Genomic DNA, 72089 nt, shown 5'->3' with positions numbered 1-72089 from the left:
GACCCAAGACTACTTTTCTCTGAGATCTGCTTGAGAATATGAAATGTTCCTGTGTATATGTGTGCGTAGTGTATAACACATATTTATAAAACACACACACATTTAATTTGGTGTTTGTTTCTCCCACTAGAATGTAAGCTCCTTGACAGTAGCAATGGTTTTTGATGACCACTTTATCCCCACGGTACAGAAAAGTAAAAGACACAATTAATTGAATTAAATATTCAATCAATATTTGTCAAGTGGAATAAGAGGTGGATGATACACTTCATTACCAGGAGCTCCATCATCAAGACTTTTAGCAATATAAGGCCCATCTGTTCCCAGTGACAAGGCAGGCTAACTGCTCTGAAAAACTGTCTGTTACAAATCGCCTAGTAGGTGGATAAATATGACCAACAGGTATTTAATCACATAGCTGAGTTCTCAGGAAGCTAAGGGACATTCCCAGGAGCCACAGAAAAATGAAGAGGAAACTAGGAATCAAGTGATACAACGGAGCTGAAATTCCTCTGTTCTGGGGATTCTTTGCCATTTTCAGTATCCAGGACGCCTGAACCTCCAAGCTGGTGAAGGAGGAGATGAGTCCTTGGCTCCTAGCAAGGAGTGGGACAGGGAACAGGCCAGGGGAGAACCAGAGAGACCCCTGGCCAAGCCAAAATCTACACCTTCAGTGAAAGGATGAGTTAGACAAAAATTAACCTTCTATCAAAGGCCAATGACAAATCAGTTATCCATCTAGGCGTGGGTTCTGGGAAGAAAATTTTAAAAAGATTCCACTGAGATTTCCCAATTAATTTCATTACTGCCCTCACTTGTGATATGAGTTCTGTATTTGTTACCCACATAGTCCATAAAACTCAATATCAGAAAATTAACTTAAAGACACTGTGAGATGGTACTAATTTGGACAACTTCACAAAGATAAGTGTGCATTGCCCTTCTGGAAGAAGGTAATCTCAGAAAAATGCCCCGCAGGTTGTCCTCATAGAAAAATTCCCTGAACTGAAGCTCAAAATTCAAAATTGCACAGCAGAAAAAGAAATAAGGTACCACACGCAGAAGTGAGGAGGGAAGCAAAGGACAGATTCTGACGACCAAGAAACTGAGATAGTAAAATTAGCAGGTAAAGATGATAAAATAATTATGTCTAAAATAAAGAAATAAAAATGACTAAGAACTTTGCCAAGATGATTATCGCATTTGGGAATCACAACATAAAAGTATACAAAATAATATTCTATATTGTTTAGGGATATATAAGGAAATGAAAAACATCATTATAAACACTGCATTCACGATGATGATAGTTTTGTGAAGGAAGTGGAGGCAGGGGAAAAAGAGTAATATAATCTCAGATAATATCTTTATAGAGACGTAATTTGTGTGTTTTAGGCGAACTGATTTCAAAGGCCAATAGTAATATTTCCCAGTGGATTGGGCATGATTTAAAAAAGTATATGTGATATACTTTTAGGAATTACATTCATTTATTAAGAAATGTAGATCACAGACAAACTTTTCTAGAGGAGGGATTTAGAATAGAAATAACTATAGTTATCTTACGGTTTTTACATTCTCTCAGCTCCTTGGACACAGTACTGATATTATGGGTCTTGGCCATTCAAGGCTATCACCATATCCTTTTGCACACCCCCAATCTTCATGCCCACCTTTATTTTAAGGCCATAAATGATATACAGGTAGAAAAAAGTGGACAGAACACAATCAAGTGGCATAATAATGGTCTTAAGTAAGATTTATGCAACCTGGAATTAGTCAGAACCTGCAAATCAAAATGGTTCTAGTAGAGCTACTTTAATATTTCATATATATTTGACTCGAAGATAGAATGGAAATAAGATTTATTGGGTGGCAGATGAGTTAGTATATCAGCTCATATCGGAACCAAGGCTCTCAGACATTAGTATCATTTGGGAAAGTTTAAAACATACAAATGCCTGGCCCCCACGTCAGGGAATCTGAATAGATTGGTTTGGGGTAGAGCCTGGGCAGTGATATTTGTTAAAAATTTCCCATACGATTCTAATTTGCAACCAGGAGTTGAGAGCCACTTTCCTTGAGCAAAATGGCCTGGCCACGGCACTTGTGTCCCCATGAAACCTTGAGAATGAAGAGGCAGTTTCAGGATCAATTTAGCACTCAGAGTGGTCATTGCCAACCACTCTGATTAGGCTGGACACAGCTCGAAATCCATTTGCTATCCCTGCCCAAGAGCTGCGGGAATGCTTTCAGATCGAAGTAAAAGAATTAGGGACATATTCAGGACCCATGCACTTACATAAGTTTAAGTAACATTTTAGGATTCAATATAGTTTTTAAAATGCTCTCTTAAAAAGATGATTTTATGCTATGGAAGATAAAACCTCAGGGTGAAAATAAGGGTACAGAACTGAGGTTAAAAAGAAAATATGAAAACAAAGAGAGTATGCTCTATGTACGGGTGTGTGTGGTTTCCTTTCCTAAATTAAATAGTAAAGACAACACAGTAATAAATGTAATCCCAGTGACATTTACAAAGAACGAATGAGTATCTATATTGTAAATCTATTTTGTCACCCTGTACCTAAATGAAATGATCTATTTCTTCTCTACTTCTAACCACTATGCCATAGAAACACTTTTAAGATGGCTTTGAAATCTAGCTTCGAAATATGAGAATGAGCTCACTGATTCAGCAACTGCAGTAACTAATTACCGCAGCTCTTTCCACTCCTGCCTTCAATCGTATGCATGGAGCGCCTGCTGCATGCGAGGTACCGTCTGAGCTCTGGGTGTTCAGTTGTGAACAAAACAGGTGAAGTCCCCGCTGTTGTGGGCCTGTAGAAACCGAAGTCTCAAGGCAAAGAGACTTGATCAGATGTGCTCAGCCACGTGCAAAAGAATCAAAAAGAGAAACGGGTGTCAGCCCCTGAGATCCACCAGTTAGTTGCTAGGCCCTTTTGCCAACTCCAGCACCTTGAGAGCATTCTGGGGGTCCCCCCTCAGTGGGACATCAGCAGGCATGAGGACAGAGGATGCAGCTACTTAGAGTGACGAGGCCCTGCGTGCTGTTGTTATTCCAGAGCGCAGTGATTCCAAAAAACAGGACCATTGAAACCTGGAGTAACAGGAGCGCAGTCAAGGACAATCTCACCCAATTCTAAGGTTAAAAGAAAACAGAAGGAACCAAGATTTTCAACTCTTTGTCAACTTTTTTAGTACTTTAGATTGCTTTATTTGTCTAAATTGGTCAAAATTACTCTGAAGTGAGAGCAATAAGAGTGATTTTTATACATCTTTCAAATGTTAGAAAAACAGACACGATTAAGCTGACATGAAGGCCAGGTAGCAGATGCGGAACTTAGGGTATGAAATTCTTCTAGGGAACCATAATATGAAGAATTCGAAACAGATAAACTTTAACTTAAGATTATCTGGGAGAAAGTCTAATCATTTAGAGCAACAATCTGTTGCAAACATGCATTTCTCTAGTTTTAAGAACAGCAGCAAAACCACATCTGTATAATATTGCCAGAATAACTGAATCCTTTGTCTACTTTAATACGGCAATTCTTGTTGGCTCATTTTGTTGTAAAATATCTTGGAAGTAATGAAAGCAAATCCAGGAAGAAGACAAGAAAATAATACCAGCAAAATGCATCACCTTGATTCATATATTTATAAACACTCTTCCTTGGGGAAATGCATTGCCCGTAATAAAATACTTGTAAAGACATTACGTCTGCAATAGGGATAATTCAAGAATACTTTTATACACTTAGGTGGAAAGACCGTGACATATACTGTAATCTTATATTTTTCTCATCAAATCAAGATCTAAATATTTATGAATAAAGATTTATGCAGCATCTGCTAGGAAATGTGCACTCCAGTACATTTTTATTCCTTAAAATTTGAAGAAAAATATGGAAAAAAAATCTTAGGTAACATTTGTGCAGAATGAGACCAATTCATTGACACATTAGTCTATGAAATAAAGTAATCATGCATTATTCAAAGAATTTGGCCACACTTTATGAGACTTATGTCTCTTCCAAGTTTAGATGTAAATAACATGATTTATTTTTTTCAAGTAGTCTGGAAGTAAAGCTTAAAAGAGACGCTATATTTTAGTAGCTGAAAAGCAGTAATTTCCAGATATTTGTCCTTGGAAAAGTTACTGATCACATATTTTAACCCAGTCAAGATGTCACATAATGTGAGGAGCACAAAAATGCTGAGGCTTTGTCCCTACTTCCAAAAAAATTTTACTTGAATAAAATAGATAAAACAGAACCCTGCACAATGCTAATTTAGAAATTATCTAAATTATATTTATTTACAAAAGAATTCTAACTAGAATTAAACATTCAATTACTATCCTGGCCAAGCTAATCGATAGCTGAGTTTTTATGTAAATACTCATAATACAAAAATATCCTGTGTTACATTCATCAGGTTTTTCAAGAATAACATTCCCTAACCTTCACCCTGGACAGAACCAGCTTTCATACACTCATATCCACCACTGATTTTTTAAGATATATTTTTTCTTTATTGTTAAAAGTATTACAGATGTCCCCTTTCCCTCCACAATGATCCCCTCCACCCGGTATCCACCCCCCCCTCGGGCCCCCTCCACACTATTATCTGTGTCCATAGGTCATGCATATATGCATACAAATTCCTTGATTAATCTCTCCCCACTCACCACCCACCCCCGCCTTCCCTCTGAAATTCGTCCAACTGCTCCATGGCTCTATATATCTGTATCTATTTTGCTTATCAGTTTATTTTGTTCATCAGATTCCACATATGAATGAAACGACCCAAGCGCCCATCAGTAGATGAGTGGGTAAAAAGTTGTGGGACATTTACACCACGGAATACTATGCAGCTGTGAAAAAGAAGGATCTCATACCCTTTGGGACAGCATGGAGGGACTTGGAGAGTACTATGCGAAGCGAAATAAGCCAGGCAGAGAAAGACAAGTATCCACCATTGATTTTTTAAATATATTTTAATTTTTGTTAACATTATTATGCTTCCACTAGAAACATTCTGCTCTGAAGTAGCCAGAAATGGGTGACTAGTCAATTAATCAAAAAAGTCCAATACATAGGAAATAAGCACAATACCTATATATGTATATGTATGTTCATATATGTATGTATACTTTAAATGCTCTTTTAACTTAAATATCAATAAATTTTAATTTGCAACTCGTTTTAACTTAGAATTCATGTATTTGCATTTACCAAGTTTTTGATGTAGTGCCAAGACTGTTTCTTTGAGCTTTATTTTGTAAATCAAAGTTCCACAGTCATATGCATCATCTACACTTTTTTTTTTTATTAATAAGGTGGAAACTCAAAGACACTTAGGAAGCACTTTAGGTAAAAAAAATTTCTAGAATATGATTTTTACAAGTGTCTCTTCCACATATTTTAACAGCTCACATTGGAACAACAAATTTGAGGGGATACAGCATAAGTGACTCCTTGATAAGCAAATAACTCAACTGATGGGGACAGGCATTCAAGGGTGCAGTGGAGAACAGCCTTCCAGCCATGCGCACTCAGGGCGTGGAGAGCAGCTGTCAGCATGCTTTATGGAAGCACTGAGGACAATTGCTCAATCCAGCCTTAAGAGATTGTCTGCTATAAAGTACAGCAGGCATTGAGGTAAGCATTTTCTTTTTGAAAGCAGAACTCGAACATCTTTATGGGTTACCTAGACCACTTTTGATTGAGAAAACTGTAGAAAGTAACCGCCACGGGCAAATGCCAGGCATGTGTCAATTTTCCAGTCCTGCTTTGTGGGGTGTCTGAATGCACTGCTGAGGTCTCTGCTCACACTCAGTGGAATCAGTCATGGCAGATGTTAGTCCACAGGTGGCTTTCCCCCATATTTCTTTGTAAAAGTTCTCCTTACAGAATTTTTTATGGTCTTTAGAGCATTCTTCAGCCAAGTGAGCCCAAGGGGGTGCTCGAGTTGGGGATCTTCACCAGTGCAGTGAGGAACTGGATTACTTGGTCAGTTTTGGTTGCTGGCTTCCAGTTTTCAGTACTAATTACTGGCAGGCAGATCTGCTCCTTTTCATTGACGTTGGGGGTGATAGAATTTTGTTATAAATGCGATCTTCCGTGGTTTGAATGGGTACTCTGCTGGAAAGTTGATTTTGATTCTGAAGGCCCCCTTGTCATATGGACGGTTGTCAGGAACAATAAGCTCTTGCCAAGTCAATAAATTGGCTTCATCAACCTGGAGGTTACAGAAGTTTTTCATTCCACACTTGTGGATTTCTTCAAGCTCCTTCATCAGCCTCCTGTAAGCTTTTTTAATACATTAGTATATTTAATCCTCATGACAACATGAGCACTCTGTGAGACAGGCATTGTTATCTCATTTTTACAGATGAAGAAACTGAATCTCAGGGAGGTTAAATGCTTTCCCCAAAGCTTCCCAGTTAATAAATACCAAAACGAAAACTGGAACCTTGTTCTAAATAGTACTGTCTCCAATACAGCTTTGATCATATTATATAAAGATTAATAGTTAGTTATTGCTGGCTGGATAGGAATTCTTTAAGGGCAAGCCCAATCTTTTCATTACAGTGTCCCCTGTGTGTGACACCATGCCTGCCATACAATAGACTCATGGGTTCTTTGAAGAAACATTAACTTATTCAGACAATAGCTTGTTAGGTTGATCCTTGGTTTAATCGAGTGAGTTTTGAGCAAAATAGCTTTTGTCTCTTCTTTTTTTTAAATCCTCCTGACAGATTTTAAGTGTGCTATACATTATCATTAACTATAGGAAGTAAGAGAAATAAGCCAGACACAGAAAGACAGGTACTGTGTGATTCCACTTATATGAGGTGCTGTATCAAAACCAGTCAAATTCATAAAATCAAAGGCTGGAATGGTGGTTACCAGGGACTGCAGAGAGGGAGAAGTGGGGAATTATTGAACAACAGGCAAAAAGTTTCACTTCTGTCTCTTGTTTTTTAAATTTGTTGCATTGGAGACCCTTGCTTCTTAACATTACTACAGCTACATAAAAATTTCCCATTTTTAATCATTATTTACAAGTCTCATTGAGTTGTTATTTGACTAACATTTATTAAAAACCCTAAATCAATAGCTTCTTGCATGTAAAATAATCTTTCAGAAAATAAATTTGGTTTATATAATAAAAAAGTATATAATTAACTCATCTAAAACAATGCTATTATCTGATATAACTTGCTGATTTACTTTTTTTTTCATGGAAGTTTGAGCTTGGAGATGAAGATGGTGTTTAGCAGTTATAAAAGTTATTTAGTGAATATAAATTGTACTACAATAACACATTTTTAAAAGATCTCTCTAGTAGACAGGATCTACTAATGTAGAGAATTTAAAATGGAGATACTATTAATTAGTATTCTGTTGAGGACCACCCTAAGCAAATTTGAACATGCAACATTTTTGGGGCTTTCTTTTTTTGTGTGTGCTTTTAAAAACAAAATATTTTGTATGAATAAGGGTTAGCTACTTCCCTTAAACATTGCATCCAGGTTATTGTAAAATCAAGTCTCAGAACAAGCTCTGTCATAATAGAAACATTTATTAATAGAGACAAAAATGGTTCATGTAGCCTATTCTGTAAGCTTGATGAAGTCTTAGGTGTCTGTCATTTTAGGTATTGGCTCAACACTGGACAATATCCTAGAAGTAGAACTCAGTTACTCTTTTTTTTTTTACTTTCTGCTAAGTTTAATATTCTAATTCCAAACACTCTGTTTTCTTCAGCTTGAATAAAAATGCATTATCTGATAAAACAGTAAAGTGGGCTAGGAGTTTAAAGATCACATTTGTAGTCCCATTTTTCTTTTCTAATAAGGTGTCACTTTTTTGTTGTTGTTGTTCAAAATATTACAGATGTCCCCTTTTTCCCCATTGGCCCCTTCCACCTTGCACCCACTCTCCCCTTACGCCTTCCCCACACTATTGTCTGTGTCCATGGGTTATGCATAGATGTGTATAAATTTTTTGGTGAATCTCTCCCCACCCACCCCCACCTTCCCTCTGAGATTCGTCAGCCTGATCCATGCTTCTATGTCACTGGATCTATTTTGTTCATCAGTTTATTATGTTCTTTAGATTCCACATACGAGTGAGATCATGTGATGTTTGTCTTTCTCTGCCTGGTTTATTTTGCTTAGCATAATACTCTCCAGGTCCCTCCATGCTGTCCCAAAGGGTACAAGATCCTTCTTCTTCACAGCTGCGTAGTATTCCAGAACTCAGGTACTCTTATAGCCAGCATTAGGCAACCAGCATCTTTCTAAACCAAAGGCAGGATACAGAATAGCTTACATACCAAGTCTTTGGCCCATTTCTAAAGGTAGATGCTACAAAGCTTTCTGGATTCTTATGTCCTTTGTATTCATGGGTGAGGAGCGTATTTATACTATTTTAGCCAATTCATGTAAGTTGAAAATTTTTTTGTCTCAGTAATCACCATCCATTCCTAACAGGTGTCATGCTAATTAATAGCTAGCCACTAACTTAATCAATAAAAGCCATTTCTGATATGAAATACGGCTATTAGCAAAACATCTGGGTCTGATCAAAGACAAAGATAGCTAATGTGTTTGTGATCACTGCCTCTGGAGGGGAGCCTGTCCTCTCTGACAAAGTAATACCTGACTGTCCCTGGCATGGGGATTCCTGGTTAGAATGCATAAACTGTCCACGCTGAATTATTTTTAAACAAATTACAATTACCATTAAATTTTTTTTACTATGATTAGGAATTCAGTTTCTATGAAATGGAAAATAAGAAGGGGATAAATGCAGAGAAATTAAGCTCATTTATAGTAACTGTTTCTTCTTTTTATGTAGTTGTATTTTCTTATATAGACCTAGTGCATTAATCCACAATATCATTGACTTAACAATGATGTTCCTCTGTCTGGAACCAGCTGCATGATACTGGATTGGATGCTCTGAATGGAGTGGTGAGGAAGGAGGTAGCTGCCATCCAGAGTCTAATCAGTGAAGTGACATTCTGGAAATTAATGGGCAGTATATGTCTCTGCCACAGCACTCACAATTTGGCTTATTCAAACCACTACACTTTTAATATTTGTTCAGTTTTTATTTGGGGGACAAGTTGATTATTGTGTGCAAGGGTCGGAAGATGGACAAATCTGCTTGTCAAAAATACCCTGCCTCTAAATTACTATAGCCCACTCTCTGACATCAGTCAGATCATCATTCATTGGTTTTACCCTCTTAGTAAAAAATCTAATGATCCTCTGTTGTTACTTTTAATTTTTTTATATTGACTTTTAGAGAGGAAGGGAGAGGAATAAAGAGATAGAAACATTGATGAGAGAGAAACATCATTGATCGGCTGCCTCCTACATGCGAGCCTGCAACCCTGGCATGTGCCTTGACAGGGAATCGAATCAGTGACTTCTTGGTTCATGGGTTGATGCTCAACCACTAAGCCACACCAGCCAGGCTATTGTGACTTTTTAAAGTCCTTTATAAGTAGCGGAGGAAAAGCAACCCTTGTATACTGTTAGTGGGAATGTAAATTGTTAGAACCATTCTGGAAAACAGTAAGGAATTTCCTCAAAAAATTCAAAATAGAACCACCACGTGGTCCAGCAATCCCACTTCTGGGTATATATGTGAAGGAAACAAGATCACTAATTCGAAGAGACATCTGCACTCCCATGTTCTTTGCAGCATTAGTCACAGTAGCCAAGTTACAGAAACATTCTAAGAGTCTGTCAACAGATGACTAGAAAAGTAAAATGTGGCATGAATACAGTAGAATATTATTCAGCCTTTAAAAAGATGGAAATCCTACCATTTGTGACAGGGAGCATGAACCCATGAACATTATGCAAAGTCAAGTAAGTCAGACACAGAGAGAGAAATACTGCATGACACTATGACATTACCTCACTTACATGTGGAATCAAAAAGAAAACATGTTCAACTCATAGTAACCGATAGTAGAATGGTGAGGAGTTGGGGAAAAGGGAATATATTGATCAAAGGGCAAAAGCATTCAGTTATAAGTTAAATAAGTTCTGAAGGCCTAATGTACAGCATGGTGACTATAGTTAATAATAATACAGGAGTGGGCAAAAGCAGGTTAAATTACCAACCATCACTACCCAAAAGAGAAATCCTAAGTAAGGATATGAAATAATAACAGTAATAATAAGACAAACAATACAAATAAATAATATAAAAATGAATGAATACAAGGATAAACTCTGTGTTTTGCATACTCACAATTGTAAACATACTTTTGCCCACCCCCATATATTGTATACTTAAAATGCGCTAAGAGAGTAGATCTTAAGTGTTCTCACTATAGAAAAAATGGTAAGTATCTGAGGTGATATGTGAATTCCCTCCACTGTATAATCATTTTACAATGTGTACATATATCAAAACAACACATTGTACACCTTAAATATATACAATATTTATTTGTCAATCATTCCTCAATAAAGCTGGAAAAAATATAAGGATGTTAAATGAAGGATGGTGAAAGAATAAAAGACTATCCTCTTAGAGCAGTCTCATGCTATGTGGCTTGCCAAAGTAAATATACCTGGTAATTGTATTCAATATACTTCCAAACAGGAGTTCTAGGAGATACATTTTCTCTAATTCTTTATACTGTCATTGACATTTTAAGTCTCTTTTGTTTTTAATTTTTTTTTTCAATTATAGTCTACATTCAATATTATTTTGTATTAGTTTCAGGTATACAAAATAGTTAGACAATCCTATACTTTAAAATGTGTTCCCCCTGATATTTCCAGTACCCAACAGGCACCATACATAGTTATATATATTTTTAATTTATCTTTATTGTTGAAAGTACTACAGATGTCCCTTTTATTCTGGCATTGACCCCCTCCTCCCTACTCCCTTCCGCTCCACAGGCTTTCACCACACTATTGTCTATGTCCATGGGTTTTGCATATATGCATATAAGTTCTTTGGTTAATCCTTCCCATCCCCCACCCCACCCCCGAGAATCTTCAGTCTGTTCCATGCTTCTATGTCTCTGGATCTATTTTGTTCATCAGTTCATTTTGCTCATTAGATTCCACATATAAGTGAGATCATGTGATATTTGTCTTTCTCTGCCTGGCTTATTTCGCTTAGCATAATACTCTCCAGGTCCATCCCTGCTGTCTCAAACGGTAAGAGATGCTTCCTTTTTTACAGCTGCATAGTATTCCATGGTGTGAATGTGCCACAGCTTTTTTATCCACTCACCTACTGATGGGCACTTGGGTTGTTTCCATATCTTGGCTATTGTAAATTGTGTTGCTATGAACATAGGGGTACATATATTCTTTCTGATAAATGTTTCAGGATTCTTAGGATATATTCCTAGAAGTGGGATCACTGGGTCAAATGGCAGCTCCATTTTTAATCTTTTGAGGAAACTCCATACTGCTTTCCATAGTGGCTGCCCCAGTCTGCATTCCCACCAGCAGTGCACTAGGGTCCCCTTTCTCCACACCCTCGCCAGCACTTGTAGTTCCTTGACTTGTTGATGGAGCCATTCTGACAGGTGTGAGGCGATATCTCATTGTGGTTTTAATTTGCACCTCTCTGATGATTAGGACATTGAGCATTTTTTCATGTCTCTTGGTCATCTGTATGTCCTCTTTGGAGAAGTGTCTATTCAGGTCCCTTGCCCATTTTTTAATTGGATTGTTTGTTCCTTTTGTTAAGTTGTATGAGTACTTTATATATTTTGGAAATTAGCTCCTTATCAGATGTGTCATTGGCAAATATGTTCTATACAATGGGTTCCATTTTCATTTTGATGCTGGTTTCCTTTGCCGTGCAGAAGCTTTTTATTTTGATGTAGTCCCATTTGTTCATTTTTTCCTTTGTTTCTCTTGTCCTAGGCATAGTATCAGTGAAAATTTCGTTTTGTGGGATGTCTATTATGCTGCTTACGTTTTCTTCCAGGATTTTTATGGTTTCACGACTTACATCTAAGCCTTTTGTCCATTTTGAGTTTATTTTTGTTTTTGGTGTAAGTTGGTGTTCTAGTTTCATTTTTTTGCATTTACCTAATTTTCCAACACCATTTATTGAAGAGATTGTCTTTACTCCATTGTATGCCCTTGCCTCCTTTGTAAAATATTAATCATAATATTGTGGGTCGATTTCTGGGTTCTCTGTTCTGTTCCATTGACCTATATGCCTGTTCTTGTGCCAGTACTAGGTTGTTTTTATTACATTGGCTTTTTAGTATAGCTTGATATCCAGTATTGTGATCCCTCCAACTTTGTTTTTCTTTCTCAAGATTTCTGAGCTATTCAGGGACTTTTTTGGTTCCATATACATTTTTGGCATGTTTGTTCTAGATCTGTGAAATATGCCTTTGGTATTTTTATAGGGATTGCATTGAAGCTATAGATTGCTTTATGTAGTATGGACATTTTAATGATGTTGATTCTACCAATCCATGAACACAGTATATTGTTCCACGTGTTTATATTTTCTATCTCTTTTTTCAACTTTCTGTAGTTTTCTGAGCACAGGTCTTTTACTCCCTTGGTTAAGTTTATTCCTAAGGCCCAGCTGGATGTGGCTCAGCGGTTGAGCATCGACCTAAGACCCAGGAGATTGTGGTTCGGTTCCTGGTCAGGGCACATGCCCGGGTCACGGGCTGGATCCCCAGTAAGAGAGGTGCAGGAGGCAGCCCATCAATGACTCTCTCATCATTGATGTTTCTATCTCTCTTCCCCTTCCCTTCCTCTCTCTGAAATCAATAAAGCTATATTTAAAATTTTTTAAATCAATCATTAATTACTGCTGAATAAGAGAAATTATTTTTTCTCTCTCCTACAACTTCCTTCTGTCGATTCTATAACCACACTTCAGAAGCTCTAGAATTCATGTACTTGAAACAGTCCACCAACTCTTGCATCTCTGATTTTTAAATACCCAGGGAAAATGAATAAAGACCCAGAGAAAAATAAAAGGTGAGTAACTAATACAAATTCCACTCTTTGTGTACTGCTCACTCCAAAATGTGGTCACTATAATCTAAGAAGTTAAAATAATGTGACACTTTGACCTCTAAGTCAGTCAATTTAAGACAAGAGTAGGAGTAGTCTTTTCAAGAGATTGATTGAAATCAACACTTTGGGCTCTGGTCTAAGAATAGTTGTTAAATGGTTTTAGGTTCCAGAACAATAGTTATCTATATACAAGTTATCAGTAGCTGATTGGATCCAATTATTCCTTCAGACATCTAAGAAAGACAAACTGTGGACATAAAAAGCTCTTGCTCATTTGCATGTTCATAATACCTCAGTGAATCACAGGGACTGGCACTGAGGCTCCCTGAATATTAATGCAGAGCCAACAGCTGAGCTGAAGGGCAAAGCAATATATAGAAACAAACTGCAATTTCCCTCCGGAATTCAAAATTTAACTTGATGGTGGACAGCTTTTTAAACCATCATTACTATTATTATTATTTGATCCTTTATAATAATGCTCCCCATTTCTTAGAGTTATCTAGTTGGATTGGTGCAGGATTACGGCACCCCTTTTATTTGTATTTTAAACCAGATTTAATCATGCAGTCTTCTTTTACACCAAAACCCACAAACGATGCCCCTGTACATGCTCAATATCAATGCAGCATGCACCCCAAAAAGGAAGACTCCAAGTTGTACACTGCATTCAGCTGAAGGACATTTCTATTTTTATGTGCTTTTAAAAGCTTCAAATTTGTGAGCAGTTAAAAGTTTGGACAATTAAGTACCTCTGCCTTCAGCTCTTCTCCCCATTCTGCCCTTTAATTTCTTGTAAAAACCTGTGTCTCCTGACCCCACCCTCTGTCACAGCTCAAATGACTATTTCTGACTTGACTGCTGCCGAGAGCCACAGATTGAGGCCTCCGGAAGAAAGGCTGCAAGTGCTTCCATGAGATGCAGCAGGGTATTTGTGGAAGAATCTGTGGGAGGGAGATGTGTTCGGGGTTTGCATGTGTGATGTATTTGTAGCAATGCCATTACAGTTATTCATCCGTGATCGCAAGATGGTTTATTATAGGATTCTATTTTCCTTAGAGAAGTGGCAGATTAGAATAAACTCTCCTTGACTGGTTGCATTTCCTTTTCTTGAAGAAGGTGCTGTCTGCCAACAGAGGTTTCAGAAAACAAACAAGAGTAGATAAAACAGTATTTCTTAAAAACAGCCTCAGGTTTAGAAAATAGAGTTCTGTGCCTTACTGATTATCATGCTGCTTTGTTTTATTTGTTTTTATTAGGCTTCTAGTTCAAATGATAGTAAATAATAACAGCTATGGCTTATCTTTATTGACCATGCACTGCATCAGTCCATGTTTCTTGCATAAAAACTACCCTTAAGCCTGGCCGGCATGGCTCAGTGGTTGAGTGTCAACCTATGAACCAGGAGGTCATGGTTTGATTCCCGGTCAGGGCACAAGCCTGGGTTGTGGGCTTGATCCCCAGTGAGGGGCGTGCAGGAGGCAGCCGATCAATGGCTCTCTCTCATCATTGATGCTTTTATCTCTCTCTCTCTCCCCCTTCCTCTCTCTGAAATCAATAAAAACATTAAAAACAACAACAAACTACCCTTAAAGTCAGTGGCTTAAAGCACCAAACTATCATTGCTCAGATGCCTCTGGGTTGCCTTGGGTTTGGCTGATGTGGGGATTGACTCAGTTTGGCATTTCTGTTGCAGGCTGTGGCAGCCAGCATGGCCTACTTCTCACTGAGTTGGCTGGAGTGACTGTTTCATTTGTCTCAATCCCCATTAGACCTGTGCATTAACCAGGTAAGATTCTGCTCATGGTTTTAGCAGAGGCACAAGGGTACGAGCAGAATATATGAGGCTTCAAGGCTTAAGCTAAGATCCAGGACACTCACTTCCTCTGTTGGTCAAAGTAAAATATCGGGAAAATATACATTATCTCTTTAGTGGGAGACCTTGAAAAGTCACATGACAAAAGGAAGGGTGAAAAATTTAAACCAAGAACACAATCTACTACCCACACTATAGCCCAGGCTCCTTTGTTCACGTTACATCATTTCATTTAATTTTCAGAGCAGTCCTATGTACTGTTATCACCATTATTTTACAAGTAAGAAACTGGGATTCAGAGAGGTTAGGTAACTTGCTTAGGACCACACTGCCAGCAGGTGATAAAGCAGTGACTGACGTCCAAACAGGTCTTAAACACTATGCAATTCTTCTCAAATGCTCCATCCTACCTGATTTCAAAGGCCATTTCTATATTTAGTAGAGAGATTATAAAAGATGTGGGATATAATGTTCAGTCATCATGATCATGATAATGAGTAAGGATAGAGCATAACGAAAATTCTGCTGGGATAACACTATTCATTTCTAAGTCAGCTCAGCCTAAACATTCATTCACTCGTGAGGCAGAATAAAGATAATGTCTTCAGCAGGGAAGAACTGAGGGCAAATTAATAAATTAAATTTCCATTTATAGTTCTTTTGTGACCAATAATTATTCCTATAACAGTAAAGACACTTTTCTTTCACAACAAATAACACATAAAATTATAACTGATTCTATTCGGTAAAAAGCATGTGCAACACAAATATAGTTTTGTAGACTCTAATACCATTAATTGAAAGCCACAAATGACTATAATAATGAGAGAGAACCTTAATGAATGGAAATTAATTGTTCCAGTGTCAGTAGAAATATAAGTACACTCCTAATTAAAGTATTTTCTAATTGTCTTCTTGGCAATCAACAGCAATGTAGTCTTAGAATACATTTATATTTGCATTGGTCTCTCAATTTTACATATTTTCAATTTTTGTCTAATAGTTGTTTTCAGAAACCTGAAGAAGTTTAGTTGAATCCAAAAATAAGTCTGTACCATAGGACTTAGTGCTAATTCTATACTGTTTCCATACTGTTCTTTGTTGTAGAGAATGTAGTTTAGTAAATATCACAAACTGTTAAAAGAGCATAATATTCTAAAATAAACATGAAATGACAGGGCACAATTAAACAAGATGGGCTGTGAGAGAAATCCAACCTCCATGTCACAAAATTTCTCCTGAAGGTTAAGCCGTACACAGAGACTTTATTTGGAAATAAAGTTAGCATTCATAGACATCAGAATACTAAAATATTGAAATGAATGTCTATGTGTAGCTTGTGAAATAACATACAGAATACTTGTCTTAGACACTATTACGTTTTTCAAGATTAATGGTTGCTCTGAGTCTCACACTTGGTCTACTTCCCTTACTGCACGCCAAAAACATTTCAGAATCTCATTAAATGCAGACTGGAAGTTAGGACCTTGAGAGAATTTCTGTTTGTTCTGCTGAGGAAAGTACATAGTACATAATAAAAATTCAATAATTATTTTTGAAGAATGCAGTTTTATGAGCTTTTACGCCACTAGACTCAAGCAGATCTGGCTTCTTAATAGTTGCACAGCCTCAGTCAAGTTATTTATTACTACAAAGCCCCATTTTTTTTTTTTTTACCCATAAAAATGGGGATAAAAATCTACCTATGTCATAAAGTGGTTTAAAGGAGGAAATCAAAACATTTATTCATAACTAAGTTTCCCCAACCTTTATCAATTGGTAAATTAAAATGGGATTATATTATTAACTCATATTTTAATAATTCTAGCCCCCATTTGCTGAGGCAGAACTTCAGTCCCTTCCCTCTAGATCTCTCCCAGTTATGTGTGATGTTACCAGGGAGGGCCTCAAATGTGCTCATGAGAGGACATCTCTTGTTTCTTGACCTCAAACCCTTACACTGCTGCTCCTGGCCTGCAACAGCACTTGAGTGCATTCTCCCCTAGCTGACTGCAGCTACCACTCAACACTCCGGGAAATGAGACTACTGTGCGCTACATTGCCATCTCTTGTTCCTGATTTTGCAGATTCTCTGAGCACCCAAAGGACATTCACTGCATTCTCTGGGGTCCTCATTGAGTTGATGCTCCCATGTATTTGATGCAAAATGGATCATCTTTGCCCTTCAGCCTATAGGACCTCTCTCTCTAAAGTTCTATTATAAATCAAGTTTATGAGCTAAGGGAGGTTAATATCTGAGATAGAAATCATGGCATTGCATATATCTGCTTAGGTAAATTCATATAGACAGAACACTTCCTAACCTTCCTAAGTGTCCTTCCCACTTTAAGATGGATTTTGGCATACATAAGAAGAAAAAACTCACTTATATCTTGCTGCCAATTACAACCCTTTAGAATGGATTACTTGGGGAGATAAGACCCTGTGTTTGGTAGTGTTTTATATACCTGGTGCATTTTGACTTACCATTAATATGGACTTCATCATCTAAAATGGCTCCTTTAAGATTTTTCTGGTCAAGGCCCCTTATAGCATCCCCTGAGATATAATTTATTTAGTCTGGAACGAGCTGTTGGCATAGGTAATTTTTGAAAGTTCCCTAGATACTCTTAATGCTCAGGGTTAAGAATCACTATTCAGAGAATCTGATGAAAACTGTTTTACCACATAAAATGTGCATTTGGTTTTATTTATAATTTTAGTAGAATGTCAGGTGTCTGTGAACAGCCTGAAATCTACTTTAAGGATAATTGACTTAGGCCCAGTAAGTTTGGTTATGTCTCCATACGAGGGAGTAGCCATGATGGGCAGACTTCTAGAAGAGATATTAATGGGGCCATATCCCAGAATGAAGTCATAATCAGCTTCGCCTAATACAGTGACATTTCCCCCCTTATTTAGCTGTATTTTCCCAATGTTTCTGGTATTAAGCTATGCTATCTTGCAGTAGGTGATTAATAAATGCTTATTGAATTATATATTACTAGTGAAATGAAGAAGAATATTTAGATACAGTAAATCAGAATGAGACTAATAAAAAGAGATTTATAAGTGCTTCATTTGGGGGACAGTAGAATGACCGGGTTTCATTGACCAGGCAATTAACATTGAAAAAAAATCTGTGTCCAAGACCTAGAGAAATGGTACTATCCTTTTTCTTTTTTATTTTTCATGTAATAGAGGAAAATGTCAGTGAGAAATGGTGTGGAAAGGGAGTCACAGAAACACTATGACAGAGAGAGAGAGAATATTTGCCTCAGTAAGGAAGGAGATGTATAAATAATTGTATAAGGTACTCTGGATGAGTATGAAATAAAAGTCACCTTTATAAAATATCAAAACAAAAAAGATTAGTTTAATTATTGTCAGGAAGTACACATGAAATGGAATATGGATAGAGTTTCAATTTTTTCTCAATATTACCATCTAGAGGTAGCCACTCTGAGTATATATATATATATATATATATATATATACACACACACACACACACACACACACACACACACACATAGTTTGACATTTTCTACACTCATACATGGCCTCATCTTTTCTTTCTTAAGTGAGATAATGTCATCCATTTTAATTTGTAATTTTTTCATTTAATATACTCTTCATTGTCATTGAATGTGTTCCACAGCATCATCTTAACGGCGGCCTAGCTGCTGCACTGCATTAGCATGAGCAATACCAGAGTGAATATTCTTCTGCGTAGATCTTTGTGTACATGTTTGCTATCCAACGAAATTCTTAGATGTGCAACTCCTGGTTCCAAATAAATCAAAATGAAACTGCCAGTTTATAATCCATGCGGTACTGAGGCTAAACACTTTACAAAATGGTTATATACATTGACAATCCATCTGAACTGTGTACAGGCTTTTAAGAGAGATTCCTCCCAACATCGCATTGCAGAGAAAGTTGATCTCGTGCATAGAAGTTCAGTGTCCCTCTCATGTGCATCTGGATCGCCTTTGATAAGCCAAGGCTTCTAGTATCCAACAACAATTTTATTTTTATTTGTCCATCATCTCCAATTTGAGTATGAGTCGTTGTGGGTAGAGGCTATGTTTTCTCTATTATTGCATTCCCAATATCAAGTCTGCATTCTTCATATAATAGGCATGCAAACGATTGCTGGAGTATCAGCTAATGGTATATGAAAACAAATTTGTTCTCTCCATGCTCCAGGGCATAGAATAAGAAATTATAGTTGATGATGACAACCTGCCACCATATGACAGTGGTATCGCATAGAGTGAAAGTAACCCAGTTAAAGCAAATGTAGCAACAAAGACGACAAAAACCCACCAAAGGTAGGGGTTCTCTGTAAAGAGGCACCGTTAAGGAAAAAACACTCATACATCATGTATTCGATATAATTTAAAATGTAATAAAAACTAGTGCGGTCCACTTTCATAAATATTTTTCTATTTTATTGCGATTTGACTCTAAATAGTGCCCTTTTAAAATATTAAATCATAAACTTTTACAAAATTAATGATTAAAATTTGCAGTAAAAATAGGGACTAATCTTATAAGGCATATGCAACCTCAGTACAGGCTCTACCATTTTAGACAATAAAAACAAATAAAGTTTCCATGTAACAAGGAGCCTCAGAAAAATTTGAAAGTTTTAGTTGACAACAGTTTCTTCTGGAAAGGCCAACATTGTATTTGTATACATTTGGTTGTTCTAAGAGACACTTCTTACTTTATAAAATAGTATAAGAAGCAGCTATTTAACCTTACAAGCAAACAGCTTACACAATTTGAGGTCATATCTATTCAGGTAACAGATATCATATTTTCACTTGGATTGAAAATATTCTACATTGTAAAAGTGTCAAGATAGTCTGAATAATTTAGATCTTTGTAACTCAGACAAACCTTGCTGGCAACACAGCGTATTTGTTTTTCAGTATTGTTTTGTGGAATATGCTACGTAGGCAATTGAAAGATGATAATCATTTTTTTTTGGAATACTGGTTTAAAAGATAATTTTGTTTTCCGCGCTTCAAAGATGTAAAGCAAAAATTCTATATAATCTATAACTGACAGAACTGTTTTAACACGTGCCATTTTTATCTCTAGAGTATATTTATACCTTAACCTAATGCCATTTTTAAAAGAATGCCAGTCCGGTGCTGCTTCCTTTCATTGTAACATATTACCCAAATAAGAAATGAAAAAGACTAATTGGTTTCAACAATAAACACTATCGCCTGCCCTCTACAGGGCTTTTCAAACTTTAACGTACATGTGAATTCCCTGGAAAATCTTACAAAAAGGGGATCTTGGTTTAGTAGTCTGGGGAGAGCCAAAGATTCAGAATCTCTAACCGGCTTCCCGTTGATGCTTCCAGATGCTCCAGGTCCGAGGCCTGCGGGTGGAGCAGCCGCACCTGCGATTGCAACGCCCGTGACCGAGGCAGCGCGGTGAGCAACTGAAAAAAGCGTTAAAACTTTCCCTTGAGAGGGACAGATACTGATCTAGTGATTTTTAAAAAATATATACCTTTATTGACTTCAGAGAGAGGAAGGGAGAGGGAGAGAGAGAGAAACATCAATGATGAGAGAGTCATTGATCGGCTGCCTCCCGCACGCCCGCTGCTGGGGATGGAGCCCACAACCCGGGCATAACCGCGCAGCCACGCCCAGCCTGGCTGATCTAGTGATTTTTGTTCTGTGAGTGGTTGCTTGCTTGTTTCGTTTTTCAAATTATTTGATTATTAGAAGTAAAAAAAAAAAAAAAAATCATTTTTTTGTCTAGTAAGCAGCAACCAGGTTAAGTTGTATGTGAGGTTCAGTGAGTGACTGTATAAACCATCTTTTTTAATAACCTCAAATGAATAAATAAAGTAATGAAGCAAAAAGAAAGAGGGTATGAAGGTTAACTAGAAAAAAATAGTAAGCCCACCGATAGTTTCAAAGGCCTGATTTATCACATCCAGGAGAGCCAGGCCGAGAAGGGCGCAGGGCTAGATAGCTCAGGGGCGGCCGCGAGAGAGCGAAGGCCAACTGGCAATCTCAAGGTCTGGTTCAGCTGGAGCAAATCAAACTCCAACAGATGCAAATATTTTGCCAGTAAGTAGCTGTTTGGGGTCATGGTTTTGTTTAAAAAAATACTGAATAACAATGGAGATTGAAAAGGATAGTATTTGCTCATCAAAATACTTTAAAATCATTTGTATCCTTCTGTGAGCCTTTTATGCTATGAAAGAGAATTCCCAGGATTTCTGTTTTTGCATAATAGTTACCAAACCCATTAATTTATCAAGTTTCACTTCAAATATTCCTCTTTGGCTGTTTGACAAATAAAAGATACGACTTTGAGGGCATGAATTACAGTTCAAGTTTGTAAATGGAATTGATAGGAACCGTGATATTCTTTCACTAAAAAAGAATGGGTTTGCAAGGTGTGTTTTATCAGCCTGGCGTGCTCTTCTTTAAGATGAAGGCTGTGGTTCTGTAGATTTTCAAGACAAAGAAGTGGTTCCAGTAAGTCTCCTTCCCAAGTGAGTAGAAAGGTCCTCATCCATGTCATCAATCATTGCATTTTTATCAATATAAAAATCATGAGATTATTGGCCAGGAGGGGAAAAGATCTACTAGGGACAAACAGCCTCTAAGAAATACTACCATGAGAAAAGTATAATGAAATAAGACTTAATCCCAGATACGTCCTGCCAGCTAAGGCATTGTTAGCCTATAGGACACATTCAGTTCTCAGTTTGGCTTTCCAAAAGCAGACCCCGAGGTGAAGCTCTGCATAAAAGTGGTTTATTAGGAAGTCTTTTAGGCAGAAAACCAAAGAAACAAACAAACAATGAAAAAATGGTAGGCAAATAGAAAGAAGTGGGGCAGGGGGGAAAAGGCCCCTCAAAAGTGTATATATCAAGCAAAGTTCCACAGAGGGTAACCCTGAATTAGTGTTCAAGTTGCTGTCCTCTGGACACAACATAGACCACACCTAGAGTTGTCTCAACCAGAGAGCAAAGAAGCTGGGGTATTTATACCCTTGCACCAGCCGGCCCGCCTCAGTAGTTAAGGATCACGGTTTGGGGGGGTCATAAATTACCAGAAACTTCTGGCTCTCCCTGTTCAGGCAAAGCAGTTCTGTGGCCTGAGTGGAGTTTTCAGACAAACACATGTCGCAGGGTGATAGGAGTGAAGGCAAACTGGGAAGCTCTGTGCACACAAATAGTAAAGGGCTGGATAGGATAGGAGCAGGATACAGACTGAAGAGGCTTTCCTTCCTTCCCAGTTATCCAAATCAAGACCATAACAGAAATGCTTTTTTTTTATAAAAAAAAAAAAATTAATCTTCATTTAAAGAACACTAAAAGATATGAAATTTCACATAGAAATAAAAAACCCATTGAGAGGAGAAGCTTCATACAGTTTGTACAGTTTGGAACTGTTCAAGGATAGTTTTGTTATAAAAAGTGCTATGATAACAAACCACATTTAAAAAAGAGTTCTTAGTAGAGAAACAGTAAGACGAACCTGTATGAAACATAGTACACAACAAACAAATTTATGCCTCAGCCGTACAATCTAACAGCTGAAGGTCTTGGAGTGCCATCCTTCAGAGACAATTTCTGGCACATTTTGATCTTCCTCTACTCTCCAGAGAAATACTTCTCCATCAAGTTTAATGAACCTCTGTACACAGACTCATTTTCATGGTTTTGTAGAGCTTCAGTTTTGTTCAAACATTCACATTCTTCAATCATTATACCAAGTTTCTCAGTCTCACCTTCTTTCTCAGCAGCCTGAAAGATATTTGAAATGGCATCCAGGATAGCCAGAATAATTCGGGCAGCTTTTGCAGTTAAGAGGTTCATCAGTGGTTCTGTTATGCCACAGTGAACGAGGTACACAATCTGTTCAACTGCTCCACCACTTGTGGAGTTGGGTCACAGCCCATACAGCTTCCTTTTGTGTCGTAAAGCCTGCCTAAAAGAGAGCGCCAATAAAGGGACTAATTCACGATTCACAGCTTGCAGTATGTGGTCCTGGCGTCCAGCTGTGATGTTGGACATTGTCCATCCATGTAGCTTCCTTCTGAATATTAGTTTTGGAGGTCGTTAGCAGGCTGGGTAAGACAGCAAGTGCGCCCACATCTATTACAACCTGAGTCTGTTCATCTGTCCCAGTGATGACATTTCCTGTGGCTTTAGCCCAGAAGTCACAATGAGCAATTCAGTAGCTCTTAGGAGTCTTACAAGTTGGGGCAGAACTTCTACTTTCATGATCATTTCAATCAGTTCATTTGGACCATCAGTAAGGTAGGAAATGGCCCATCAGCTCTTTGCTAATACTTCTGGATGATCCTGATGAAGGAAATGAACTAAAGTAGGAAGAATTTGCTCAATAGCATGTAACAGGGGTGTAGGATTCTTGTTGCCACAAAGGTTCAAAAATGTCCAGGTAAGATTACATAAATAACCACATGGTAACAATGTCATACCAGGAACTGCAAGAAAAGCCAATAATGGGTGAACTACACCATATATGAAAACCAAGTCTCAAAAAATCAGAACCATCACCTGCAATGTTTCCTAGAGCCCATACAGTTTGTTCACTGATATGAGCATGGGGAGATGCCAACCGAGAAATGAAAGCTGGGATAGCACCTGCATCTACTACAGCACTGGCCTGTTCTGATGTCCTGGAAGCAATGTCAGTGAGGGCCAAGCAGATTCAACATGAATGCAGCTACAATCAATTCTGCCCAAGAAGGACACAAAGTATGGGATCGAACCAGCCCAGTCTATGTGGTGTATGGGTGGCTGTTTTTCCCTAGAAAGCAGTTTCCTAGTAGCTTGAGTAGCTTGGAGGCGGCTTTCCAAGTTGTTGCTGTTTATGCCTTGGGCCATGTCCCCAACAGACCAATTTACAGTGCCCTGGCTGCTGCGCTTCTCCTGCAGTGAAGGAGTGTCATCAGTAAACGAGCTGACATTTCTCCTTTTGAGCATCTGGTGGCCCTTCTTAGCTTTCCTCCGCTCCACATTAACTGCTGTATGGCCTTGAGTCTGTTAAGGGGGGCAGCTGGTTGGTGGACATGGTTGTGAGAAGGGAGACAGCTTCACAGTCGGCTCAGGCTTTCGCAGGAGACAGTGAGGGGTGCACAGTCTGGGTGGTTCGGCTGCTCTGCAAACGTCCCCCATGGATCAGCCCGAAGCCGGTATCAGAAACACTTAGTTTTTAAAACAAAATAAAATATTGCAGTATATACGACAGACATAGGTTACTATAATCATGCCATATAAAGATGATCTTACAAATCAATTTTTTAAAAATCAAGTGCATAACAAAAAAGAATAAAGTATATGAAGTCATTCTCAAAAGGACTAAATATAATCAAAACAGGAAAATATGTTCGACTTCACTAATAGTCAAATTAAATATCAATTAGGTTTGTCATGTTTTCTTATTAAGTTTTGGGTGATTTTTAAAAAGAGAAATGCTTATTTTTTGAAAAATAATATTTGTGGCCTGGCCGGGCATGGCTCAGTGGTTGAGCATCGGCCTAGGATCCAGGAGATCGAGGTTCGATTCCCGGTCAGGGCACAGGCCCAGGTTGCGGGCTCCATCCCCAACAAGGGGGGGTTCGGGAGGCAGCCGATCGATGACTCTCTCATCATTGATATTTCTATCTCTCTCTCTCTCCCTTTCCCTTCCTCTCTGAAATCAGTAAAGCTATATTAAAATAAATAAATAAAAATAATATTTGTATTGCCTTATTCCATCACACAAAAAATGATATTATCAAACAATAAGGAGAAAATATCCAGATATTTGCCAAATTAGTGATAGAAAACATTTACAGTTACCCTTTAATGTAACTTCGATTACCTATAGAGCTTTCTGTTGACAAGTTATTTCTGGTCATAGGTGAGTTTCATTCCCAGCACTTTAGTGTTTGTTTTTTCTCAGAGAATGATTCTTTAATTTCTCAGGGCTACTTAGTCTAAGTCACCTACTCAATATTTCTAAAAAAGCTGCTGAGGAGCAACTTTCTCTAGTCTCAATTCCGTAACTCTTCCATTTTTGTTTCATAGTGGTTTTTAAAATTTCGTTTGCTTTGCTGTTTCCACATTTCCTTAGTTCTTCTGTTTTATTTCATTTGCTTGTTTATCTAATGCTTCTTAAAATCTCTCCTGTTATTATAGATTGTTTCTAAATTCCTTAGTTTAGTCAGAACTTTGACTTCATGTAACAAACACACAACTGAAACTTGCTTCAAAGTTTAGGTTTCTCTTCCCTCCCATACTACAAATTTACGGCCTTAAAGTGAAAAGGCTCATGAGTACACAAAAATAATCAATTTCTAAACAGAGTGAACATTTTTATCTATCTTCCATCTATTCCATCTTCTCTTGATAATAGTTTCTCATTTTTGGCCAGGGGAGAACCTAATTTCAATCAAGTCCACCCAGAGGAAGCAGAACCAAGAGATGGAGAGAAGAAATCCTAAGACCAGAGATATTCCTGAGTTCCTGAAAAGTCATACCTGGTCTTTGCATTTTCTCCAGACTGCTCCTTATTTGCTAAGGCTAATTTTAGCTGTTTCCTGTCACTTTCAACTGAAATAATTCTAACTAAACTATACAATTAGTCGGTAGTATTATCATACTTAGGGAGCATCCTTTTCAAAATAAGTTATGAATTGAGTTCACTGAAGCCTCACAGAATGTTAGTTTTTAGAACAATGAACCCAGAATGAAGTATTGAATTTTACATGCTATACTACAGGAAGTTTTAAACTCATAAACAGTCTGCCTTAACATAGGACTAAAATCTTCAGAATGAAAATAACTCCATAAGGGAAAACAAAATTATGTATACAATGTTAGAAACTGACATTGCTTAGAGAAAAGCATGCTGACATGTCATAACAAACTATTTTCAAATCGTTTAAAGATTCCATATCAGATAGTGTTTGTTTTTGGTTGAATTGCTGTGAAATAATCCGTTAATATTCTTAATGTGAAACTGTTCTTTGAAAGCTCTAGTTTATGCAGTTCAGCTTATCCAAAGGTAGACTGAGGCAATGCAAAGCCTCGGGCCTGGGTAATCACTTTTGAACATTGCATCGGCTAGGACTTCTAGCTTATCCTAATTAATTATTCAGTGACATTCAAATCATTTTCCCTGGCTTGTGATCAGCTAAAATACAACATCTGCCAAGCAAACCACTCAAGAAGATGAAGAACACTGCATTTTCCCAAACACTCCCTACATTATGTTGGAGCAATTTCATTAGGTCTCAGACTTTCATTTTTAAGAAACTCCAAACTCAAGTTCTCACAGCTATCGCCCGGTTGTAGCTTCACGGAGAGGGGAGAGCGTTGCAGTGCATTACAATAGGGGGGCCTAAGAAGGATAACTGGATTGAGTACTGCTGCCAGTTAATCACTTTGAGAAAATGGCCTTCACCCATAGCAGGAATAAGTGTGGCTGGCAAAAAGTTATTTCTGACTAATGCAGTCTGAAGACTTGAGGCCAAGACAACTACAGGGTAAACCCTTTATATTTGATAAATATAATCCCTCAATTTCAGATAAAGTGTAATTCGCGGTCATTTCCTCAAAATCTCTCACGTTGCCTTTTCACGTGTCAAATTTGATTTCCAGTTGGAACGATAAGAAGAAAGTCTCTGCATATTATTTGAATTAGTTACGAAGCTAGCAACTGCTTCTATGCTATTTTAGTTTGAAGAGAGATGAAATTTTTCCTCAGGACATCTTGACTTAAATATATAATTGAGGCCTGTCAGAGTCCCCACAAGCCCCCGAGAAGTTTTGGGTAACTTCATCCCCTCCCCTCAAAGACACACACATACATACACATGCCACCCCTAAAGCAAGGCAGCTAGGAAGTATTCTCATATAGAACAGTGATATTTATACGACTATAATTTATTTTCTTGAATGTTCTAAAGAATCCAAAGTTCAATCTGAGTTTTAGATACGACTTAGGGATAGGAGTAATGTTAACAACAACAATAATAATAATAATTACTAACTTCTACTGAGTCTTTTCTATGTGCCAAATACTTTTGGAGCCACTTTATATGTATTACATCATTAGTATATGCCCAACATTTTTCTAAATGCTTCACATGCAAATAACTCATTTATTTTTCCTAACAGTCCGTCAAGAGGTATAATACTCTATACATATTCCTGTTTTTCAGATCAGGTAGTTGAGCCCGGCCAGCATGGCTCAGCCGTTGAGCATCGACCTAGAATCCAGGAGACTGAGGTTCGATTCCTGGTCAGGGCACATGCCTGGGTTGCGGGCTCGATCCCCGGCAGGGGGCGTGCAGGAGGCAGCCGATCAATGACTCTCAACATTGATGTTTCTATCTCTCTCCCTCTCCCTTTTCTCTGAAATCAATAAAAACATTTTAAAAACAAAAACAAAACTTAAGACATGGATCAGGTAGTTGAGGCATAGTGTTTAAATGTCTTGCCCAAGATCGCACAACTAGAAAGTAGAAGACTTTAAATATCAAACCAGACAGCCTGCACCTGGAGCTTCCGGCCTAAATCACCCATTTTAACTCACGAATTCCTACACTTTTCCAAATATGGATGATTGTTGGAATCAAGTAAGTTATTTGTTTAGTGAATTCAGACAGCAGAGTAGTAGTTAAAAGCATAAACTTTTAGTCAGACATACTTTCCTACTTACTATGTTGAGTGACATTCAGTAAGTTAACTTCTTTGTGCCTTGGTTTAACAATTTTCTGTAAAATCGGAATACAAATATATCTTATGTAAGAGATTAAGGAAAAAATATGTATTTGTGTGTATGTCTGTGTGTGTTTAGGTAACATCACTTTTCTAAGCATTTATTATTTTCAGTACATGGTGTTTTTATCTATTTTGCCCTCTCTGCTTATTTCCAGGAAGAATGTAAGTCATCTTAGTAAAAAATATTAATTATATGGGCTTTCTCTGCTGAGACAAAGTTAGGAAGAGTGGAATACTAGAAAACTAGGGTCCAAGGTAGGGAGTAGAGAATGGAGAAATAGAAGGTATCACTCTGTCAAAGGAGAGATAGAGGGTCCAGCAGCAGCACCTCTGAAGAACCTATAAAAGCGCAGACTTTGACTTTTTCATGTTCAGGTTCAGAGAGTATGAAGCCATCACATGGTAATGCCAGTCAGGAGAGAGCTTCCCTGTTTCCCTCACTGGTCATCTCTCCCAACGCTTTGACAGTGGCAGAGTTTAAGGAATCTGAGGGAAGAGTAGAAATATTAGGCTGGAGAAAAGTGAAAGGAGGTTTATCTATGATGAGGTGGAAGGGTTAAACAATATTCTGGATTGGATGCTTTAAATGACAGAATAGAAACTTTGTTTCTGACTTGGATTAGCCACAGGACTTTGTGCTTCTTAAAGCTGAGAAATCAAGGGGCCTGCCCTTTTAACCTCAGTGGTAAGAGGGCCGTAGTTAACACAACAGGCTGCAGAGAAAGCGTGGTAATCAGCTGTCTAAGGATGCCCTGACTTGCAAAGATCTTTGGCTATGCCTAATTAATCATAAGATACCTTAAGTTGGACTGAATTTGCATAATCAAATGCAGAGCAAAAGGAAACAGAACTTTAGTCCTTCAAAGCAACATGAGAGTCACAGTTTATGACCCCATTTCCAATGCTGAGTCAGGTCCCAAACCCAGAGCAGTCTACGATGCCACCGAAGTCTCTCCTGGGACCCCAAAAATGTGAGTGAGGACTCTGTGTCTCTTTCTAGGCTTCCCCAAGTGCCTCATACTGATTACCCTGAGTTACTAGGCGCTGAGGAAGTGAAATCCAAATATCTCAGGTACAATTGTCGTGGGTATTGATTAACACTAAGTCTTGAGGAAACCAATGTCACTGTAGTCTAGAGTAGGAATTTTCAGTGCTTATGTTTCAAAGAAATTTCAGTTGAAGTCTTTATGGTTTGATATAGAAGTATGTATAAGTATTTGCGCGTGGAGGTATGTGTGCATGCAGGCCTGCTTATAAAACAGCAGGGCCTTTACGTGGATGCTTTAGGAAGTTGCAAGTAGAATCCTTTGAACCTTCTGTCTCCTGCCAAAATGATTAATAAAACATCCTTGGGGTGACTAGCAGAGATTAGAACCACCGCCAATGAATCAAAGGAAGCAGAAGTGGCCATTGTCAGCACGTCACTGTCGGTTCTTGAGTTTGGTCAGCGCAGCATGTTTATGGGATTTGGAGGACAGTAGATTACTATGATCTTAATGAGGCAGTGACTCCAACTATAGCTGCTGTTGCAGGTGTGTTTTATTAACTAGAGGAAGTCATTGTAGTTCTTGGCATTCAGTATTCATTTATTGATTTTCTGAATGCATTTTTTTTTCCCATTTCAACACATTTAAACAACCAGAAGTAGTTTGCATTCCTCCCCCCGGGGCAACTTTGCCTAGATTCCCTTTCTTAGCTCTACCCAGATTTTTTTTCTTCCTGTTTGTCTTAATTTCCTGCCTAAACAAAATGTTGTCTTCTTCTTCTAGGAAACGAAAGAGCAAGACGACTACTCTACAAAGGAAAGGGAACATGGTTTTTAGGATATTCTTAAAGAGAAGGCTAGAAACATAACTTTGGGCAAAGGGTATGCTTCTGGCTAATTTTTAAAGCTCTGCTGAACTTGTAATTATGGTGTTTAGGTCAGCAGACATGATTGATCCTGAAATATGCTGGATGTTGGGAATGCCAACATCAATAGGGCAAAGCCAGACCTTTATCTGAGAAAGAAACCTGAATTCTGGGGAAACCATAGAGACATAAATCAATTTATTCCTTCAGCCCACAAACACTGAGTGTCTACTCTGTGCTAGGAACTGTGCTATCTGTTTGATATATAGAGGTTCAAAAAGTACACATGATTATTAACTCCTGAAACTTATTTTCTAATGGGTAAGATAGATTTTAGTGGGGGGGAAAAACACAAATAAAATTTAGAAACGTTTTTATGATAAGGTGTTAGGGAAAAAAGAAAAGCATTAATGAGAACTTCTAAGAGGGAATTTAACCCGATCTTAGAGGTGAAGGGTAGCTTCCTTGTGGTGATGATGAGGAATAAAGGGTAGGGTCCTAGTTAGAGTGAATATTATTCACCGTGTCCCTGCTCCAGATAGGAGACCCATTAAAAGCCCAAGAAAGCTCAGCATGATGGAAGATCTGAAAAAGAGGCAGGAGGTAGGCATTATGAGAGACAAAGCTGAGGAAGCAGAGGTCGGGTCATGCTGGGCTTCGCCAGCCATATTAAGAATTGTGGTCTTTATCTTAATAATGTTAAACCACTGAATATTTATTTTTCAACAAGTGGCTGACATGATTATATATGAACTTTCTGGCCATATTGCAGAGCAGGGGAAAAGGTAAGAATGGGTGCAGGTAAACCAGTCGGAAGGCGATTGCCATAATCAAAGTGATAATAAGTATTCATTCTAGAGAAATGATAAGGATAGAAATAAATCAGTGGATTCGTGAAATATTTAGGAGGTAAAACTGATAAGGCAAGGATATGAAAGGTGAAGAAGGAGATTCAGCCAAGGGTGACTTCTTATTTCATGGTTTATGTGCCTGCCATTCTTCAATGGAACGCAAAAGAAGGACCATATTTTGAGGAAAAGACAAAACATTTTATTTTATTTTGAAGAGTTTATGTCATATTCAAATATAAAAGGAAGTATTTAAAGAGTATATGGTATGGTGGTTCCTAAAAAATTAAACACAGAATTACCACCTGATCCCATAATTCCACTGTAGCGTATAGACACAAAGAATTGCAGGCAGAGGCCTTGAACAGGTATTTGTACACCAGTGTTCATAGTAGCATTTTTTACAATAGCAAAAAGGTGGAAACAACACAAATGTCCATTGACAGATGAATGGATAAACAAAATGTGGTACATATGTGCACTAGAATATTATTCAACCTTAAAAATGAATGGAATTCCGATACATGCTACAACATAGATGAACTCTGAAAGCATTATGCTAAGTGAAACAAGACAGACACAAAAAGACAAATATTGTATTATTCCACATAGGCAAATTCATAGAGACAGGAAGTAGAATGGTGGTTGCTAGGGGCTGGAGAGAAAGGGTAATAGGAGTTAGTGTTTAATGGGTATGGAGTTTCAATTTGGGAAGATGAAAAAGTTCTGGAGATGGATGGTGATGATGGTTGTACAACAGTGTGGGCACACTGCATGCTACTGAACTATACACTTTAAAATAGATAAAACTTTAAATTTTTTGTTCTTTATATTTTCCCATATTATTAAAAAAGAAGTATATGGATCTGAAGCTCAGAGTCCTAGGCTAGAGATGTAACTGAAGAAGTTATTGCTGTATCTATGGTAATTGAAGCCAAGTACAATTGCCTACTTTGAATATAGGATAGAAAGCAAAATAACTATATAACTAAACCTGATGAACTCAAGTATTAATTGTATCCAGAGGAGGACTGGTCTTCAGGAGGGGCAGAAAAAAGAAGGGATGACTAGAAATTTGAGAGGAAGACAAAGGGGGGACAATATCAGAGCAGTTAAGGGGCGAGAACATGTCTAGGAGTCAGTGATCAGTACTGTTTCACTGTTCCTTGCATCCCTCTTGGTGGAAGAATTCCATTTCTCAGTTATCTTAAAGACTCCTCCTGGGGCTGTAATGCTAGAATAGTTCATTTTTTGTCTAAGGCAGAGCTCTCTGTAATTCTAATTTGAGTCCCCTCTCCCCCATTACTTAGTATGTCATAGGGAATTCCCATCAGGCCACAGATGTGGTTTGAAGAAGGAAAAGTAATTTGGCAGGAATAAGGCACTCTGAAAGTATGAGTTATCTGCTCATGCAAATTACTTATGCCTTTAGAACTTGCTCAGGCTCAGTGCTGTACATATATCTTTTCACTTGATATTTAAAAGCTTCTGAGTATACCAGAATTAATGGCTGGGTGTAAGAGATTGTATCCGGTTTATGACAGTGACTGGGTCATGTATTCTTGTGGGTCCTCAGGCCAGAAATTCAGCCTCTCTAAGCTGATCCAGAGGTTCTTCTCAAGAAGAAAATAGTTACTTAGGAAAGAAAGCAACACTTTGTTCCAGAAGCCTTGAGTCTCCATGATACTTTTTTCATGGTTTACAACAGGCTTGATAGCACACCTTTATCTGCTTCCTACTATACAAGCACCACAGTATGTGCTGTTTTATAAGGGTCAGTTGGAAAAGTCACTTGTCCTGTACCTTGGATCAGCTAGAATGTCTTCTTTTGCTCAGGGCTCCACTAAAACTGGCAGGCTTTTGCTTTGTCCAGTAAATAGGTTTAACTGGTACAATATAACATGGTATATTTCTTAAATATCTCTAGAAGTCACCCAAGAATGTAGAGTGGTAAGGAAACGAAGGCGTACAAATACATCCTATATTTTGCTCCAGATCTCTGAGACGCAAAAAAATTTCCCAGGTAATAAAACCCTGTCCCTCCCAATCTCTGGTGCCACACTCAGGCATTTAAGGTACTGTTTACTTCCCTTTTCCTAGATCCTACTGCAAGAAGTCATCACTGTAGAGGTTCATCATGACCTGTAGTAAGAAGAGTTAGTTGAGGCCCCTGTGGATTAAACAGTGGCACAGAGCCTGTGATTGGGCATATCTCTATGGCAAGATTGTGAAAGTTTGTTCCTGCCCTGCAAATCCCAAGATAATGAAACTGTTCTACAGTGTATGTGGCTGAGTTAGGAAAAATAAAGTTCATAAAGCATCACTGCTGTCCAGAGCCATGCAGGGTCTTGATAGTAGTGTTAAAGTATGCACCAGAAAGAATGTGTATGAGAAAAAACCAGTAACAACTCTATACATCATATATCTCCTTTTGCACAAAGTTAAAGTTAAACATAATGAAAAAAATCTCTTAAGTACTGGGAATCAGTCTTCCTTTTCATCATTTTTCCTGCACATGACAGGCTCTCCACCTCTTTTGTATTTTTCTGTCCATCCAACCCCAGTGTCCAGTTCCTTTCTGAAACAGGGAAGTATATAAATTCAAGCTTTTAGAGTAGTTGAATAATTGGCTAATTGACCTCCCTGCATTATCTTAGCCAAGAATTGGTACTTTAATTCTTTCAATTGTAAAGTGGAAAGTGGAATTTCAGACATTGCCAAGCAAGTGGAAATACATTTTGAGTCACTGATACATTTGAAGACTCTTTATCTATGAAAATAAACTGGATTTCCTCAATTTTTGGTGATTGGATGGCTGGAACCATAAGGTTAAATCTGCATTCTCTTTGTTCACTTAGAAACACACCCTGGGGAGGGGAGGTCTGTATGGGATGGCTTTGCCCAAGGCTAGACCCAATATCTTGCTGGAGGGGAGGCAACAGCTTCTTTGGCCAAGTTGTATTGCATGACGATGGAGTCCTGTCTTAAAAGTAAATATCTATCGGTTGGTTAGTACCTTTGCATTGGGCTAATGAAGGAGCCATTATTCTCAGCAGTGCATAAAGGAATCCTTTGTGTGGTAAGTTTGAATGGGAGTGGCACAGCTATCTATAGCTAAGGCAGAAAAATACACACTCGCGTGAGCACGCTCACACACCACAGGTCAGTTAGCAGAGGCAGTGAAGCAGTATAGGTATTACCATTAAGGTAAGGGTAGAAAGAAGTTAGAGTGGTGGCGAAAGCAGAGACAAGGAATAGTCCAGGTATAATGTTGTATCCTTTGATTGTGAAACACTAGGTCACTTTTCCTGAATGGTGTGACAAAGCAACAACAGGTCACTAGAGCTGCAGCATCCTGAATTGCATTAATGTTCTTTAGGAGGTCTACTCTAAAATTAAATCCCATTAACTAAAGCAAACTGAAGAAAAAATAATCTAGTATACCGATTTCAATCAGATCAAGCATTTACTGTACAACCTTTCATCATGTAAAAATATATCAGTCAGCAGTATTTCATTTTACTAAAACAAGCTGCATGTTTACCTTATGTGATTGGGTTAAAATTATATAGTCATAGCTGAAATGGTACAGTAGAGCAATTCTTTGAACAATTTCCTATTGAAATATCTTTCAGAAAGAGTCCACATTTTAAGTCTTTGTTCTCTGAATCTTTGTTGACTCCAGTTTTATTTGTAAGATAACTGGCCTCCACTACATCTTTTTAAAGTTGAAATTCCCAGTCTATGCTTATACTACAAAACTTAATTTTACTGCATATCTAACATACTGTAGAAATTAGATAATTATTTCTGATCATAGATTACAAGAACAAAACTGCATTGCATTTTTTGGTTTTAATTTTATTTATTTTTTGTTGGGGGGGAGTGAGGGTTAATTTTAAAATGAGACTTGGCAGACACTTAAAAATATATTTTTAAGGTCAAACTGCTGGTATATTTGGTAAATGCATTTTCAAAATTTTCTCTGAATATAGGCATTTCCTATGAAATTAGAGAAGGGGTAGACCAATATTGAAAAAGCAAAATACATAGGAAAAAGCAAAATACAATCATTTGTTTTAAAGAGTGTCCAATAAAGATGGATGATTGGCTTCTATTTTAGAGTAATATTTTATCTGAGGATTAAATCTTCTTGAAAAAAACTTTTCTGTCTTCATTTAAAGAGTACACACCTCATATGTAACAGTAAAATTAATTTATGTAATGGAATTATATTGTTTGTAGTTGCAGATAATAGCTATTAAATTTCCGTATGACAGAAGATTATGGGTCATTGTGATTCAGGTCAACACAAGTTCACGATGTTCGCAAAATGAGTATTTTTATATGTTGTTGAAGCTTCCCAGAGTCTTCCCTGAGTCCTTTATTTAAAGGAAGAAGACTGTATTTCTCAAGAAAAAAATCCTGTAAAGTTTTATATACTTTATATTGACCCTTTGTCTTCCTGACATATTTAATAGTTCCTGTTAAAGCCACAAGATATTGAATGAGAGGTTCTCAGTTGTGTCACCGCTCCATTTTTTAAAAATTTATCTTTATTGTTGAAAGTATTACGGATATCTCCCCCTTTTCCCCATTGATTCCCCCCACCCCTCACCCGCCTACCCACAGAGGCCTTCCCCACACTATTGTCTGTGTCCATGGGTTATGCATATATGCATCTAAGTTCTTTGGTTAATCTCTCCCCACCCACTCCCCCACTCCCCTTCCCTCTGAGATTCATCAGTCTGTTCCATGCATCTATAACTCTCGATGTATTTTGTTCCTCAGTCTATTTTGTTTATTAGATTCCACATATGAGTGAGACCATGTAAAACTGAATCAGGAAAAGTCAGAAAACCTGAATAGGTCAATAACAGCTGATGAAATCAAAGCAGCAATAAAAAATCTCCCAGCAAACAGAAGCTCTGGTCTGGATGGTTTCACAGGGGAGCTTTCTAATTCTTTAAGTTGTAGGGGTAGATAGTTTACCAAAAATTTGTCTTGCTTTTTGAGCTAGGCCTGCAGGGCTATGAACTTCCCTCTCAGGACTGCTTTTGCTGTGTCCCACAGATTTCGGGTTGTGCGCTCCTTTTCATTTGTTTCTCACTGCTCCATTCGAATGAACCTTCAAAGCTTTAGTCTTCAGGAGCTGGCAGCTATTACAAGGAGACCCATCTCCCTAAAGTCTTTAAAAGGAACAATCAGCCTCTAAGGACTGAGTCCTTCTATAATATTTTGTCCCTTTAGCTTTGAGCATGCCTAACTCAGCTTTTGATTTTACAGTGGCAAGCCTTTCTTTTTATGCCAAGCAAGAAAAGGAAAAGTAATTGGCTTGATGGGCACTGATCTGCCCGTGGTGGTCGCTGAGAACCTCAAGTGCCCTTTCCTCCTGTAGCCCCTGCTCTCCACCATCGTGCTGTGTATTATTCCTTCAACAGGCAGGAAGTGGGGTGTGACAACTGTGGGATTCAAACCTTACATCCAACAAGTTTTGGGAAGTGAATAGCATTTGTTCACCATGACTTCAGTTTTAGTTTCATCTTTCTAATTAGGTTTCTACAAACTTTTTAGTGTATTTACTGTTTATTTGTGCTGCCATCAGACTATGCAGTAGCGACAAAGTCTTCCCCAGTCGTCAGCTTATAGACACTAACTGTTAATGATCCTGCTCCAACCAGGTCCCCTCAAATCCCTTTTTACCATTTTTGGGGGTACCATCCATTTCCCTTTTCCTTCCAAACACCAGTATCAGTACACAGCTCTTCTGTCCTCAGGCTCCTTTTGCCAACAGCTGAAAAGATTTGGAAGCATCTGGGACTTACTGTGCCCACTGCCCAGGGTAGCCTTAACCAACGGCTGAACCATGGAGCAGTATGAAAGTGCAGCTCCCTAACCTGGGGTAAGAATAAATCTGAGGCATAAGCTACTCTCCAGTTTCCCAGCAGGATCAGATTGAAGCTGTACCACCCGAGAAACTTGCACTAGAGATTGAGCCCTTCCTTGGCCTCTGTTATCTCTTGCAGGAAATCCCTGGGAACACTTCCTTAGGTTATTTTAACCCAGATCTTCACATCAGGGTCTCAGTCTAATTTAAGACACACCTACAAGAGAGACCTCACTGTCACGCCAAATTATCTCCTCTTGGTGGCACCACTAAGCATATTGGAGTTGTTCTTCCCATTCACAGCATGACCCTTTATTGAATATCTGCTCAGTAACGGGCACTGAGAGATAAAAATAAGACAATGGCATTATCTCTACTGCCCATTAGTCAAAGAGCTAATGATCTCTGCAACCAAAAGAGAAGTGACAGCTGATGTGACCACAGGTAAGATCTGCACAGCTGTCATTAGGAAACAAAGGGGAAGCAGCATGGGAAGGAGAGCAATTTTCTGAGCATCAGAACCACAGACTCTCAACATCTGAGATGCATCAGACACTTCCAGGTTGTACCCCAGCATCTTTTATCATCAGAAGAGATGATGCCAAAGCAGAAATTGTCATGTATTAAAACTCTATAAATAGTTGCAGGCTCGAATTATAAAAACCAGCTTATGCCCAATTAAAGTGGGGCTCAAAATGGCAAAAATGAGTGAAGTACACAGGTGGACAGTACAAAGAAAGTGGAGAGACTAGTCCAGAGACTGATGGCCTGGAAAATCCCTCTAAGGTCAGAAGCCATAAATATGCTACATTTAGAACATTCAGGATTTAATATTGAATCCTACTATATTATGTGGAACTATGCTGGTATATTTAGTAAATGCACTTGCAGAATTGTCTCTGAATAGAGGCATTTCTTATGAAATCAGGGAAGGGGTAGACCAGTATTAAAAAGCACATAGGAAAAAGCAAAATACAATTTGAGCGCTATGCAGACAATTTGAGCACGGACAAGACAGAAGTCCTGCCTCTATGGATTTTATAATGTAGTGAGATAAGCAGGAGTTAAACAGAAAAACCAGCAAATATATCATGGATGTCACATAATGCAGTGTGCTAATAAGTGTCATGAAGAAAAATGTTTTTAAATGGGAACAAAAAGTATATATTACTCAGTAAAAAAAAACACCTAACAACGAAACAGAACCATTTGGCTATTATAGTGCTATTTGTGTTAAAATTAGGGGGAACACACATAATTACATATATGCATGAAATATATTTGAGGGAGATGCATAAGATACTGTTGACAGTGGATATTTCTGAACAGAGTCTGAAGAACTAAATTGTGACAGTAAAAATTATTAAAATATTAGATTATAATTTTCTGTCGTGTAAATGTACACATGACTTTTTTATCATGTGCATATAGTACATTAAATTATTTACTGCTAAAATTAAAAAAATATTGACTAGCCTTTTACTGTAAGCATAATAAAATACCAGGTTGTGATAATGGCTTACAGAGTCTTCTATGATCAGGCCCTGCCCAAGTTTCTTTTCTCTTTTGTTTTCCACTCTGCCCTTCACTGGCTATCACATAACCAACTTAGTTTTGTTCTTTCTCTCTTTCAAACCTTCACATTTAGTAGTCTGTGTCATATGAACTATTTACAACTCGAATTGATAAAAAAAGTCATTTTATTTAGAACTAATATCCCTAAAATATAGCTACTTTGAAGTTTTTCTTGACTTAGATGGAAAATACAAATTGAGAGCATATAGGCTCACGTCCATTAATATTCCCATGTGTCACCAAGTCCCACTGAAATAAGCATTTTTTTAAAAATGGTCAAAAACATATTTTCCTGTGCCAAGCAATTTTTCTGTATTTCTTTGCACATTTACCTGAAGCTTCTTTAGATATATGCACATTTATCATTCTATCAGAATGACATTTAATACATTAAGGAAAAGAGCTACCAAAATATCACATTTAAGATCCAAATCAAGTTGTAGCAATTCATTAACTTTATGAATCTAATAAGGTTATAGTTCTTCATAAAGTAGCTGATTTTATACTATAAATTATTTTTATGTTAAATAGATGTTGTTCTTTTTTGGCTTCATTTATTTCTGGAATGTTGTTTTAAGAGAAATATGGCTAGGATACTCCAGGTTTTCTAAGCATTTATAGAATGAATTTAAATCTATGTCAATAAGGGAAAAACAGATATAATTGCAATTCATTAAAAAGTAAGATTTTAAACTTCTACATAAATCATTAATATATGTCAAAACTATAGTATTGGTTGCTGGAATGGAAAGATGTAGTTATATGTAATAGAAATATCAAAAAATGAATAAGTAATGATAATTAACCTTCTTGAGACATCTATTTCTGTTTCTTTTTTCATTGAATTTACTGGGGTTACATCGGTTAATAAAATTATATAGGTTCAAGGTGTACAATCCTATAACACATCATCTGTATATTGTACTGTGTTCACCATCCCAAGTCATCTCTCCTTCCATCACCATTTATTCCCCCTTTACCCTCTCTTGCCTCCCCCTACCCTCCTTTCCCTCTGGCAATCCCCATATTGTTGTCTGTCTATGAAGGTTTTTTTTTTTTAATCCCTTCACCTTTTTCAGCCAGCCCCCCTACACCCTCCCCTCTGACAGCTATGAGTCTGTTCCTGTTTTACTTGCTAGTTTATTTTGTTCACTAGATTCCACATATAAGTGAAATCATATGGTATTTGTCTTTCTCTGCCTGGCTTATTTCACTTAGCATAACACTCTCCAGGTCCATCCCTGCTGTCCCAAAGGGTAAGATTTCTTTCTTTGTTATGGCCAAGTAGTACTCCACGATGTGAATGTCCCACAGCTTTTTTACCCACTCATGTACTGATGGGCACCTGGGCTGCTTCCAATCTTAGCTATTGTAAATTATGCTGCAATGAACACAGGGGTGCATATATTCTTTTAAATTAGTGCTTAGGGTTTCTTTGGATATATTCCCAGAAATGGAATTGCTGTGTCAAAAGGCAGTTCCATTTTTAATTTTATGAGGTAGTTCCATACTTTCCACAGTGGCTACACCAATTTTCATTCTCACAAACAGTATATGAGGGCTCCCTTTTCTCCACGTCTTCACCAACACTTGTTTTTGTTGATTTATTGATGAGAGTGATTCTCACAGGTGTGAGGTGATAGCTCATTGTGGGTTTAATTTGCATCTCTGATGATTAGTGACTTTGAGCATTTTTTCATTTGTCTATTGGCATCTGTATGTCCTTTTTGGAGAAGTGTCTATTCAGGTCCTTTGCCCATTTTGTAATTGGACTCTTTGGTTTTTTGGTGTTGAGTTGTATAAGTTTTTCATAAATTTTGGATATTAACCCCTTATCAGATATATCATTGGGGACTATGTTCTCCCATCAGTGGGTTGTCTTTGCATTTTGTTGATGGCTTCCTTTGCTATGCAAAACCTTTTTAGTTTGATGTAATCACATATATTTATTTTTTCTTTTGTTTCCCTTGTCCAAGGAGATATATCAGAAAAAAATATTGCTAAGAGAATTGTCAAAGATTTCACTGCCTATGTTTTCTTCTAGGATTTTATGGTTTCCAATCTAACATTTAAGTCTAATCCATTTTGAGTTTATTCTTGTGCACAATGTAAGAAGGTGACCTATTTTCACTTTTTGTATCTATCTGTCCAATTTTCCCGGCACCATTTATTGAATGGACTATCTTTATCCTATGTTCTTGCCTCCTTTGTCAAATACTAATTAACCATAAATGGTGTGGGTTTATTTCTGGGCTCTCTGTTCTGTTCCACTGATCTTTATGTCTCTTTTATGCCAGTAACAGCTTGTTTTGATTCCTATGGCCTTGTAGTATATTTTGATATCAGGTAGCCTGATTTCTCCAACTTTCTTCTTCTTTCTCAAGATTGCTCTGGCTGTCCTGGGCCTTTTGTGGTTCCATATACGATTTGTGGAATATTTGTTCTAGCTTCCACTTACTCTACCACCCTCTTGGATCTCTCCTATTTTTGTTTCTTTGTCCTGTTTTCATTACAAGTATAAATGTTGTTATTAAGATATTGGGCAATGGAATATCCAAAAAGGTTGCATGTGATAATTCTCACAACAAGTTTATGTGCTGATAACTATCATTAAGAAAATTTTTAAAATAAGAAAAGTACATATTGCTCAGTAAAAAATAAAGAGAACAATTTGCCTATTATAGTTATATTTGTGTTAAAATTGGAGGGAATGTACACATAATTACATATATTCATGAGACATATTTTGAGGAGACACATAAGACACTTTTGATGGTGGAAATTCCTGGAAAGAGGCTGAGGGATTAAATTATGACAGAAAAAAATTAAAATATTAACATTATTAAATTTTAACTTTCTGTGGTGTAAATTTTGTACACATACTTTTTTATCAGTTGCAAATAGTACATCAAATATTTCACTGCTAAAAGAAAAAAAATATTTAATAGTCTTTTACTATAAGCTCAATAAAATACCAGATTGTTACAGTGGCTTACAAGGTGCTCTAGGATCAGGCCCTGAACATTTTTCTTTTATCATTTTTTTCCACTCTGCCCTTCACTAGCTACCACAAAATAAACTGAATTTATTTGAGGTCCTTATTGCAAAGATGTAATATGCCAAATGCTGTTTCTCTGTGGAATTTTTCTGAGGAGAGTTGGGTTCTCAAATGGATCCATTACCCTAAAGAGGGAAGAATCAGAGACTTAGAGAAAATCGTTTCTTTACTTTGGCGAGATATTTTATGCCCCTAACTCAGTAGTTTTTCAGCCAGGCCCGATTATGTCCTACAGGGGACATTTGGCAAGTGTTTGCAAACACTTTCAATTGTCAGGAGGTGGAGAAGGGAAAGGGGGGCTCTAAAGGCATCCAGTGGGTAGAGTCCAGGGAGGCTGCTAAACATCCTAGAGTGCACAGGATAGATAGTCCCCTACAGCAAAGAGTTACCCAGCTCCAAAAGTCAATAGTGCTGAAAACCTGGCATTAACCCGTTCCAGGTCCTAAGATAATATAAGAGATGGGCTCCAGTATTTTGTTATGCAACCTATGTGCCAGCGTAGGAAACAATTATTTTAATCAGATCATTAATAGATACACTTCATGTGTGAATTGTATTATGAACCATAAATGAAAAGCCTATCATTTTACTAGAATCCTCTCACCCTAAATGATCCCCTCCCTTAAAAATAAATATACACACACAGATATTTGAGAGGATCTTTTTGAAGCTGTTTAACATATATGGAAATTAAACTCCCAGGTGCTTTGTTTCATCAGTAAAACCATAGAACCTATTAACAAATAAACAAAAACTTAACTCCATAAATCAGGAAATTTATCAAGTGTAGTTACTATTGCATGTCTGAGTATCTGAAATGACTAAAATTTAAACCCTGGGATAAAAAGGAAAGCCGGCTTTCCATAAATTATTCATCCCCCCCCCCCCAGTTTTATTGAGAAATAATTGACATACATCACTAAATAAGATTAAGGGGTACAGCCTGATGGTTTGATTTACATATATTGTGAAATGATTAGCACAATAAGTTTAGTTAACATCCATCATGTCATATAGATACAATAAACAGAAAAGAAAAAGAAATTTCTCCTTGTGATGAGAACTTTTAGCACCTACTCTCTTAACAACTTTCCTCTGCATCATATAGTAGTGTTAACTATAGTCATTACATTCATTTATTTTACTAGCCTTCACATTAGAGTCGTTTAGATTTTCAACTGATGGGTAACTTCTATTCCCTCAGATTCTATCCCAGTTAAATAATAGATTTTTTAAAAATTATTTTGTTTTTTCCCTTTGTTATGGTCCTGTTCACATAAAATCTGTTCTACAATTTTATCATTATATTTTAAATAATTTCATTTATTTCTGTGTTTAAATTTATTTCAAAACTAAAAATATTAACATTTTTTTATCGAACTAATCTTTTTGTAAGGTAACTAAATTTCAGATGAGCAATGTTACTTATCAAGTACACAATTTAATATTAATGCTTGTTTGAAAGGGATGTTACTAACCATTGTTCCTTTAAAGCACGCCAAGTAATAGCTACAGCCCAGTTACCATTGAAAGGTCAACTATTTGAATAGAAAAGATTATCTTTCTGTCTATCTAATTATAAACAGGCTCATATTTTTTCCTTTTTGTGCATCAATAATTCTATTCATAGTAAGGGAAAACAAACCCAAATTTTAAAGTAATATTCTACAGATAACTTTCAGGTATTCAGAGATATCAACTAGATTGGAGATAGCCATGTACATGATTTCTTGTCACGTATCTATGAAGTTTAAGACATTCCATGCCAGCCTCATTTCTCATTATTATGACAATGGAAACATGACCATACTTGAAATGTAGGCATAGCTAGTATAGTGACTCCAGCTACACTGTAGGACATTTTTATTCAGGAAAGACCACATCATAGAGTTGACTTCTTCCTACATAATAGTGTTTTTCTTGTTTTGTTTTTAAAAAAATATATCTTTATTGATTTCAGAGAGAGGAAGGGAGAGAAAGAGAGAGAGAGAAACATCAATGATGAGAATCACTGATCAGTTGCCTCCTGCACGCCCCCTGCTGGGGATCGAGCCCGAAACCCAGGCATGTGCCCTGACTGGGAATCGAACCTCGATCTCCTGGATCACAGGTTGATGCTCAACCTCTGAGCCACGCCAGCAGGGCTACATAACGGGTTTTAAATTGCTTTTTTTTCCCTCCTTTCCTACCTCAGCCACACCAGTTTGCACAGCATACCGAGCAGACAGAAGAGTTTGAAGATTTGGTTTTCAGGCCTGGCCCTGTGTGTGAGTTCACATCCTTCTGAAACTTAATTGGCTTTGTGATCCTTCACATTAATAGCTCTCAGTTTCTCCTTATGAAAATTATTGGCTTATATTTGATAAACTCTAAGGATCTTTCTTGCTATAAAATTCTATGTTAAATTAAGAGAAGACTAAGGGCCATTTTTTATGAAGGTTACTGTTATTTTTGCAGGTTGGATTTATGGTAATATGGAGGAATTTATGTAGAGCAATGTTACTTGTCAATAGAAAACCAAACTATATAAGCAAATTTTAAATTAAACCAGAAGAGAAATAGTATCAATTCACTATTGGCATGGGCTACAGAGAATGGCATTTTGGAGTTATCAAAATGGATAAGAGCTTAGTTTTTGAAATCAAACTGATTTGAAAAGGGATCAGTCTTCTGTTGTTAATATAACTAGATGCCTTTAGAACTCCTTTACCATTTTGAGTGTCAATGTCTTCATCTAAAATATGTGTATGACAGTACCTACTTTTCAAGGTCAAATATGTTTAGTGCCTAGCACATAATATAATCAGAGTAAATAACAGAAATATTATAACCCTCTCTATAATTAAGACAGTAATCAACATTTGTCCTGATTAATATAATTTAATGCCTACAGGTAAGACTTTAAGAAAGCTCTTCAGCTTATTTTCAAAAACTATGATTCAAATTTCAAATATTCCATTTTAAAATTTACGTTTGAATTCGCATGTAAATGTGAATTTTTACAATTCAATATAAGTAGGCTAATATTGCTATCATAATGAAAATGTAGAGTATTGGGTAGCATAACAGATTACAGTCAAGACCAACTCCAGCTAGCTGTGGGGCCTTGAATAAGTTGCTACGCCTTGTTTAGCCACGTTTTTCAATAAAAAGAGGGTTTAGGCTAGATACCTTAACAAGCCACTTTGTGTTTTCAGTCCTGATATTTACTATTTAAGAAATAGTTTCAGTTGACCAAAATCTCTATATAAATGTTCTTTAACAAGAAGAAATGCTTTAAGGCATATTAGCATGGACGAGTTATGAGCAAATGGCTGTCAATATTTACTTTATTTTTCCTCCTAAACACTAGTTTTCCAAACAAAAGGGCTCTGGATGATTGATAAGCCACTTCCTGTCAAGTACAATAGTAAATCTTTTGGAGAAACTGTCAGTGGGTTTGATTCTCGAATCTCTCTTTAAATAGACTCCGTAGGGCAGTCTAGACACAGAACACAACGGCAGGGAAGACATTTAGAGTCAAGTTGGAAAGCCTTGCATCTTTTAGAAGTAGTAGCATTTTTTTATATAAAATTAATAATATCCCAAAAAAGAGATTTTCACAACTCCATTGGGAATCTCAATCTGGCATTATCAGTTTATCGGGTCATAAGGGTTGAGGAGGGCACCGCTGCCTGTGTTACAAAGAGTTTGAAAATATTTTCTTTTAAAAAATGTATACAATATTCTCTTAACCTGACCTAACCCCTGATACTGGGTTAAAAGCTGAATGGCAGTTCTTTTCTGCTAAAAATATCCAGCAAAATAAACAGAGGTCACAATTTTGCACTAGTTAGATTGACAGGGAAAAGGCCTAGAAAGAACTTTGTAGAATGATAAAAATATGCAGTACTTATTAAATACTAAAACAAATCTACTTATGTCAACCTTAATATTTGTATTGTATAGCATTTTCCACCATTAATATTTTCCTTTCCTTCAAAACCAGAAGCCTGTATATGTATAGTCTTTATGTTTCCTGATAGCTTTTGGGGTTGAGAAAATGAAAATAATGTCCAATAATGCATGACAAATTAGATACACATATATTTTATATACTTTTCAATAAGTATTCTTAATGCTCAGCTAAATTTGTATACTAATTGCAGGGCTGGAGGATCGTAATATTTTTCAGGAACTCTATAAAACAATTGAACTGAACAAACCAAACATAAATTTTACAACTAGTTTCTTAATTATTTGGTTCTCTTTTGTTTCTCTTTTACTAAATACAATTAAACATTAGCTATCAGCTGGTCAATTTCTACCAAAAAAATCCGGGGAATTTTATGAGGATTATGTTGAATATATAGTTAAATTTGGATATAACTGGCATATTATCTATTTGGAGTCTTCCAATCCAGAATTACAGTATATTTCTTAATTCACTTAAATATTTGCTGATTTCCTTGTCAGTATTCCCTAGTTTTAATTTTTGTGTCTTACACATCTTTTGTTAAATGTATTCCTAAGTATGTGGTGATACTGGGCACTGTTGTAAAAGTCATCCTTTAAATGTTATTGGTTTTTGTATATTAACTTTCTACCCCATGACTTTGGTAAATTCATTGATTTTTTTCCTAGCAGTCATTTCTAGATCCCTCAGGATTCTTCTTTTAAACAATCATGCCATCTGCATGTAGACACAGTTTTTCCTTTAACATCTTTATGACTAGCTCCTTTTTCCCTCCCTCATTGCTATGGCTAGGGCCTCCAACCCAAAGTTTAACAGAAGTGGTGAAATGGGCATTCTTGTTTTATTTCTGACCTTAGGGGAAAGCACTCACTCTTTCACCATTAAGTATGATGTTAGATTCAGGGTTTTTTCTTTTTGTTGATGCCATTTATCAAACTGAGGAAGTCCTATTTCTAGTATAATAAATATTTTTATCATGAACAATTTTTGTCTTTGTAGAATAATTTTTGTGCATCTCTTGAAATGGTGGTCTTATTTTTTTCTTTGTTCTCTTAATGTTTTGAATTACATTAATTATTTTAATATTATATAAAACTTGCATTCTGGAGATAAAACCTACTTAGTCATGGTATATCATCTTTTTTATACACTGCTGGAGTAGATCTGCTAATATTTTGTTTATGATTTTGCATCTAAATTCATAAAGGATATTAATCTGTAGTTTTCTTGTAATATCATGTGGTTTTGGCATCAGAGTAATGCTGGCCTCATAAACTGAGTATGGAAAGTGTTCCCTTCCCTTCTATTTTCTGAAAGTGTTTGTGATTGGTATCATTTCTTTCTTAAATGTTAGTTTGGATTCAACAATGAAACCATCAGAGCCTGGCTACCAGAAACAGAATCACTACTTTCTTTTTGAAAATGCCTTTTTTCTGCTTATAAGGTTGTGTGTTAATTGTGAGTATGGCTTTAAGAAAATGATAAATGAATACCTTCAGGTCACTATCCTTTTTCTCTGCATCTAAGCTCTAATTTCCCTTGTATTAGTTTCAATATTAGACAGAACTAGGTAGTGGTAAACATGGCCACTGTAAGTAGGTCTGACTTACATTGTCATTATAGAAAGTTCTCTAAAACAGCATGCCTCTTGCCCTCTACCTCAAAAAGGAGCCAAGGATGTGGCTGAGTGGCTTGTCTTGAGGCATGATGATGGGATATGCCTACTTCTTGCTTGATTCCTGCGACCCATGTCAGTAATCTGTTAGTGGATAGCTGATGTTTTTTAGTATATTCTTCACACATGCTAATTATATAGCTTATAATTAATGTATATATTAATTTTACTTGATTAAGAGAATCTACATCTACTTTGTATTTCAATGAAATGACAGTGATTTGGATCATCTCTGGCCTGGAAATTCACTGAGTGCCTGAGTAGACAAGGGGAAAACATTGATGGTGATCCAGTGATGGTATTTAATGCAACTAATATATGAAAACTACACTTTCAGTCTGTTACCTCTTAGAAAGCACGTTCATTTTATACTTGGTGAGAGAGAGGGAAATGCAAAATAATGCCTTTTAAGGGGTTCTCCCATAACCCTAATTCTGCTTTTTATTTATCAAATACTTCAAAAGATAGATTGCTCTAAGAAATCAAGCTGTTGGAATTGTTTTTAACCCTTACTTGTACCAAACCAACAGAATGCTCACCCATTGCTTCTTTTTTTCCCTCACTTGAGATTGTTCTAAAAGTGCACCTAACACTTATTTTTCTTAAGTTTGTACATCCTAGGAAGACAAAGAAGCCTGCTTAGCAGTGCCTTTCCTAGCCACTTGTTTTCAACTCCAAAGGCTTTTTCTCTATGTATGCTTAGTTTAGAAGAGAAATAGTTTATTTCTATTGTATAAAATGACTGTTTCAGCATCACTAAGATTTAAAAAGCATTTTATTTTGCTTGAGGAGTACTTCTTTGGTTAGCCAATGTCATTACAGAAGGTGCTATAAATTATGGAGATTGTAAAAATAGCAGTGAGGATACAGATATTTGAGATCATGTTTTCTGAGAGATTGGATACACTGACAAGAGCTTTCCAACCCACTTCCCTTCCCTTCTCCTCCAAATGTTGGGGTAATTACAAATGTTTGTGTCCCGGATTCTACTGGGTTAGAGGCCATATTATCTCAGTCTTATGGGTAAAAAGCCTACAGCCACTTTATAACACATGTTTAAATTAGAAAAACATAGATTTAAAATTTTTTTTAAAACTTCCAAGGCATATATTTCTGGGTGCAGATCAGATTTTCTGAAAATAGCTCCTTACTTCCATGCTGGGGACTTAAGATGCTTTTATTGTGGTACTAATGTTTTTTTCTCTCCGCAAGACACAACGGAATTCCTAAGGAAAAATAACATATATGAGAGGAAATAGGAGTACTAATTGCATAACCTTACATTTAAATGTGCTATGCTCCCTCTTCATAGGCATCAGGTAAACTGAATGCCAATAACTTGGTTACTTTTTATTTTTATTAAGAAATCTGGTCAGACTTGTACTGAAACAATTTATTTGATCCTGTTGGGAAATTGCACTAAAAGAGAGGTCTATTAACTCTTTCAGGATGTTGTGGAGTCAGTGGGGAAATCACTAATTGCTTCAGGCACAGGTGAGTGCCATGAGTACCAAATTATGCATGACAGCAGCAATTTCCGAAAAGACCTGTGATTTCTTAGTGGTTAAAGTTTTAATGTGCCTTCAGTGCCTAAGTCATTAACAGAGAATGATTTAGGCAGAAGGAGAATCTAACTGAAATCTAAAGGAGGAGACTCTCAAACTGTGAAGGCATTACAAATAACAGTGAGCCCAATAAAAGTGCTTGAATATTACCTAGTGTCAGATGCAAAAATTTTGCCCCTTAATTCTGAAATGTCATGAAAGATACAAATCAATTGAAAAGCACAAAGAGAAACCTTGTCATACAATGAGTCAAGAATAAAATGGAAATAAATTTAAAAACCTTCTCCTTGCATATCATCATCTTCCTCATAATTATAAAATCTTCACTTTTTAAGAATTTATAATAATAACACAGTCTCAGTATTATTGCTTTCCAACCCTTACTATAAGATCCTTTGGGAAATTTGTCATTAAGTTGTTTTAAATGAGGGAAACTGAGACTAGATGTGTATCTGAGGCTGCGAAACTTGTGATAATCAATTCTTTTATTTTGCTTTAGGACTGCATTGATTTTTACAAGAATTTAAATAAAAGTTTAAAATATTTTTCTTCTCTTAAAACCACTTTTTTTTTTTTAATCCTCCCCTGAGGATATTTTTTCCATTGCTTTTTAGAGAGAGTGGAAGGGGGGGAGAGAGAGAGAGAGAGAGACATGGATGTCAGAGAGACACATCAATTGGTTGCCTCCAGCATGTGCCCTGACTGGGGCCGGGGATCGAGCCTGCAACCGAGGTACATGACCTTGGCCAGAAACAAACCCGGGACCCTTCAGTCCTCCGGCCAACACACTAACCACTGAGCCAAATCAGCTAGGGCTTAAAACAACTATTTATAAATGACAATGGTGTCCTTTTAGTCTCTATTGAAATGTGTGATTTTTTGAATCGTTTCAATCACAGCATACCAACCATGTATGATTCCAATTATATTTTCAATTCCATCATTTTCATGAGTGCATAATACTTCATTCAATCAAAACATCATAACAATCATTTTTCTATTATAAAATATTCTACTTTTACTCTCATAAACAATGCTGTAATTAATATCCTCTTTTTCCCAGCTTCATTGAGAAATACCATAAAACCAAACCATATTAAGTGTACAGTTTGATAAATTTTGGCAATTGGATGTATTTGTGTAGCCACCCCCACAAACATGATATAGAACTTTGAAATGAACCCAAAAAATTCCCTAATGACTCCTTGCATTTATTCCCCTCATTCTCTGCCCTAAGCAACCACTACTCTGCTTTATGTTACTATAATCTTGCCTTTTCTAGAATTTCCTAAAAATGGGATCATATACTATGCACTCCTTTATGTTTCACTCTCTAATTTAGCATTGTGATTTTGAGATTAATCCGTGTAATTGTGTATAACAATATTTGTTCCTTTTATTACTGAGTAGTATTCCATAGTATGGATATACTACAATTTGCTCATTCATTCACCAGTTATATGACACATTTTGGTTTTTGTTTTTTCAGTTTGGGGCTAATATAAATAATGTTACTTTGGAAATTTGTGTGTATGTCTGTGATGGTTAATTTTATGTGTCAAGCTGATGGCCTATGGTGTGCCCAGATGTTTGGTGAAACATTATTCTGTTTGTGTCTGTGATGGGGTTTGTGGATGAGACACTTAAATGGTAGACTGAATAGGGCAGATGGCCCTAATGTGACTCTCGTCCAATCAGTTGAAGGTCTGATTAGAACAAAAAGCCTAACCCGCTCTTGAAAAAGAGGGAACTCTGTTTGCCAGACTGGTTGAGCTTTAACATTGGCCTTTTCCAGCCTTCAGACTCAGACTGAAACATCAGCTCTTCTTGGGTCTCAAGCTTGAAAGCTTTCCAACTGGAACTTGGCTCTCCTGTGTCTCCAGCTTGCCAACTGCAGATCTTGGGAATTTTCAGCCTCCATAATCACATAAGCCAATTCCTTATAATAAATGTCTCCATCTACATAGCTATATCTATGTATATATACATATATAGTATATACACACACATCCTAATGATTCTGTTTCTCTGGAGAATCCTGGTTAATACAAAGTCTTTGTGTGGGCCTATTTTTAAAATTTATCCTGGATAAATACCTAGATATGGGATTGCGGGGTCATGAGTTAATTGCATGTTTAATGCTGATGTTTAACTGACAAAATGTTTTTTCTCAAAATGATTGTACCATTTTGCATCCTCACCAGCAATGTAAAATAAATAAAGTTGCTTCATATACTTGTCAAAATTCAGCATTAGTTTTTTAGATTTTAGCAATTCTAGTGTGTGTATCATTGAATTTTTCATGTGAATCTCTCTGTTGGCTGGTGATATTAAGCATCTTTTAAAAAATATATATGTTTTTATTGATTTTTAGAGAGACAGGAAGAGAGAGGGAGAGATAGAAACATCTCATTGATCAGCTGCCTCTTGCACGCCCCCTACTGGGGATTGAATGCACAACCGGGGCATGTGCCCTGACCAGGAATTGAAGCTGTGACCTCTTGGTTCATGGGTCGATGCTCAGTCCCTGAGCCACACCAGCCTGGCTTAAGCATCTTTTCATGTGATTATTGGCCATACATGTATCTTCTTTTGTTAACTATCTCTTCAATTCTTTTGCCCATTTAAAAAGTTTGGTTTGTTTTCTTAATATTGAGTTAAATTTATTCTTTATATGTTCTGGATACAAGGCTTTTATCAAAGATAAGACTTGAGCATATTTTCTCCCATTCTGTGGCAGGCAATTTCATTTTCCTAACCATGTCTATCAAAGAACAAGAACCTATTTTGTCTTTTATGGATCAATGCTTTTTGTCCTTTTTAAGCAACTTCCTGAAAGCTAATATGACAAATATTGTTTTCTTCATGAAGCTTTATATCTGTATCTAACATTTATGTCTAATTCACTTTAAGCTAAATTATGTATATGATGTGAGGTCAGTTATTATGTATTTTTTACCATGCAGATATCCACTTGTTCCAGTAACATTTATTTAAAAGAGTATCCTTTCCCCCATTCAATTGCCTTAACACCTATGCCCAAAACCAACTGACCACATATACTATGGGGGTCTACTTCTGAAATCTTGATTTTGTTTACTTAATCTTGATGTCTTTCATTATGCCCATGCCACACTGTATTAATTATTTTAACATTATAGTAAGTCTTGAATCAGGTAATATAAGTTTCCAGATGTTATTTTTTTATTTTTATTTTTATCAAAGCTGTTTAGGTTATTGTAGATTATTTTTATTTACATATGGTTGTTATAATCAACCTAGGAGTTGATTGGATTACATTGAATCTATATATCAATTAATGAAGAATTGACATCTTAACAACATTGAGTTTTCTAATTCACGAACATATATACATGTATGTGTTTTTTAATTTAACCTTATAAATGAATGTCTTATAGTTTTTCTCAGTATTCAGACCTTGCATATCTTTTATGAAACGTATTTATAAATAGTTTATATTTTTACATTATTTAAAATGGAGTTTTAAATATTATTCCTTAAATATCACTTTCCATTTTATATAAATACAATCAAATTTTGTGTCCTGGCTTTGTAAACTGCAGTTTTGCTAAATGTACTCATTAATTGTAGTAACTTTTTGGAAGAGTTATTTTACAGTTTTCCACATACATAATCAGATCATCACCAAATATAGTTTTACTTATTTATTTCCCAATGAAATTGTGTGCCTTTTATTTATTCATCCATTCATTTAATATTATCCTTTTCTGCTGTCTGGGTCTTTCAGTATAATTTTGAACATAATGGTGGTAATTATTATAAAAGGTAATACTACTGAACAAATTAGAAATGGAAGAAAAAAAAAAGATCGTTTACAAGCTAATTAATTTCACTTTTGCTCATAATAATACTGCCTAAAGAAAAAGAAGACTAAGAATATTATATAAATGTATATGTTTGATGGTAACACTAAAACAAAGATATTTTTAAGTCCTAAATATTGATAGTGACTACAAAACACTAAATATATTTAAATAAATAAAAATGGACATAATTCACTTAAATTTTCTAAGTTTCAGATTAAGGCACAGAGCAAAAAAAATCAATAAACTATCAGCATCTTTAGTAAAGACAGAATAAAGCATTAAAACATAAAATTAGAAATAATATGGATAAATAATCGGTCACTAATGGAATTCTGAAAACATTTACAAGCTACTTTAGGTCATCTTATGCAAAAAAACCCACAACTAAATGAAATGATAAGACTAGAAAAATAAAATCTACAAGCATTACTGGAAAAAAAGTAGAAACAAATCTCCGTAGAGAACTGGAGATTTGTAAATAAAATAATAACCCCCTACCTATAAATAACACCAAGTTCAGATAGTTTCACATGAAATCCTACCAAATCCATAAAGAACAGATCATTTTGATGGTAAGTCACCTATTCAAGACTACATAAAAAAGGAATTCTTTAAAATTATTTTCATAAAGTGTGAGTAATATTTTATCCATAATCAGGAAAAAGCACAAAAATAAAAAACTACGGAATAAATTCTCACTTATTGCTCACTACTGCAGCCCATTGATGCAATTCAGTGCAAGTTCACATGACTGATTTTTTAAAATGTTGAAAGGGCATTTAGACTGGATTCAAACCTACTTCTTCTTAAAACAAAATACCTTGATAAAACAGGATCCAACAGATATTTCGTTAAAATGTTTCCCAAGCAAATGTTTTATTTATGGTGCATTGCAGGTGCTCCAGTTAAAATCAGGAGGAGGGCAAAATGCTATAAATATTATATAAGATGCATCAGCTAGTGGGATTAACAAGAGAAAGATATTAGAGTTGTAACAATGTAAAATGAGGAGATAAATGTTATTTCAGACGGCAAATGATAAAAATGTGTTCCTCTAGTCCCAGGAGAACAAGTTCAAAAGCTACTACAAATAGTAAGTTGTTGGGATATAAAATTAGCACTGGGAAAGCAATAGACATCTTCTACATAAAGTCCATTTGCAAAATCAAACATAAGAAAACTCCATTCTATATAATAGCAACAACAACAAAAAGATATAGCTAGAAATAAATCTAAAGTCAAACCTAGAGGTGTTTTGAAGGGCCCAAGTAGAGTTGAACAAGTAGAAAAATATATTAGGAAGTTTCAACTATAAAAAGGTGTCTACTCTTCCAAAGGTGTATTTATTTGCTATAAAATTTATAAATAAAGAATGAATGTGATCTCTAGTACTAACAGTTTTGTTGCTACTGTGTTTTGTTTTCTAAAATTAAGCAAATATGATTGAAAGTTTATATGGGAAAATAAGTGGGCAAAAATAAATAGCAATTTGGGCTAAGCAGTATAAATGGGCTGATGAATGGTGTTATTGCGTCTTCAGCTACCAAGAAAATGGATTCTGTGCTGCTCACTTAGAATACTGGGATGTAAAATAATTAGACACTCTTTGTGTTTGGAATATCTTCCTTCAGATTTTACACAATGAGCAATTTACTGTGCAGATTAGATAGTGGGTTCATGTAATGCCTAGCTGTTGTCTTGAAGTGATAACTTTTTAAAGTGCTGGTTCTTTGTCTTGCTTGAATGAGGATGCCTATTTATGAATGTTTTCCGAAGACTAGACAGAGGAAGGAGGTTGCGTGTTTTAGACAAATCAATAAAAATACACATGCATAAAAAAATGAAGCACATCTGTAAAACACTTTCACTACGACTTAGTTAAAAAAATAATAAAATAAATAAATAACTAGCAAAACATTGTAAAAAAATCTATTAAGGGACACTAGCCCTACACTAAATTAAAGTATACTTAATATACTTAGTAATTAACAGCATGTTATATTTGTATAGAAATAGAGAAAGCAATTAAATAAGATGGAAGTTCAGAAAGGGATTGGAATAAACATGGAAATTAGTGTATGATAAAGGTGACATCTAAAAATCAGTTAGCAAAAGCAAATTTCTAAAATAAAATATATTTTGTTTGGACAACTGGGAGTCATTTAAGGGGGAAAAGATACTATTTATATCTCTCTCACAGTATACACCAAGATTAACTCCAATTGGATTAAGGATTTAAATGGGAAAAAAAAAAAATCCCACAAATGTCCCAGGTAAATATAAGCATATTTTTTATATTGAAGTTGGGTAGTACTTTCTAAAAAAGAGCCAAAATCCAGAGGCTTACATACAAAGAGGAATAAATTTTACTATATTATTTTTTAGATCATAAGCAGATTCAAAAGACAAATGAAAAATTATGGAACATCTGTACAGTTTGTACCACAAAAGACTAACCTCCTTAAGACATAAAAAGCTTCTAGAAATCAAGATTAATAAGGTCAACAATCCAACTAAAAAATTAGCAAAGAACATGAACTGGCAGTTCTCAGAAAGACAAATACAAATGGCCTTTTAAAGTAGAAAATAATTTTCTGATTTTTCACTTATAATAAAAGAAATGGAAACACGCACTACAGAGATACCTTCCCTCACCTGCCAAAATTAAAGAAAAAGCATTGTTGGTGAGACTTTGGGAAAACAGCATTACCATGTGTTGCTGGTGAGTGTGGTAAATGGTGTAATAGTTATTCAGGGAAATCTGACATTAGTTACTAAAATACAAGTACAATTATCCTTTGACTCATAATACTCACATCTGGATATTTGTCCTACAAAAATGCCTACATGCATTCTAAATGAGGTTACTCATCGAGGCAGTATAATAGTAAATAACTGGAAACAAACCATGTGCATAATGATAGGTAATTGATTAACTAGCCCAGGCTACATCTACACAATGGAATACTGTACATCTGTAAAAAAGAATTAGTATTGTCTTTATGTGCCAAGATAAAGTGATCTCCAATAAAATTTTAAAGTAAAAAAAAAGGTTAAATATTGTGCATGACATCTTTTTTTAAAAAAAAAATTAAGCTAGTGAGTATATTTTCATATTTGCATATATTTGTATAAATACTGAGGAGATAAGAAAAAAATTAATAAAAATATCAGTATACAATGGAGTAGAATGAGTTGGAAACTTGGTATAGAAAGGTTTCTGAACATGTATTTTGTATTTTGATTTTTGAATCATGTACATATATTACCTAATCAAAAAAATGTCAAATGTGAAAAAACAATAAGAGTATATCCCTGTTTTCTAAATTTTCAGTATATTTTAAATGATAGTTAAAATTCATTTTTCTTTTTTAATTGAGTTTATTGGGGTGACATTGGTTCACAAAATGAAAAGGGAACCCACTGAATGGAACGGCATATTTGCCAATGATACATCTCATAAGGGGTTAATTTCCAAAATACAAAGAAAACTTATACAGCTCAACACAACGAACACAAACAACTCAATTAAAAAATGGGCAAAGGACCTGATTAGACACTTCTCTAAAGAGGACATACAGATGGCCAAGAGACATATGAAAAAATGCTCAACATCGCTAATCATCAGAGATGCAAATTAAAACCACAATGAGGTATCACCTCACACCTACCAGAATGGCTCCATCAACAAGTCAACTAACAACCCGTGCTGGCGAGGGTGTGGAGAAAGGGGACCCTGGTGCACTGCTGGAGGGAATGCAGACTGGGGCAGCCACTATGGAAAGCAGTATGGAGGGTCCTCAAAAAGTACAAATGGAACTACCTTTTGACCTAGTGATCCCACTGCTAGGAATATATCCTAAGAAACCCGAAACACCAATCACAAAGAATTTATGCACCCCTCTGTTCATAGCAGCGCAGTTTACAATAGCTAAGATCTGGAAACAGCCCCAGTGCCCATCAGCAGATGAGTGGGTAAATTGATTTTTCTACTTGATTTTTAATCATATGGTTACATGTGGAAAAAATTTACTGGATAAACTGGATATTAGAGGATTTATTTTTCTCCTAAATTCAAAAGTGTTCTATTAATGATTGTCTCCAGCTCTTTGTGCGGAACAGTGTTCTTTGTTTATTTCATTTAGCCATTGAAGACTGGAATAAACTACTGCGAAACGGAATTTGTAACAGTTCGGACTATAGAAAAGGTTTAATTTTCTGCTGGAAGTAAAAGGGCAAAAAATCCTTTGTACTCCAGCTGTAATTACAGTATAATTCGGTGAAATATCCAATATTAAATTCATCAGGCAACAGAAAAGCAGGTTATAAAAACCCATTTTGTCAATTCAATTTTTAAAGCACAAAAGCTGCAAGCATGTTTAGTTCTTCAATGCTACAAAATGGATTCTCCAAATAACAGAATGATATTCACATTTATTAACAACATGATAGATCATTGCCTGATTTTTAACTAAATACAGTTGATCTGCTTGCATAGTCTAGGTATATTTCTACTTTAAATTAATCCATCTTACATATACCTTAAAATATGATAAAACAAGTAATAATTTAACCAAAAGGAACTGAACTGTCATATAAATAAGTAAATGGAGTAAAAGATACTTAAACATTTTTAACACTAAGTATTAGGGAAAAGGAAATAAAATATTGTTATTATAGGATTCAAATCAAATATCACAGATTCCATGTTTTCAACTCTGCATTTTTAAATTAAAAAAAAAGAGACATGATACCTTGTAGCATATGCTTATTTCAGGACAGGAAGACTCCATCTACAAGGACACACTACATGGATCAAGTCAAAATCTTTACTGAACCTTTCAGCAGCCCTGTAAGATTCATCCCCAGTGTCAGTAAAATTTGTAATACGTAGGAAAACCCCTGCTGTGCTTGTAGAGGTCAACAACAAAAAGGACTGGCTAGAACCAGATCATTCCGAGATGGAGGAAAAATTGACCAGAGACACACCTCAAAGGTCATTACACCATCATTACAATGAAAACTGACACCACAAGTAGAAGGGGGGCCTAAGGGGACAAATGCCATGACACTTCTGAAACAGACCATCTTAGGAACCATGTCCCCTCTCAACCAGAAGGCAGAGTCAGAATTTGGCACCATAAAGCTTGGAGATGACTTCCCCTCCTTGGAAACATATAAAATTTCAAGACCTAACTCTCGAATTGGCCCGTGTCCGCTAACACACGTGCTTTTTGCTGCTTTCACAGTGGCACCTGTGCCCTGGCCTCTTTCTTTTTTCTCTACCCAAGTAAAACTTGCTTTATTCTCACTCCAATTTATCCTTGAAACCTTTCCTTGGTGAGTCAAGGACCTGGAGGTTGCCCGTCACGCAAAAGCTCCTGGACTGTGCTGGGGCAGGGCCGTCCCCTGGTGTGGAAGTGGTCCAGTAACAGTTAGGGCATGAAGGAAGATATTGGGTGTTCTGCTAATTTAGTACTGTGATATGTGAAATCACATATTTTTCTTTAAAAAAAGCAAACCCTAAAGTTTGCTCACTGTCTTTACAATTCAACCTGTGGAACAGATCACCCCATGCTAGTCATATATTTAAAGTAAATAAATCATAATACTAGCAAATATTTGGGACATAAACCTTTGGATTTTGGGAGGGAGCCTAAATAGATTTCATTCCATTGGCTTTAGCCTGGCATTAGATCTGTAGCTCTCAATTTTGTCACCAGGCTTTAATGTCATCATTCAAGCCATTGATAAAATACTGAAATATTAAAAATTGAGTACAGAACCTTAAACCTGTGACCACAGAATTTACTTCTGGCTGGCACTAATAATAATGACAGCTAACCTTTACCTAGTGTTCACTATGTACCAGGAGATATTCCAAGCAATTCAAAAATATCAATTTATGTAATAGTAATTAAATAATATCAATCTGAATTAATTTTTTATCACACAATACTCTCTCTGAGATAGATATGATAATTAATTGCACTTTACATATAGGGTCACAGAAGCACAGAAATGTCAAATAGCTTGCCCACAATTATATAACTAGAAAGGGGCAGGGTTAGGATTCCAACCCAGGCCCTGAATACCATGTTTTTAAGCGCCATGTTTTGGTCATACCGATTGTGGCAGTTTTGAATCTGACAGCATACTTTGTTGCATAGTCTTAACTCCCCCATCTTGGCTGAGAAATATTTTAAAGATACTGTGGAGTGCCTTGCTGAGATTAATACTCCCGTATTAGTTTCTTATTGGTGGCAGAAAACAACACAAATTTGTAATCTTACAGTTCTTCGGGTCAAAAGCCTAAAATGGGCAGGCAGGGCTGCATTCCTTCTGGAGGCCTTAGGTGAGGATATATTTCTCCTTCATTCCCAGCTTTAAGATGCAGCCTACATCCCTTACCTCATGGACCTTCATCACTCTGACCTCTGCTTCCGTCATCATATGTCCTCTGACTCTGACCCTCCTGCCTCTCTCTCTTACGAGGATCCTTATAATTACATGGGGCCCATCCGGATAATCAAGGATCAGCTCTCCATCTCAAGCTCTTTAATTTAATCACATCTGCAGAGTCCCTTTTACCAGGTAAGTTAACATGTTCACAGGTTTGGGAGGATGGTCATTATCCTGCCTGCCACAATGAGGAAGAACCGCCTCACTCAGGAAAATCATGTTCCATGATTGTGCGCTTAAATCATTTCTGCTGATTAAAAGTGCACTGTCTCCCTACAGCTTCAAGAATTTTTAACAAACATGGGACAATCTCGTCTTCAAATGGTGTTTACTACTGCCCTCATACGTGAATCATCGGCCTGATGAAAATGTATCTGTTCATATTCTAAAAGAAACAAGTGTTGTGGAGTCTTAATCCTGGACCTTTTAAAATTTTGGAGGAGTACTCTTCCTCTTGTCAGTTGTTTAACTAGTTTCTTTCTTCCAACTCTTTCCATTGTTTCCCCAACTGCCCTCCCCATTTTGAATCTCTTTGGTTATAACTCTCTTTACAGCTCACTCGGTAATGAACACATGCTTTTTGAATGACTTCCCCTTGGGATATAAATGATGAAATTAAAATGAGATTAAGCAGAAAAGAGCAATTTGAAAATGCTGTCGCTGGGGAGTAAAGAGTCCCTTCCTGGCTGCCTTTGTCAAGAGAAATGCTGCCACATGACACATCTTCAGTCTAGAGACGCACAGTTCTTTATACCTTTCATAGGGACAAGCATTTAATAAACATGAAGTTTTGATTCATCATCCTAGGCACTCTCATAGCCAAAATGCTGGCGCAGCCTTGGTCAAGATGTACCTCCTCGAAGAGAAACAAGATGGCGGCGCAGGCAACAGCCGCACCCGCCGCCTCCCGCAACCGCATCAAAATCACAACTAAAACACAGAACCACCGTCACTCAGAGCCTCCTGACATCCAGCTCAACAGAAGCCGCACAACCAGGGAGCTGAAGCAGCACCGAGACCGGGAGGAGGGGCGGGGACGCGGGCGGGTCGGGGCTGAATCAGAGACTCGGCCTCGGGCCCACACCCGGTGCCGCGGGGAAACCCAGGAGGGGATCTCGGCAGCGGGGGTTTCCCGGAGGAGCGAGGGGTCCCAGCCCCACAGCAGGCCCCAGCCCAGGGCTCCAGGCCGGGAAGAGACGTCCCCCCAGCTTCGGGCTGTGAAACCAGCAGGGACTGTCCCTGAGGGTCGCGGAGGCTGCGGGAGCCCCAGCAGCTCCTCTCAAAGGGCCCAGCACGGACTCACTCGGACGCTCCCTCTGAGCCCAGCGCCGGGCAGCGGCCTGAAGGGACCCGGGACACTCGGGGAGGAACTAACCTGCCTGAAGTCGGGCGAGAGGCGGAGGGCGGCTTCCTCCCAGGCAGAAGGGCTGGCGGAGGCCATGGCTCCTGTGGCGAGTCCTCCCCGCACACAGCCGGCAGGCAGGCGCCATGTTTGAGTCGCCAGCACCTGACCCTCACCCTTGGCCCCGCCCCGTGACTCCCGGAGGCCCCGCCCCTCCCCACCTGCAGCTCATCCAGGCTGTTTCCAGGGGCTTTTCTGTGCAAGTGGCCTCTCGAGCCTCATGCTTAGGACTTTCCTAAAATCTCTCAAACAAGCAGCAGCGGGACCATATGCCTTGATAAGCAGCCCCAGGCCTGGCACTAGCGGCAGCTGCACTGGCTCATAGCTTGGCCTCTCCTGGACACCTCCAAGCCCAGCACAAGTAGCAGCCAACTGTGGTTTGCTGTGTAGCTCCTGCTGGGTGGCCCTGGGCAACGCACTGGCACAGGCTGACTTTGCACCTCCCTGGAGGCCCCAGAGACAGTGCACCTGGTGGTCAGACTCGACCACCCTGGATTACAACCCTACCACATCCACGAGTGACACTCAAGGGGCGCACTTGGTGAACACCAAGGATCCACTGAAGTAAATCCTGCTCCATAGGGGTGTCTCCAGCACAGCAGCCCTCTGGCTGTAGCTGCAGCTGGTCCTCACAGCCAATTGGTGTGGGGATCAATTCCTCCCAGTGACGCCAACAGCAACCAACCTCAACTACAATAGGACAGTGCACACAGCCCACACAGGGGAGCACCTAGAGGGCCCAGCTCAGGTGACTGGGGAGGCTGATCCACTGCACCCTACAGGACACCTACTACACAAAGCCACTCTACAAATTCCAGGAGACATAGCAGCTCTACCTAATACATAGAAACAAACACCAGGAAGCAGCCAAAATGGGGAGGCAAAGAAACATGTCACAAAGGAAAGAACAGAAGAAATCTCTAGAAAAGGAACTACATGAAATAGATCCAAGTAAGCTAACAGATACAGAGTTCAGAATTTTGTTTATAAGAATGTTTAAGCATACTATTAGGGAACTGAGAAAATCGATAACATGATAAAGTACCAATTTGAAATGAAGGCTACACGAACTGAAATGAAGAACAATTTACAGGGAACCAACAGTAGAGTAGAGGATGCTGAGAATCAAATCAGCAATTTGGAATATGAGGAAACAAAAAACACCCAACCAGAAGAACAAAAAGAAAAAAGAATCCAGAAATATGAAGATAGTATAAGGAGCCTCTGGGACAACTTCAAGAGGCCCAACATTCATATTATTGGGGTGCCAGACGGAAAGAGAGCAAGAAATTGAAAACCTATTTGAAAAAATAATTACAGAAAACTTCTCCTACCTGGGGAAAGAAATGGATTTACAAGTCCAGGAAGCACAGAGGGTCCCAAACAAGAGGAACCCAAAGAGGCTCACAGCAAGAAACATCATCATTAAAATGCCAAAGGTTAAAGACTAAGAGAGAATCTTAAAAGCAGCAAGAGAAGAGCAGTTAGTTACCTACAAGGGAGCCCCCATACGACTGTCAGCTGATTTCTCAACAGAAACCTTGCAGGCCAGAAGGGAGTGGCAAGAAATATTCAAAGTGATGAACAGCATGGAACTACAACCAAGATTGCTCTACCCAGCAAAGCTATCATTTAGAACTGAAGGTCAGATAAAGAGCTTCTCAGACAAAGAAAAGCTAAAGGAGTTCATCACCACCCGACCAGCACTACAGGAAATGTTGAAGGGTCTTCTTTAAGAAGAAGCTAATGAGGAAAAGAATCTGATGAACTAAATAGATAAAGAGACATTGACACAGGCAACAGACGATCATATTTCAGAGGAAAGAGGGAAGGGGGGTGGAGGGTGGAAAAAGATTAACCAAAGAAGTAATATGCATATATGCATAGCCCATGGACACAGTCAATAACGGGGTGAAGGCCTGGGGAGGGGGTGGGAGCGAAGTGGAAGGGGTCAATTGGGGGGAAAATGGAACACCTGTAATACTCTCAACAATAAAGATAAATTAAAAAATAATAATAAAATAAAATAAATGACAATATCATTAATTTTTAACAAACTCACTAAACCTTTTCTGTTCCAAATGAGCGCCACCTTTCAAAGTAGTCGCTGTGGAAAGCTATGCATTTTATTCCAGTGGACATGATGCTTCTCATACTATATTCGTGGTCTCATTTTTTTTTTTTTGAAATTGACTTTAGGGTTTATTTAGAAGTCATATAAGAAAACCAGCCATGCTGCACCAGAGTGAACTTGTATTTGACTAAAATTAGCCATAAAAGTCGTATTTTAGCCCTCTCATTTGTATTTTATAAAACTAAATCCAAGAGACCAAATCCTACCATTCACTCCTTTTCTCATCAAGTGGGTTCATTAATTTTTAAAGCAATTTATAACCACCATTTTCCACCCACCCCCACCATCCACCCCCAGCAACAACATTCTCCAGTAAAAGCTGGACTAGAAAATATGGCTAAAGTACTGAGCTGAAGTGAGGATTACCTAACTCACCCCAAATCTAAATGTTGGCACAATTTTAGTGGGTGGGTTGGTGAGGGGGGGCAATGAGTAGGGAAGGGGAAAGACCGAACATATAAACAGAGAGTTAATGTGACCTGCAGAGCAATCAATCGATATATCAAAACAGTACATAGAAAAGGATGCCAGTCTTTATCCCACTAAGAGATTCAGTGGTAAAAGACAGCACCAGCAAGAAGGATGACCAGCACTTGTACTAAACGAGGGCCCTGGGCACTGTCCAAATACAAATATTGCATGTTGACAAGAAGCCCAAAGTGCCCACTATGTCTGAGCAATGAGGCAAAACTGTGGGCAAGAAAGCAAGGGGGAGTGTCACTCGTGAGCAGTGACTCTGCTCAGTAGTGAAATGCGGCTGCCATATTTCAGTCTGAAGTATCACATTAGCAGTAAAAAACCAATGGGGGAAAACAGAAATTTCCTTCTGTGTGTAAGTGAGAGGAGAAAGAAATATTGCCACTACTACCAGTAATAGATGCTTTAAAAAACAGACCTTTGTTTACTTTTTCTTTTTTACTTTAAAAAAAAAATTCTTTATTGATTTCAAAGAGAGGAAGGGAGAGGGAGAGAGAGAAACATCAATGATGAGTGAGTCGTCACTGATGGGCTGCCTCCTGCTTGCTGCCGACTGGGGATCCAGCCCACAACCCAGGCATGTGCCCTGACTGGGAATCCAACTGAGATCTCCTGGATCCTAGGTCGATGCTCAACCGCTGAGCCACTCCAGCTGGGCACAAACATGATTTTTTAAAAATTGAAGCAATAAAAATAATTAGAATTGGGGGCTGTATTCAGCTTTTAAGACAGGTGGTAGACATTCATTCTTTGGAGATACTGATACAATTTTTGGCATAAATAAGAAAGACAATTAGACTAATTATAATGAAATGACTGTGATTTTCTATCAGTGCAGATGCTTCACTTTCTAACTTTAAAATTATTCACATCCTCCTGGGACAGGGCAACAATTATACTTGCAGAGTAGATTGGAAACAAAATATGAAGACAGGATGGCACTAAATGAGGAAGAACTGGATAAAATAGTGACTCTGGACAGATGAAAAGATGAGTGGCAATAAAGGACATGAGAACTGCACTCCTTTGGTATTTAAACTGTTCTTTCTTGTCTGTTGGGGCTACTTTCTTGAAAACATGAAGACAAATTTTGTTAATTTCTGACTCATTTTAAGTTGCTCACTACACAATCTTTGCATAATGCTTCTTTGTTTTCAATTACATGGTGTCTATTTAATAAATTGTGAATGATGAAAATACATTTGCTGGTAGTCATACTTGTACATGTGTCATCAACCCTACTTGGGGCTTGCGATGTGGGAGGATGGTGACAGAAGACCATCATTTATCTGCAATATTCTGACAGCCATTTAGTTGGTTCTTTCATTTGTTTCAACAGATCTGTAACTGGTGCCTACTCTGTACTCTCTACCAAAAGCTGGAGCTATAAAGATGAATCAAAAGCAGTATCTACTTCCAAGGAACTTATTCTTGAGTAGAGGAAACTAAACACATTAAAAAAAGGTGTCAATGGCATTATACACGTGTTTGCGAAACAGTCCTTCCAGACAGAAAGTGAGATATTGTTCGAATTTGGTTTGGAAACATCTAACCTTGCCTCTACCCAACTTATTATCCACCCTGAGAGTAATCATTATAAAATACAAGTCTAATCCTTGCTTCAATTATTGAAGTATCTATGTATCACCAACTAGACAAAATCCAACAGGTTCTCTATATGCCCTTATAAGAAAGCAACAGTTGTGAAAGTGTGCTTGGGGAACCAAAGGGGAGGACGGGAGATCCCTCAGACCCCTTCCCTAGGTCTGAAAGGCCAGTATTATGTCCGTGATAATCTTGAAATGCTATGGGTCCTTTTCACCCTCATTCTCTCCCAAATGTACAGGCGAGTATTCCAGACCCTGCATAACCTGTGATACTGCAACAGATTGCTTAAAGAAGCAGGCATGAGAATCCAGATGTCTTCCATTAACCCAGATAATAAAGAAATATGTAGCATTATGAAATTAAATTTGTTTTGTTTGGGAAAAATTACCATTTAGAAAATATAGTATTTATGTTAACATGGAATGGGTTTATCATTCTTTTTCAAAACAAATTAATAAATATTTAAATACGTCTCAGCTTTAATTTTAGGGTGGTAAATATCAGTAGATGCAAACCACCAATACAAGTACTTTGGGCTTCTCAATCATTTTTAAGAATGCCAAGGGGGTCTACGGACCAAAAAGTTTGAGAACTGCTACAATAAGGATTACAAGTTACAGGCTGGCCTTGTCTCAGACTGCTGTTTCCACTTACTCTGGGCTCCAATCATACTGAGACTTTGCATTTTCCAGGATATGTCATGCTGTCCCTCCCTCTCGTCAGACACAGACCATGGGTTATTCTCTGTCGGCTTCTCGCCCTGCCTGGCACCACCCACAAATCGGGCTGAGGCTTGATGGGGTGAAGCTGAGGAATGCGGGATGCATGCCCAAGGGCCCAGGAGACAAGGCTCCTCAGGTGGCTCTGTGCTGCTCTGCTGTTCCTCCTTCAATGATACTATGCTCAAACATTTTTCCTGGAAGCCCATCTAAACCCTATGTCTACCCAAATACAGTCTCTCCTGTCCCTCTACTTTCACAGGACCCTCTGCTGGTAACTCAAAGAACATACATTTTGCTGTTTCAATTATTTGTTCACTAAGAAAAATGTTCTAGAATAGAGAGATTTTTTTTTTCTCTTTTGATTCCAAATGGCACCCTGAAATTTCTGCTTTCCTAGAAGTTCACTTCAGGATAGTTACTGGTTTACAAGTCTGTGGGGTGTTATTTCTATGAAGGCAGAAAATAAGGCAAGCCCACTACATGAGGGAGGTAGGATAGCATTTCAGAAAGGATTCTCCTGACTCCCCAAAGGCACTGAGGCAATCAGACACAGAGTCCTCTTTGAATGCCACGCTCAGTCAGGCTGCCACACTGCTGGCCTGTAGGAGTAACTGCAGTATGTGGAGAGAAAGACAAATTCTGCAGGATTTCACTTATAAGTGGATCCAAAACCCTAAACAGAACAAATGAACAAACAAAACAGAAGAGAAACAGACCCATGAGATGGAGAGGACAGGCTGATGGATACCAAGGGAGGAGGTTGGCGGATGGGAAAAATAAGAATCAGGGTAATCATTTCAAAACCACTGTGTTGCTCGGTTTCAAAGCATTCCAGTAGGCAAAGGCAGGTGGCTCCCACTCCACTCCTTTAAAATAGAAGTAGTTACAGTGATGTCCTGAGATATTCCAGTGGCTCTGGAAGGTTTCTTCTAAAAAAATCTCTCTCTTAGACTAGGAAGTTCCTCTTAGATTAAGAAAATAGCTTCTGGGAAAATTAAGCTTATCAGTCAGCCATGTCTGAGAGTGAATTACTTTACTCTTTTAATCAAATTGCTCCTGCTTTAATAGCTTGGTGCAGATTATAGTGTTGTGGGTCATCCTGTCCGCCTGAGCTTCATATATACTTGCGGCCCATAAGGTAGTGAAGCAAAAAGGAACTCTCCTTCCTCTCTGGTTGAACACACTTGCTGATCACAGCAGAAGTTGACGCTGCTGGGACTTGCAATGCCCTGACCCTATCGGATTTGCCCCCTTTACCTTCCCCTGTGCCCTTAATTCCCTTTTTGGTAGTTACATTTGCCGTTCCCTGTTATAAAAATTTGGTCATGTAGAATCGAAGCTCCTTGCCCCCAAACTCTCCAGGGTCCTCAACCGGCCAACGAATTCAGGTTTTAGTTGAGTCTGGGTATTTGCCTGCTCCACTCCTGTCTTCGAGTATCTGAGACAGAGAGAAACAAATGCCCGTGCTGTCTCCTTTCACTTTCACGGTGCACAGGCACAGGCGGGCCCTCTCTGCTTCTAGGCGACAACTCTCCATTCCCCTCTTGGACTCCTTCCTCCACTCACGGGGTTGGCTAGTCCACACCTTCTCGAGCCTCAAAGGTCCCGCACGGCTTTCATCTCCCTCACTCACAGCTGATCTCCTTCCTTCTTCTTTCCCTGGCGAACGGGAGCAATTAGAAGAAAGTCTGCACGTTCTGCCACCAGCAAAGCTGACAGCCTCCTTGCCTCTGTGCCGAATGTCCTGTCTGCCTCCTGTGACAATTCCGCTGCCTGTGCACTGAATCCTACACCTTAGGCCTCTTCAAGACATTCTTCCTAAAGCTTCTATCTCCCCTGCACGATCAGTTTTCACCCTCACCCTAAATCATTGTCACTAGCAGATAACGCCCAGTGGAAATCCAGATTTAAAAAGGGTTATCTTGACCCCGTTTCCCCTTCTGATGGCAACTGCATTGCATCTGTAGCTCACCTTGCATAATGTGGACCTTTTAATAACATTAAGTGTTCCAACCCCTGGACACTGCATGTCTTCCCATTTATTTCTGTCCTCCTTAATTTATATCATTAATGTTGGGGACTTTCCACTCTACAAGTTTTTACTTCCTTGGCTAAGTTTATTGTTAAGTATTTTATTGTTTTGGGTGCTATTGTATATGGGATTGTTTCCTTAATTTCCTTTTGAATAGTTCATTGTTAGTTGCCCTGAATCCAAAACCAGACAAAGACACCACAAGAAATCTGCAGTCCACTATTCCTGATGAATATACAGTGTTACCTCGGTTTTCGAACGTCTCCGTGGACGAACATTTCGGGTTACCTGAGGCCCAGCTGCCCGCTGTTGGTGCTTTGGTTTCTGAACTTTCAGAACTTGAAGGGTCTTCCAGAATGGATTACATTTGAAAACAGAGGTACCACTGTAGATGCAAAAATCCCCAATTAAAGAACTTGCAAACCAAATTCAGTAGCACATTAAAAAGACAACGCACCATGACCATATGGGCTCTATCCCAGGGAAGCAAGGATGGTTCAATATAAGCAAATCAATCAAACAGGTACACCATTTTAACAGAATGAAGACTAAAAATCACATGATCATCACAATAAATGCAAAAAAATTGACAAAATTCAATACCCTTTCATGATAAAAATTCTAAAAAACTGAATGTAGAAGGAATTTGCATCAACATAATGAAGGCCACATAGGACAAGTCCACAGCTAACATCATACTAAACAGTGAAAAACTGAAAGCTTTACAGTTGTTTTTTTAAGATCCTTAAAAAGGCAAGGATTGTTTCCCTTGTTGCTCTTACTGAATGCAGTACTGGAACTCCTAGACAGAGAAATGAGGCAAGAAAAATAAATAAAAGGCATCCAAATTGGAAAGGGAAAAGTAAAAGTAACTGTTTGCAGATGACATTATCTTACATATGGAAAACTATAAAGACTGCAAGCTCACGCACACACAGACACACTTGTTAGAACTAATAAATTCAGCAAAGTTACGGGATACAAACGTCTACCTTCTTCACGCGACTCAGTGGGAAGTCCCAGCAGGTGAGCAGAGGGAGAACACATTGGGGAATGAGTCTCTCTGGCTCCCTCCTTATCAGTTCTCTGAGGGATGGCGCAGGATAGCTCCTGTCAGGTCAGACTCTCCTCACTGCCCTTTCTGTCTCAGCTCTTTGATAACTGCTCCTTCTTCCCCACCTTTAGGCCCAGAAGCATAATCTCTTCCTGTTCCTTACAGCCCCGAGGGCCTGACCTTTCCCTCCTGATTTCCCTACAGCCTTCTCTCATCTTGTCCAGATCCCACTTACAAACTGTTTCAAACTGCCCAGGTGATAGGTGCTTCCTGCCAGTGAACTGACTAATTCACCTCACACTCACATTCAGCGTATGAGGAAATGTTATTATTTCCACTTTCAAAATATATTCCAAACCTAACGAGTTTCCACCATCTGTACCATGCTCACCCTTGCTTAAGCCACGGTAATTTCTCACCTGGATTAGAGCAATAGTTTAGTACTTCTGCTCTCTCTTCCTACCCCATTCTATTCTCCACACAGCAGCCAGGGTCACCTTTCTAAAAAGGAAGCCTGATAATGCCAGTCCCTTGCTCACAAGCTCCTAAAGGCTTTCCACTACACGCAGAATGGAATAAAAATTAAAATTTCTCATAGTGGACAGACAAAAAGGCTGTGTTTAGGTGGCCCTTGCTTCTCCTAAGCCCACTGTCCGACTCTCCGTAATGCTTACTTGCATTGTTTCGGTCACAGGGGCTTCCCCAAAGTGCCATGAACACTCATATTATGCCACTGTTTTAGAGCATTAGCACTCAATGTCACTGTATAGGGAGCACTCTTATCCCAGATATTTGTATGCTCCATTTCTCCTTTCTTTCAGCTCTCTGCTTAAATGTCATCCCATAAATGAGACTTTCTTTGAATGCACTATCGAAAATAACAACCTCCATTCTCTATCTACTTACACAGCTTTGTTTCTCTCCATACGATTGGTCACTGCCCCATATGATCTATGTATTGACTCGTCTATTGCCTTTTCCCACTATGAGTGACAGGATTACCACTCTGATTCACCAGTGTACTGTCAGAACCTAGAACAGCACATGCTGTGTCTTTAGAAGCTCTAACTAAATTTATGGTGAAAGAATGAATGAATAAATGGGAATGGAAACAGACCAAATGGATCAACTAAATGAAATGCAAACTTTAATGAACAGCCAATTCATAGTTTGCTGAGTGAGCACCTAGAAAAAGACTCAAACTAATACAATAGCATCAGATTAAAATAACCTGCTCCAACCTCTAACAGTGGCACTGTTCCTTGAAAGGGGACTAGGAATGTTTATAGAGCCAATTAACAAGGATTCCTCCCCTGCATCAGGTCAGGATGGGCATAATAGGGTTTATTGTTCTAGTTGTCTTGTAACTTTTTTGATTTTCTTTTGTTTTGTTTTTCTGGCCCATGGCAGAGCAAGATTCCTTGTTAATGAACATTATCTGACACACAACACACACACACACAAAAAAAAACTACCATGCAATCTGTCATACACAGAAAGGGGTATACAAAAGTATATTGTCAAAGAATAAATAGCAGAAAGAATAACATACCTATGTCGAGAGTAAGCTATAAATATTACCAAGAGTTTTCTAAGTTTCCTCTCTTCTAGATTTTAACATCCTCCTAACAATTATCCTGAACTTTTAGTCAACTATATCCTTGCTGTTTCAAATAGCTTTATTGCATAGGAAAACTCTAAAGGGCTGCATAAAAATGAAATCATCCACTACTCCTTTCTCATTTGTGGTTTTACTCATCCTTGCGTTATGATTCACTCTTATTGCTGTATTTAATTTTAATTCACTAAGCCTGATTTGTGTGCATTATCCCATTATAGAAATGTATGCTAATTTATTTATCCACCTGACTCTGGATAAGCTTTCAGGTGGTTTTCAGGCCGCTGCGCCATTCTTTGGAAATCACTGTGGATGCCCTTTCACGGGCCTTTCCATTCCGATTAGACTTGGAACCGTTCCCTCTTTAGAAAACTTTATAATTCTATGTTTAATCAACGCTGGATTGATCGTGCAATTACTCTGAGGGAAGCCTTGTTTTCCGCGTTCTTAGTCAGCAGTTTACTGTAGCCCTTGAGAATTTACTGACATCACCCTCGATCATTCATTTGGAAAAGCTCCGAAGTGAACGCGGCAATCGCCATGAGCTGGCTCCGAAGAGCATGCTTTTCCTGACAGTCCCAGCGCCCAAGCCTCTCACCTACTGGGGGGGTTATTGAAAATATTTTGATAGCTTTAGACCATCACAGAAGAATTTCTTTCTCATGACAGTATGTTGGTGTCTGTCCCCTAAGAATCTGAAACTGAGAGGCGGTGGAACAAGAAGAGAAAGTGCGCTTCTTCCAAATCCGTGAGGCGGTCACTCAGCCCAGGGTCCCCTCGAAACCGACCCGGGATGCCAGCCTTGACTGCGCTGTGGGACGAAACTGCACTTCTCCTGAAAGCAGAAGCGATAACAAACAGAAACACAGGACGCGCGGGCAAATTTGCGCTTCACACAGAGAGTGAGCACCTTAGTAGAAGCCATGCTAACCCAGTATTGGCAACCACTCCTTCTGAACATACTCACTGTCCAAACTCAGATGCGATCAGCGAGGCTCTGTGCATTGTCCCCGTCACCCCTCTGGCTTTTCTGCCAACCGGAGCCTCAGGGTTTCCCGCAGCCGCGTGACGGGGCCGAGGCCGCCTGCGCTTCGGAGCTCAGTCCTCTGCGGGCCTGGGCCCCGTCACCGCATCTGCTCCCTCGTGTCGTAGCAGGACGCTGTCTCCCAGCCAGTCCCTGCGAGTCCTGGGGCAGGAGCTCTTGCTAAGGAGGAGCCGCTCTGTCGCCAGGTTTGCAGGGGGACTGTCCCCAGAGGGCAAAGCGTTCAGCCTCGGAGCAGGGCCTGCCAGAGGCTGAGAGGGTCAGACAGCTGGGGGGCGGGGCCTGGGGCTCGGGGCTCGGGAGCTGAGCGGCCCCCAAACACCGCGAGACCCGGGGGCGGGCGCCTTTTGATCCTCATCCGCTGCCATAGCCGCCGCCCGCCAGCTCGCCCGGACCGTGGCCTGCCCAAAATGGCGCCCAGCGCTTAGGCCACCTTCCTCTCTGCCGCCGCCTCCCTTCGCCAGCCTTCTAGAACTTTCCCGCCGCAGCCGGGCCGCAGTGCGCGACACCCGAGATGTCTGGCCCCGCGAGCGCCACGCGTGGCCCAGAGCAGCAGCCGGAAGCCGAGGCCGGGGCGGAGGCAGCCCCGGGTCTGCCTCGGAGCGCGCAGTCTCGAGGGGGCCTGAGGTGGCCCGGAGGCGGCGACAGTGCCGGGGACGGTAGCGGCCCGCTCCTTCACAGCATGGACCGTCCCGACACGGACTCGGACACGGACACGGAAACGGAGGGTGAAAGCATCGTCTCTGAAACCACGGAAGACAGTTCCGAAGCCACAGGCGAGTACTGCGACCGCGAGGAGGACGGGGACGAGGCGGCGGGAGGAGCGCGCGCCCCCCAGCCCTTATCGGATGAGGACCGGGCCCTGGAGGACTGGGTGTCCTCGGAGACCTGTGCCCTGCCCCCGCCGCGCTGGCGCGTCCTCACTGCCCTTCGCGACCGGCAGCTGGGCTCGAGCGCCCGCTTTGTGTACGAGGCCTGCGGGGCGAGAGTGTTCGTGCAGCGCCTGCGCCTGCAGTACGGGCTCGAAGGCCACAGCGGCTGTGTCAATAGTGTCCACTTTAACCAGCGTGGCACCCGGCTGGCCAGCAGCAGCGATGACCTCACAGTGAGAGTGTGGGATTGGGTGCGCGAGCAGCCGGTCATGGCCTTTAATTCCGGCCACAGAAATAACGTGTTTCAGGCCAAGTTCCTTCCCAACTGTGGCGATTCCACCCTGGTCACATGTGCCCGCGACGGGCAGGTGCGCATAGCGCAGCTGCCTACTCTGCCACACAGCAGGGTTTCTAAGCGTGTGGCCCAGCATAGGGGCGCCTGCCACCGGCTGGCCCTGGAGCCAGACTCCCCGTTTAAGTTCCTGACTTCGAGCGAAGACGCGGTCGTCTTTGCCATCGACCTCAGACAAGACCGCCCGGCTTCAAAATTGGTGGTCACCAAAGAGAACGAGAGGAAAGTGGGACTGTACTCCATCTTTGTGAATCCTGCCAACACTTACCAGTTCGCTGTGGGTGGAAGAGACCAGTTTGTAAGAATTTATGACCAGAGGAAAATTAATGAGGCTGAGAATAGCGGGGTACTCAAGAAATTCTGTCCCC

At 38.3% G+C, this 72089-nt stretch overlaps 3 pseudogenes across 3 annotated transcripts in view; 1 reads left to right on the top strand and 2 right to left on the bottom strand.

Moving 5' to 3' along the window:
* Positions 1-5886: 5886 nt before the first annotated feature.
* Positions 5887-6327, bottom strand: LOC308551203 (ubiquitin-conjugating enzyme E2 L3 pseudogene; annotated as a pseudogene). Its single transcript has one exon. The product of its transcript is annotated as a ubiquitin-conjugating enzyme E2 L3 pseudogene (transcript).
* A 16147-nt stretch (positions 6328-22474) lies between these two features.
* Positions 22475-58396, bottom strand: LOC308551073 (importin subunit alpha-1 pseudogene; annotated as a pseudogene). The gene is made up of 2 exons: positions 58358-58396; positions 22475-23955 (listed from the first exon to the last, which is right to left on the bottom strand). The product of its transcript is annotated as an importin subunit alpha-1 pseudogene (transcript).
* A 12615-nt stretch (positions 58397-71011) lies between these two features.
* LOC308551072 (DDB1- and CUL4-associated factor 8 pseudogene) overlaps positions 71012-72089 on the top strand; it is a 1731-nt pseudogene continuing 653 nt past the window's right edge. The window contains exon 1 of the transcript in view: positions 71012-72089. This exon is cut by the window's right edge and continues 653 nt beyond it. The product of the transcript in view is annotated as a DDB1- and CUL4-associated factor 8 pseudogene (transcript).

This window comes from Miniopterus schreibersii, assembly GCF_964146895.1.
Source record: "Miniopterus schreibersii genome assembly, chromosome: X".
Lineage (NCBI taxonomy): Eukaryota > Metazoa > Chordata > Mammalia > Chiroptera > Miniopteridae > Miniopterus > Miniopterus schreibersii.
This window is presented reverse-complemented; position numbering and strand designations above follow the sequence as displayed.